Consider the following 72,089-nt stretch of genomic DNA (forward strand, 5'->3'; position numbering starts at 1 on the left):
ACAAGTGAGGCAAAAGGGATGAGTAAAGTCAAGGAAGCAAGTTAGTAGCAAGAAAATGAAAGTCTCTGAAGTTGGTGCAAGTGAACAAAAATATTTTAATTACACATATACTGTCAGAACCAAGGAAAATCTAAACATCTAGGACACAAAAGATGTAGCAACTAGAGAACTTAAGGATCTCTGTTATGTATATCTTAACTATTTTCCCATATATTTCTTATTTTCTAATTTATTGACAACACAGGCCCTCATCACCCCAATTCCAAATTCCCACTTGAATAATCTAATTAACTCAGTTGAGAGAAGTGACCCTCTCTTTAATTCCTTCAGCTATTGGAGGTCCTCACAATGATGCCATACTATCTTCTTTAAAGAGGGCTTGGGTAGAAGCATCTTCATAGGCTTGGGGACAGACTAGACTGATACACTCCTTAGAAGGAGACCAGTGGCTGATGAGACTGGAAATTTACATTTGGGTGAAAACATGAAAGACTGTTATTCCAGTCACCTGATATATAAATAATTTGGATAGAGCACTTTAAGAACATCTTGGTTTTTTCACATGGTATTTGGGGTCTCAGCTGAGAAAACTCAGTGTCTGAAGATTACTTGGTGGCTGATGGCTGTAATCATCTAAAGTCACATGACTGGTGGTTGGTGCTAGCTGTGGCCTGGGACCTCAGCTTGAACTGCAAGTCACAACACTACATATAGCCTCTCCATGTGGCTGTCTGAACTTCCTTAATTGCTATTTTGATGGAAAAAAAGGTTTAAAGAAAAGTGAAAACTTGAGAAAATGTTTACAACATTCAACATATAGGAAAGGAAAAGAGTTATGCATAATTTTTAAAGTTTGTAAACTTTAAATTAAAAATAGTAAGAAAGTGAAAAACACCAGATAGAAATTAAAGTGCATTAAGAAAAGAAACTACAAAAACCTATGAAGTGCATGAAAAAGTACACAACTTGCATGCCATGTAAAGAAATGCAAGTGACATTAAAAAATAAGATAGTTTTATCTTTACCTATCAGACTGGCAAAGATGAAAATTTGGAAGATACCTCTAATCAAGAGTGTGTGGGAAAGGAAATTCAGATTACTTTTAGTGAGAGGACAAACTTACATAAATTTTCTGTAAATTGCATTACAATTTTAACTGTGCATAATCTTTAGCACAGCATTTTAAATCTAGAAACGTATCCTCAGGAAATTCTCAAGCAAGTACAAACATGCATATAAAAGGTCATTCAAAATAGTATGGTTTATAATACTGAAAAATTACAAATAGCCTACCCTTCTAAAAGTTTAAGAAATTGTTTACGTGGAGTAGAAAATTATACATGCAGCTTTTAAGATAATTGTGTAGATTTATATTAATTGACATAATAGTATGTTCAAAATATGACAATGATCAAGATGGAAAACCAGTTTACAAAACATCATGAGCTAATGTTTGTTAACTTGTTTACTAAAAAATGTGCATGTATGTTTAAATGAATAAAAAATCAAAAGGCAGGAGAAAGAAGACTTAACTAAGAAATGCATATTTGAGAAAATGACTTTAGTAATTTATTGAACAAATATTGAGTGCATGTTTTGCTACAGGTATTTTTCTGAATACCTGAAATAACGGCAAAGAAGAAAGCAGACAGAACCACAACTTGAAAGCAGAGTGTGGCTGTATCCAGGCAGCTTTGTGCCCTCTCCAACCCCTTAGGAATGCTGAGAATTACTAGACATCTTTTTTAGTTCTTTTCCTAAACTACTTAATTAATTTGTTTTTATTTTAATTGAAATATAATTAACATACACTGGTTTATTAGTTTCAGATGTACAATATAGGAATCAACAATTCCAATTCCATACATTACCCAGAGTTTTATCACAGCAAGTGCACTCCTTAAACCCTTTCATCTATTTCACGCATCCCCCCACCAACCTCCAACCAATAATTCTCTATACTTGAGTCTTTTCGGTTTCTCTCTCTTTTTCTTTGTTTTGTATCTTAAATTCCATGTATGAGCAAGATCATATGGTATATGTCTTACTCTGACTGACTTATATCACTTACATAATACCCTTTAGATCCATCCATGTTGTTGCAAATGGCAAGATTTCATTCCTTTTTATGGCTGAGTAATTTCAATGCATATATATACAAGACCTTCTTTATCCATTCATTCATCCATCCATGACCACTTGGGTTGCTCCCATAATTTGACTATTGTAAATAATGCTGCAATAAACATAAGGGTGCATGTATCTTTTCAAATTAGTATTTTTGTATTCTTTGAGTCAATACCCAATAGTGAAAATATTGGATCATACAATAATTTAATTTTTAATTTTTTGAAAACCTCCCTACTGTTTTACACAGTGGCTATCCCAGTTTGCATTCCCACCAACAGTGCACAAGGATTCCTTTCTCTCCACATCCCTGCCAAAACTTGTTGATTTTTGTGTTTTTGATTTTAGTCATTCTGTCAGATGTGAGGTAACATCTTCATTGTGGTTTTGATTTTCATTCCTCTGATAATAAGTGATGCTGAGCATCTTTTTGTTTGCCTATTGGCCTCTGAAATGTCTGTTCATATCTTCTGCCCACTTTTAAATTGGGTTATTTTGGTTATGGTGCTGAGTTGTATAAATTCTTTATATATTTTTGATAAAACCTTTTATCAGATATGTCATTTGCAAATATCATCTCCCATTCAGTAGGGGTTTTTTTTTGTTGTTGTTCTGTTGATTGTTTCCTTTGTTGTGCAGAAGGTTTTAACTTGGATACAGTCCCAATAGTTTATTTTTGCTTTTGTTTCCTTTGCCTCAGGAGATATATCCAAAAAAATGTTGCAATGACTGATGTCGGAGACATCACTGCCTCTGTGCTCCTCTATGATGGTTATGGTTTCAGGTCTCACACTTTGGTTTCTAATGCATTTCAGTTAACCTTTGTGTCCAGTGTAAGAAAGTGGTTCAGTTTCATTCCTTTGCATGTAGCTCCACAGTTTTCCCAGCACCATTTGTTGAAGAAACTTCTTTCCCCATCGCATATTCTTGCTTCCTTTGTCAAAGATTGATTGGCCATATAATTGTGGACTTATTTCTGTGCTAGTACCATACTGTTTTGATTATTACAACTTTGTAGTAAATCTTGAAATCCAGGATTGTAATATCTCCAGCTTTGTTCTTTCTCATGATTTCTCTGGTTATTCAGGGTCATTTGTGTTTCCATACAAATTCTAGGATTATTTGTTCTAATTCTATGAAAAACACTGTTGGTATTATTTTTATTTTATTTTATTTTATTTTACTTGACTTTATTTTATTTTATTTTATTTTAGACAGAGAGAGAGACAGAGCATGAGCAGGGGAAGGGCAGAGAGAGATAGAAACACAGAATCTGAAGAAAGCTCCAGGTTCTGAGTTGTCAGCAGAGCCTGAAGTGGGGCTCAAACTCATGAACTGTGGTATCATGACCTGAGCCAAAGTTGGCAGTGTAACCGACTGAGCCACCCAGGCATCTCTGTTGGTATTTTGATATGGATTACATTGAATCTGTAGATTGCTTTGGGTAATATCGGACATTTTTTTAAAATTTTGTTTTATTTATTTTGAGACAGAGAGAGACAGAGCATGAATGGGGGAGGGTCAGAGAGAGGGAGACACAGAATCTGAAATAGGCTCCGGGCTCTGAGCGGTTAGCACAGAGCCTGACTCAGGCTCGAAATCACAGACTGCGAGATCATGACCTGAGCCGAAGTCGGCCGCTTAACCGACTGAGCCACCCAGGCGCCCCGTAATATCTGACATTTTAACAATATTTGTTCTCCCAACCCATGAGCAAGGAATGTCTTTCCATTCGTTTATGCCATCTTCAATTTCTTTCATCAGTGTTTTATACTTTTTGGAGCATGGGTCTTCAACTCTTTGGTTAAGTTTATTTGTAGGTATTTTATTATTTTTGCTGTAATTGGAAACAGGACTGTTTTCTTAATTTCTCTTTCTGCTACTTCATTGTTACTGTATAGAAGTGCGATGGAGGGGCACCTGGGTGGCTCAGTCTGTCAAGTGGCCAACTTCGGCTCAGGTCATGATCTCACAGCTCCTGAGATGGAGCCCCTAGTCCGGCTCTGTGCTGACAGCTCAGAGCCTGAAGTTTGCTTCGGATTCTGTGTCTCCTTTGCTCTCTGTTCTTCTCCTGCTTGTGCAATTTCTCACAAAAATAAATAAAGACTAAAAAAAAAAAAAATTAATAAAAAAAAAAGAAGTGCAATGGATTTCTGTATATTGATTTTGTGACCGGCATCCTTACTCAATTTAATTCATTCATTAATTCTAGTAGTTTTTCAGTGGAGTCTTTAGGGTTTTCAATATATAGTATTATGTCATCTGCAAATAGTGAAAGCTTTACTTCTTCTTTACCAATTTGGATACGTTTTATTGCCTTTTTAATTTTGTTTAATGTTTACTTATTTCTGAAAGAGAGACAGAGCACATATAGGAGAGGGGCAGAGAGAGAGGGCGAGAGAGACACAGAATCAGAAGCAGGCCCCAGGCTCCAAGCTGTCAGCACAGAAGCCTACGCGGGGCTTGAACTCCTGAACCACAAGATCATGACCTGAGCTGTAGCTGGATGCTTAACTGACTGAGCCAGATACCCCTGGATGCCTTTTATTTCTTTTGTTGTCTGAGAGCTGTGGCTAGGACTTCTAGTACTATGTTGAATGAAAGTTGTAAGAGCAGACATCCTTGTCTTGTTCCTGATCTTAGGGTAAAAGTTCTGTTTTTCACCATTGAATATGATGTTAGATGTGGGTTTTTATTATTTAACCTTTATTATGTTAACGTAAGTTCCCCCTGAACCTCCTTAGTTGAGGGTTTTTATCATGAATGGATGTTGTACTTTGTCAAATGCTTTTTTGTGCATCTATTGAAATGATTATATGGTTTTTATCCTTTCTTCTGTTGATGTGATGTATCATGCTGATTGATTTGTGACCAAATCCCAGGAATAAATCTTATTTGATTGTGGTGAATTATTTTTTAAATGTAATGTTGGATTCATTTTGCCCAATATTTTGTTGAGGATTTTTGCATCTATGTTCATCAGAGACAGTGGCCTGTAGTTCTCTTTTTTGTCATGTCTTTATCTGGTTTGGGTATCATGCTGGCCTCATAGAATGAATTTGGAAGCTTTCCTCCCTCTTCTACTTTTTGGAATAGTTGGAGGAGGATAGGTACTTTTTTAAGTTTATTTATTTACTTTTAGAGAGAGAGAGAGAGAGAGAAAGAGAGAGAGGGCATGAGCAGAGTAGGGGCAAAGAGAGAGGGAGACATACAATCCCAACAGACTCCACACTCAGCGTGAAGTACAATGCAGGGCTCAATCTCACAACCATGAGATCATGACCTGAGCTGAAATCAAGAGTCTGACCTTTAACTGACTGAGCCACCCAAGTGCCTCTGAAGAGAATAGGTATTAAGTCTTAAATGTTTGGTAGAATTCACCTGTGAGGCCGTCCTGGACTTTTGTTTGTTGAGAGTTTTTTAATGATTCAATTTCATTGCAGGATATCAGTCTGTTCAAATCTTCTATTTCTTCTTGATTCAGTTTTGGGAGGTTATATGTTTCTAGGAATTTATCAATTTCTTTTTGGTTGTCCAATTTGTTGGCATAGAGTTTTTCATAATATTCTCTCATAATCCTTTGTATTTCTGTGGTGTCAGCTGTTATTTCTCCTGTTTCATTTGTCATTTTGTTTCTTTGAGCCCTTTCTCTTTTTTTCTTTGATGACCTTGATAATGTTTTATCAATTTTGTAGAACTTTTCAAGGAACCAGCTCCTGGTTCTTGATCTGTTCAATTAGATTTTTGTTTGTTTGTTTGATTGATTTTAGTTTCTATCTCATTTCTTTCTGCTCTAATCTTTATTATTTCTTTCCTACTGTTGGTTTGGGGTTTAGTTTGTTCTTCTGTTTCTAGCTCCTAAAGGAGGATTGGGATTAGGATTAGGATTAGGATTAGGTGGTTTATTTTAGATTTTCTCGCTTCTTGAGGTAGACCTGTATTGCCATAAACTTCCCTCTTAGAACAGCTTTTGCTGCATCCCAAAGATTTGGGACTACTGTGTTTTCATTTTAATTTGTATTTTTTGGTTTGTATGGAAGGTAAAAATTATATTCCATGTATTTTTTTAATTTCCTCTCTGATTTCTTGGTTATCTCTTTCACTGTTTAGTAATATGTTCTTTAACTTCCATGTATTTGTGTCCCTCCACATTTTTTTTCTTATGGTTGACTTCTAGTTTTATAGCATTCTGGTCAGAAGAGGTGCATGGTATGACTTCAATCTATTTGAATTTGTTGAGATTTGTTTTGTGACCTAATATGTGATCTATTCTGGAGAATGTTCCATGTGCACCCAAAAAGAATGTGCATTCTGCTGTTTTAGGACAGAATGTTCTGAATATATCTGTTATATCCATGTGGTCCAATATGTTATTCAAAACTACTGTTTCCTTGTTGATTTTCTGTTTGTATGACCTGCCATTGATATCAGTGGGGTGTTAACATCCCCCACTATTTTATAGTTACTATACATTACTTCCTTAATGTTTGTTATTAGCCGCTTTATGTATTTAGGTGCTTCATGTTGTAGGCATAAATATTTAAAATTATTATATTTTCTTGTTAGATTCATCCCTTTATGATTATTTAGTGTTATTCTTTGTCTCTTCTTACAGTCTTTGTTTTAATCCATTTTGTCCAATACAAGTATTACTACACCGGCTTACTGCACATGTCTTTAGATCTTCAATGAGTCTTTTAGAGGCAGCATATAGATGGGTCTTGTTTTTTTATCCATTCTGTCACTCTATGTCTTTTGGTTGGAGCATTTAATCCCCTGACATTCAAAGTAATTACTCATAAGTGTGTACTTATTGCCATTTTGTTACATGGTTTATGATTATTTTTGTAGTTCTTCTCTGTTCCTTTATTCTCTTGTTCTCTACTCCCATGGCTTGCTGGTTTTCTTTAGTGATATACTTGGATTCCTTTCTTTGTATTTTTTGTATTTCTATTACCAGATTTTGATTTGTGGTTACCATTAGGTTGATGTAACATCTTATGCATATAGCACTCTAAATTTCTTAATAATTTTTTAAGTTTATTTATTTATTTTGAGAGAGAGAGAGAGAGAGAGAGAGAGAGAGAGCATGCACAAACAAGGGAAGAGCAGAAAGAGAGAGAGAGGGAGAGATAATCCCAAAAACAAAAAAAAAAGTAGTGGCCTTATGAAAAAGAGGTCCTGCAGTGCCCTGCAATGTAATACCCGTTGGCCAGAACCACTTCTGATGTCTCCTATGTGTGTTGCATGCTTTCTGTTGTGCTGGTTGTGCTGCATTTGCTTGCAGTCTAGTTATGTAATGACTTTTTTTGTCTGTTGTGGGCAGGGTTTGGTCCCTGTATTATTAGTGGGCCAGTCTGGGGCTGCCTTGGACTTGAGTTTAGTCAGATCAGGTGTTTGCCAGAGCTGCAGTCGTACCAAATTCCAGGGCATTCTCCTGAGTTGTCCCTTGAGAATCTTTCCTTGCTGGGAGGGGCCTACAGTCACACCAGATGTCTGCCACCACCACTGCTGGGGCCACAGTCATACTGGTGTATGTGGTTATCTTCCTCTCTCCCTGAGGCAGAAGTCACTTTGGAGTGGTACTAGCCTTTCTCAGGGCTGCTTGCACAATGCCAGGCTTGTGGTGCTGCTTTGATGGACTCTTGCCAAGAGTATGTTGGAGGGAGCTCGTCCACAGGAGAACATGGTGGCAGGGTATTCTGCAGGAAGCTGGGGAGAGAGTGCTTGTGCTGAGCTGGTTCTGGCAGATGTCCGCGTATCCAGGCTGGGGGGAAGGAGAAGGAAATGTTGCCCACCAGCTGTTTTGTTCTTGGTGACATCTCCCAAAGATCCCTGCCCTTCTAACACATGCTCTGATATTAGTAAATATATCTTCCTGTATACCCCAAGTGTTTTTCAAACTTCCTCTTCTATGCTATATCTCAGCAGGACTGTTCATTGTACTGTCCCTTTAAGGGAAGAAACTCAATTTTTATCACTTCTGGCTCTCTCAGAGCCAGGCTCACTGATTTTTAAGGTTCTAAGTGTTAAGCCTCACTGATTGTAAGAACTTGTGACATTAGGCCACTCTGGTTTTCAAAGCCAAATATTATAGGGATTTGTCTTCCCCAGTGTGGGTACCTGCTGCGTGTAGAGTCTGCTCCCCTCTCCTCTCTGTACCCACAGCATCCCTCCTTCCTGGAGATAGTCTAGCATGTCAGTTTGCCTTCTGATTGCATCTTTACCCTTCCTACCCATTTCAATGTGGCCTCTTCTTGACATTTTGCTGTGAAGAATCTGTCCTGTCAGTCTTCAGGTTGTTTCCTGGGTATTTACACCAAAGTGGGTGTTATCTAGTAGTATCCATGGGACAAGGTGATCTTAGGATCCTCCTACTCTGCCATCTTCCCTGGAAGTCTGAGGTCATGATTTTTAGCTCTTTGATGGGAATTCAGAGAATGGGCAGAGGAGGAAGTGAGGAGTGCTTTAGGAATGGCAGGTAAGTCAATTTACACACTGAACTACAGACAATGTGTTGACTACAAAACTAACAGTTCCTTGGATTCAAAGGAGTTTTTCTTATGGTTTTAAGAAGAGAGGCATATTAAAAAAGCTGGGGTTTGTGTTGGCAGAGGATGGAAAAAGGATTTTGTGAAGGAATGTTGGTGACTGTGTGTGCTCTGTAAAATAAATTTTAATAAATGCAAGTAAATAAAGATTTGTACTCTTTCCAAATTATGTCAGGTTCTCATGCCTGGTTTATGAGAAATAGAATATACCAGTACCAGGGAGTAAACTGAGGAACTTCAACCTAAGTGAAGAGTCAGAAGACTTCTTACTGAGATTATGACATCTAAACTCAAATTTAAAGTTGAGTATCCAGAAGAAGGCAGAAATCTCAGGGGAAAGGATCAATTTAAGAGGCCCAAGAAAAAGTCTGCAAAGTACCTTAAATCAAGAAAAATAAATGTAGTCTTCTGAGGAATTCAGATATGTATCAATGAGTTTATTAGAAGGAAACTATGGTTTAGGAAGTGGTCAGGACATGATATACACATTAAGACATGCATTTTAACATAGCGTATGGATTAGATTTGAGGCTGTCCTGAGAAAAGGACCTAGTACTTGGCTTTCTTAAAAAAAAAAAAAAAAAAAAGCTTAGAACTACATGGAATTTTTCTACCTTGCATACTGTATAAGGACTAGATAAAAAGATATTGTTTATGGATAGTAAGACTCAATATTGTTCAAATATCAATTCTTCTCAACTTAATCTATAGATTAAATGCAATCTCAATCAAGATCCCAGAAAGATATTTTGTAGATATAGACAAACTGATTCCAAAGTTCATATAGAAAGGCAAAGACGTGGAGTAGCTAACACAATAATAAAGAAGCAGAAAAAAATCATAGAACTCACACTTCTCTATTTCAAGATTACCATATACTACCACAATCAAGACATTATCGTATTAGCTAAAGAATAGACACATAAATCAATAGAATAGAATAGAGAGACAAAAAATAGACTTACAAACACAGTAAACTGATTTTCAACAAAGGTGCAAGGGCAATTCAATGGAGAAAGCACAGCCTTTTCAACAAATAGTGTTGGAACATTTAGACATCCATATGCAAAATGGTGAACACAGACACAGGCCTTTCACCTTTCACAAAGTTAACTCAAAATAGATCATAGATCTAAATGTAAATGCAAAATTATAACTTCATGAAGAAAATGAGAGGAAATCTATGTGACCTTGTGTTTGGTGATGAGTTTTGAGACACAACATTAAGTGCATGATCCATGAAAAAAAATTGATAAATTAGACTTTAATAAAATAAAAAAATTCTGGGCATCAAAGCATATAAACAACAAAGTGAAATGGCAACCCATGGTTAAAATGGTAAGTTTTATGTTATGTGTATTCTACCACAATTAAAGATAATTTTAAATTTAAAAACTTCTATGAAAGACATTGCTATAAGAATAAAAAGACAAGCCATAGACTCAGAGAAAATATTTGCAAAACATATATCTGATAAAGGACTTGCATCCAAAATCTACAGAGGATTCTTAAAACTCAACAATAAGAAAATCAACAACCTAATTTTTAAAAGAGCAAAAGAAAAAAAAAAAGAGCAAAAGAAATGGATAGGCACCTCACCAAAGAATATATACAGATGGCAAATAAGCATATGAATAGATTCTCAATGGCATGTCACTAAGATGATGCAAATCAAAACAATGAGATGGCATTACATATTTTATAAAGGCTAAAATTCAAAATACTTGAAATACCAATGACTGGCAAAGATGTGGAGCAACAGGAATTCTTATTCATTGCTTGTGGGAACACAAAACCCAATAGCCACTTTGGAAGACAGTTTGGAGGGTTCTTACAAAACTTACCAGAATCTTATCACATCGTCCTGCAATCCCTATCCTAGGATATTAACCCAACTGACTTGGAAACTAAGTCTTCACGGAAACTACAAAAACTCCAAACTAATTTGCAGACAGAAACCCTGCCTGGGCCATTAGTAGAAGGAATTATCCTCCACAATACAGAACCAAAGCCTTTATCTTGCACACAGATAAGACCCAAATTCACAGTATCCATAAGGCACAGAGACTTTGAATAAGAAACTAGCATATAGGTCCCAAACTAGTTGACCCAACCGAGTCCTGCTAACAATGAAACGGCAACATGTAAGATCCAAGAAATGTCCAGGCCTTTTAGAGATGAAACTCCCAATGGAGACAAGCTTAGGAAAAGCCATAAATGGAGAACTCAAACTTTATACTAAGGAAATAAAGATCAAACAGACCAGAAAGAGATTTTTAAAATATGTTTAAAATATTCATAGAGATCAAGGAAGCAAGAGAATCCATGAAGAACAAAGATCATTTTATGAGGAAAAAAAAACCCACAGATGTATTTGAAAAGGAACCAAATGGAGATTCTGGAAATAAAAATGGTCAATGAAATTTTAAAAACTTTAATAGATAAGTTAAAGAGCAGGCCTACTAAGAGACCAAACCAAATCAGTTGAGAACTGAAAATGTCTGCTCTATTACTCCAGCAAAAAAAGATGACTGCTTGAATAGGACAGTGGCAGTGAGAGTAGAAATAAGTGGAGAAATTTAAGAAGAACTTTGAAAGTAGAATCAACAAGATTTGGTAATGAAGACTCCAGCCTCCCAATATATTCCTTCCTGACTTAGAAGAGAAGCATCGTGGCTGTGGTTTGAGCTGATGTGGTAGCTTCTTCTTAATGCCTGGCCTGTGGTAAGCACTCACTGGTGCTGTTGTTCATTGTGTTGTTGTTTTCATTTTATGATTATCACCATTAAAGTTGATAGGAACAGCTGAAAGGTAAAGAAGGAGGTGTTGAACCTCCTACTAAGGAACATGTTATTGCTTTCCCAACTGTCCAAATATTTTATAGGAAAGCTTGGTGTTAGAGCTGCTCTGCTTCAATCACATTGCAAAAAAAAAAAAAAAAATGAGTGGAATATGAAATAAACCAGACAGCTCAAAAACATATATCATTGTATGTAACCATGCACAACATGATTAAGAAAGCAACCAAATCAGCACTGGAAAGACGGAATTATTAAGTCAGTGACACTGGCACAGCAGTGACAAAGAGCAATGACACACTATTATCACTTCACCATGCTGACACAATTTTAAATTTTAAAAAGCACATGGGAAAAATTGTAACAAAATTAAAAAGATGAAGTTTCAAAGATTTCTTTTAAAAATATGCAGAGAGGCACCCGGGTGGCTCAGTCAGTTAGGTGTTTGACTCTTGATTTTGGCTCATGTCAAGACCCTACGGTGTTGGGATCAAGCCCCAAGAGGGGCTTCACACTGAGTATGGAGTCTGCTTGGGATTCTCTCTCTTTCCCTCTGCCCCTCTTGTCTGGCGCTTACTCTTTCTCTCTCTTGGTCTCTAAAATACATTTTTTTAATTAAAAAATTTTAAATATGCAGATGTGGGTTTTCTGGAAAAATTTCTCATCAAAGTAAGAAATAACTTTTATGGGAATATGCAATCCTCAACAATGTGCAGTAAAAATAAGCACACTCTTACACTGCTGGAGGAATAATAATACATATAGCTTTAAAACCCTGTCAGCATGTTTTAAGAGGCCTAAGAACATTTATGCTTTTTAGTGTAATAATTAAAATCCCAAGAATTTACTCTAAGAAAACTGGAGAAATAGAGAAATCTATGCATTGCAATGTTGTTTATAATAGCAAAAACACTGGACACAATCTAAGTGTCAATCAAAAAGGAGGGGTTGTAATACATGGCATGGTTATTTTAGATTATTACATGGCCATAAAAATCTATTAATAAGCAATTTTTAATAACTAATGTGCTGATTATTCTCCATTTGCTCCCCATTCTGCCAGATCCATTCTCTCCCATTCTCTTCCTTAATCTGTCCTCTGAGAAAATGACTAGTACAAACTGCATCATATAGATTCTTTGTCACTTCCGTTTCCACGGAGCTCCAGAAAAACACAATGTCTTTCCTTCACCCTTGGAACCCAATAGCATACTGTTGCTGCTAGCCTCTGATGCCCACCATCCCTTGCCCTTAATCCTAACCACACTTCTCTATAGAGCCCCTTCATGAAAGTCCCTTCGTTAAAACCTGAGTAAGTTTCCTATCCAGAGATGAGATATATGTGAACTCTTACATCATAAAACTGCATAGTCTGTATGATCTAATGTGAAAATACATAGAAACACTTGTAAAGAAACACACAAATGTGGAGACAAGCTTCTTCTGAGAAGTATAAGACACATTTCTTTCATTTGTTTTCTACTCCCCAAATTTTTTACAATAAATAATGTATAATTTATTAAATGCAATTATTATTAAATTACATATAATTCTTTTATGATAGAGTAACAACTCTAAAAATTAGATGAACATATTTTAAATATACCTCTTCTTTTTAAAAGTGAATGAAGTTGGCTTTTTTTGACCTTCAATAGATTTTCAAGAGGTCACTGTTCTTTTATAGAAGGATTCCAAGTCCTGTTGTCCATATCAAAATAAATATTTTTGCCAGAAATCGTTCTTACTTTTCACTTTTGACTGAGGCCTTTTTATTCTTAAAAGGGTAAGATGTGGCATCTAATTTTGTCTCTGCTTCTTTGGGGAGAGGAACTTTAGTATATTGCTACTAAAGACATTTCCATCACATCTAACCCGGCAAGCTTCCCTGTATTCTTCACCTTCTTGGTGTTTAGAGAGCTCAATTAATGTAATTCTGCTAACTTTGTTGTTGCTGTTGCTGTTGTTACTCACTTCCTTGCTAGGAAGATGGGGTGAAGTTTCTGACTGGAAGCGTAAGAAGAATAACTAGATATCCTCTATCCTCCTGTGTCTCTCAAAGCCAGTCCCCTGCAGAGACCATGCATCTTCCTTCACTCTTTCATGCTGGAAGTGGTACAGCAGTCAGCTCCGGTGAGTGTGGTGAAATGAGATCTACCCCAAGTCCAGTGCTTTCTGTAAATGGATGAGGTTGCCCAAATCCTTGGATCCTGGTGGCAGGCCCATTTGGCTAATGGACCTAGAGCCACAATCTGCACCCTGACCTCTAGCAGTGACAAAGGCGATATCTTGCCTGACATATTTACTCATTTGTTTCATTCCTCCAATCATTTAGTAATTACGTGGAAAAGAGAGACGTTATTTGTTGGTGGCCTCCTCAGAAACTGCAAGACATACTTTTGTTTTACAATTATAAGTATATACATACCACTTTGACTTGACAATAAAACCTTCTGGTTGGTTTGAGTTTTGCTATATGTTGTTGTAACTTGGATGCCAAAGGGCTTCACACCATTCTTAATTTTTTTTTAATGTTTATTTCTGAGGGAGAGAGAGAGAGAGAGCAAGTAGGGGAGGGGCAGCGAGAGAGGGAGACACAGAATCCAAAGCAGGCCCCAGGCTCTGAGCTGTCAGCACAGAGCCCAACTCAGGCTCGAACCCACAAACCATAAGAATATGACCTGAGCTAAAGTCCGACGCTTAACTGACTGCGCCACACAGGGGACCCGGGCCTCACACCATTCTTAAACAGTCCATTCTTAAACAGTCCATTCTTAGAGTAAACAGTAATTTCTTAGAGAATCCAGAAGGTCAAACAGCAGAAACTAAAAATAAAAATAAAAAATAGAGTTTAGATCCTTTGGGGAGCTGGTAACTCCCATACATCAAGAGTAGGAATGCAGGGGCACCTGGGTGGCTCAGTCGGTGAAGCGTCTGACTTCTGCTCAGGTCACTATCTCACGGTTCGTGGGTTTAAGCCCTGCATCTAGCTCTGTGCTGACAGCTCAGAGCCTGGAGCCTGTTTCGGATTCTGTGTCTCCGTCTCGCTCTGCCCCTCCCCTGTTCACGCTCTGTCGCTGTCTCAAGAATAAATAAACATTAAAAAAAATTTTTTTTTCTTAAAAAAATTTTTTTAACGTTTATTTATTTTTGGGACAGAGAGAGACAGAGCATGAATGGGGGAGGGGCAGAGCGAGAGGGAGACACAGAATCGGAAGCAGGCTCCAAGCTCCAAGCCATCAGCCCAGGGCCCGATGCGGGGCTCGAACTCACAAACCACGAGATCGTGACCTGAGCTGAAGTCGGACGCTTAACCGACTGAGCCACCCAGGAGCCCCCAAAAAATAAAAAAAAATTAAAAAAAATAGTAGGAATGCAGTTACTCAGCTGTATGCAGATGTTCCCTTTCCTCTTATCCTTTTAGCCCTGGAATCCCAAAAATGTTGGCAAAATAAGTATTCTATATTATTCTTTTTAAAACTTTATTTTCTGACACAACTCAATAATACAACACATAGGAGTTAGGCAATCAGGCCACCCTAAAAAAACAACAGATATTTCTTCTAAATATCAAGATAGCAAATCAGAGGCATTATTGCCTTTTTAGTTCCCCATATCTTAAGCATTAGTCATTCAAATGTCAAAATCTTTTATAAAGTAATTCTATTAATTCCACTTGAATAGATCTTCATTTAATGAGCCACTGTGCACCCTTATTTTCGTCTTAAATAAAATAATTTTAATGAAATAATTTTGTGTCAATTTAGATTTTATTGTTGCTATTATTAATACTATGTTTTAATGTTAATATTCATTATGTGATCTGCTAACAAAAATCTGCTAAAGGCAATCCATTTGTTTCAGAGTTCATGAAAAACTGGTATATTCTGGTGACAATTTGGCAGCAAGAGATCATTTAGCAAGGACATACTTTACACCATATGATGAAGCATGATCATTCTGCTTGAGTGGAATGGATGATAGATTGTTCATTAATCCTACAAAAATGTATTAAGTACTTACCATGTGTCAAGTACTGTGCTCCTTACCGGGGACACATTGTCTCTGCTTTAATGGACCCTAAAAGAAAAATTATACAAATGATATACATTAATAGATGGTCACACAAATAATTATATAATGATAGATTATGAAGCATACAATAAATAAAAATTTATATTGTGACCAGGATTGTCAGGAAAATGTCAGGAAATTTGATAGATAGGTTAAATAAACTCTTTGCCCTACAGTTAATAAAAGTTTTTAGCCTCTAAAATGTACTTCTTGCCTCTAAATTGAATCAATATAGGAACTTGGAATTTTTATAATCAACTCTTTAAAATTCTTTAAAATTCATCCAAAAACAATTATATGAGAAAAACAGTTTTGTCAATGTTATAGACATTATGATCCAGATATCAGCATACCAGACCTGCATACATGACCCTTCCTAAACTCCAATGGGAGACTTAGGAAAGTAACTTTGCCTCTGTGGACCCCAGTTGCTTGTCTTGCAAAATGAAGTATTGGCCAGGTCATCCTGAGAACGAAACCAATCTAAATTCTCTGATCTATAATTTAAGAGAAATATTCTCTATGACTACAGAATAAGTTTGTGCCTGTCATATAGAAATTACCTGTCATAAACAAGCTATAAGAATTTGATGTTAAGTGAAAATACAGAATTGGATCCCTTTAGTACTTTATTAATATATTACTGTGTAGACATACTACATAAGGTAAAAATAACAATTGCTTCCTGTTGTGAATATAGCATCTGATTTTACCAGTATATAGTTTCCCACAGGTGCATCTGTTCTCTAATGGAAGTTGGGGTGACACATACTAAATAATGACCAGTCAATTATATTGATTTATATATAAATAGTAGCCACCCCAGATTTTTCTCTTCCCCCAGAATAATGTAATAACCTGCTATACATACTTGTGGAAACACTCCATTTCCTCAAAATACAAAGAAGATTTGTAACTACCTATTTAATGTCTTTCTTCTCCACTAGACACGGTATCTTAATCACTGCTGCATTAACTTTTGACGCATTAACAACCAACCAAACCTAGAGTCTTAAAACAACAAATCTATTTCTTCTTCACCATTTTGTGATGACTACAGCTTGACCCAACTGGACCCAGCTGGGCTTGGCTAAGCATAACTCTAGGCTGCGTAAGTTTGTATCTGCTCCACATATTGCTCATTCTGGAACCAAGGCTGAAGAAACACTGACATCATGCAGTATAGTTTAATGGAAAATGACAATAATGCAAGAAGAGAGGTGCCTGGGTGGCTCAGTTGGTTAAGCGTCTGACTGAAGCTCAGGTCATGATCTGTCCTGTGAGTTCAAGCCCCCTGTCAGGCTGTGTGCTAACGGTTCAGAGCCTGGAGCCTGCTTGGGACTCCATGTCTCCCTCTCTCTCTCTCTGACCCTCCCCTGCTCGTGCTCTGTCTCTCTCAAAATAAATAAATTAATTAATTAATTAAACATTAAAAATGTTTTAAAAAGCAATAAAGCAAGAGGAAATAAATGGATGGTGGATTCCTAAGCCTTATTTAAGAATGGTCACACAGTTGCTCCCGCCCTCATTTCATTGGTCAAAGCAATCACAGGGGCAAGTGCAAAATCAATAGAATGGTGAAGTATACTCTCCTCCATGACAGGGAAAGGAAGATGAATTAGTGAACAGTAATGAAGTCTGTAACAGCTGCCCTACACTTACCACTTAACATAGTCCATGGCACATAGTGGATGTTTAACCTGTTTGAGGAATTTATAAAATTGTATAATATGTCATCCATCTCCCCAAATAAGTCCATATTCTCTTGTCTTTCTCTGTAATACAAATGTATTTTCCCTCCATGTGAGAAACTTTAATACTTTAATTTTTCCCAGATTCAGTATGGCCCAGGAAACAGTTTGTCATCATATCCCTAGTTCCAAGTTCACTGGCTTTCATATGGTCAATGCTCAACAAGTATTTTTTTTAGATGAACAAAAAAAATAATAATAATAAAGGAATGAATGAGTCCGTAAGCCAAATGCTAGATGTGGGGGGTTTTTTGTTGTTGTTTTTAAGGAGATTTTTTTGTTGTTCATTTACACATAATAAAGCTAAATCTGACTTCTAGTTAGTGTTAAGTCCTAAGGTGTTCTAGCATTACTTTCCATATAAATTAAGAGAGTACTCCTTTTTGTGAACTCTATTTAAGTGTTATGGTATGCTTAGAATTAGTTTTGAAAGTTAAATACACTCCTACTGAGATTATATGGGCACATGGAAATGGTCTTAAAGACCAATGAATTTCAACCCTCATACTTTAAGGATGATTATCGTTATCTTTAATTTATTATTCACTATCTCATGAAGGTATTTTGTTTGGATGTATTTGTCATTACTTTTCATTAAAAAATACTTTTCATGTATCTATTATACCCAAACCTCTGATATACATGATATATAAGAAACAGTTTCTATTGTTCAGGTTTTTCTATCTGCTTGAGTAGATATGCTATGTTTCAAGACAGCTACAGTAATATTTGTGAGTACCAAATAAGTAAAACATACCCACAGGAATTTAGATAAAAGAGATAAGGTCCTACAAGAATGATTAAGAAAATCTCATGGAAGAAATACAATTTAATTGAACCTAAGAAAATGAGTAGGATCTCCATAAGTGAATTAGAGAGGGAGGATATTTTTAGGAGAAAGAATATAATAAATAAAAAAGCAAAAGGTATAATTCAGCAACGTCAAGAAAGTCAGAGTTAAAGCTGTGTAGGGAGATAACTAAAGATAAGGCTGGAAAAATAAGTAGAGCACAGATTGTGAATGAAGACATAAAATGGTGAACTAAGGATTATCAATTTCATTTTGTAAGCATTGTAGAGCCAATGAAGTTTTTTCACGAGGGAATGTACCACAATGAGTGTATTTTTAGGATTATTAATTTGGCAATAATATAGACAATGGATTCAGTGAAGAGTATCACAGAGGCAATTTAGGAGAATGTTTCCATCACTGAGGTATGAAGTAATCACACATAAATGAAGGTGGATGGCTGTAATGTAAGAAAGGACTACAGAGTGAGTACAAAGTCAGATGTACTGGGACTGAAACAAAGAGCTGTATGGCATAGTTTCATTGATGGCCTTGGAATTCAGATCAGAGAACACTGGGGCCAAAGTACTGAAAGAACATCAAGTTGGGCTTAGATCTAGAATCTGAAAATGGAAACAAGGTCAAGGGCAAGGGTTAGTTACTTCTGAGATAAACATAATTCCTAAAATATGAACAAATCCAAGAGACATACCTTAGGGGCAGACTATGAGTATTATTAGCCAAAGTCCAAACTGAATAGGGTAACTGGATTGTGGATTTCAGACAAGAAAAGCTATACATTCATTTAAAAAAAAACAGTTAATATTGGACAGAATTTATTAAGTGAATAAACTAATATTGACTCTTCTAGCCCAAACCTAAATTTCCCCCCCACTGGAGAGTATGAAAAATTCAAAATAGTGTTTGTAGAAGTAATGGAATGGTAACATTTGATGTTGCCATGCAGCACAGCCTGAATATAGACAGTCCATGCACCTGAGCGCTAGGATTCGAAGCAGAAGGGACAAGATGATGGTAATTCATTTCAGGGAGATGAAATGTACATGGTTCATGTTGAAACTTAACTTATGGATTCTTACCAAGTAAAGAATAATTTATATGGTCTTTGACAGCCAGCCATTTATTCTTAATCAAAGAAAGGCGTGTTCCATATTGTTAATGTTATTCAGATTATGCAATCTTGAGTTTTCCCATTATCACACTAGCAATTTTTTCTGTAGTAAGATTTCTAACATGAAGTAACAAACATGCCAATAAGCCTATATACACAGAGAAACAGAGGGAAGAGCGCTGGAGTGGTATAGCAGAAAGGGGGGGGGGGGGGAGAGAAAAAGAAAAAAAAAGAAGAGGAGGGGCTGGGGGAGGAAGAAGAGGGAGAAGGAGAGGAGGAGAAGATGAAGAAGAAGAGGAAGATGAAGGAGAAAAAGAGAGATGGGGAGAAAGAACTTTTGTATTAGGTTAAGCTGAAATCATTAATCAAGATATAATAAAACACAATTTACAAATATAAAGACAATATATCTAAGATATAGTTCCTTCCCAAAATATTTTTAAAAATATTTTCATTGCTTATGGCTTATGATTTCACCACGTAATATTATCAAGTGATGACCTTTTTCATCTACAAGTTTGTTCATTTGTTGTATGATTCATAGCCCCAATACACAGAAGCCTGACTGCTATGTCACTGACGGGAGACTTGAGATGCAGCCCTATGCCTTTGTTCCTTGAAAACTTGTCAGCAGATACCGGAAAAAATCATATATGTTCTACTTGCCTCTAGGTACCAGGATACCAAAAATAAGATTTCTTCTTGTTTGTAAACTAAAAGTTTTTCAGTGTAGAATATCTAATGACACAAGAGTTCAGTGGCAAGAGAAACCATTTATTATTAATGATCACAGAACTACCAAAACAATAAAATATAACAAGGGCAGTAGGTTTCAAATATGTGGCCATCTACCAGATGTTTAATGCAGATGAAAGCAACATAGTATATCTGTGGTCACCGTCAATAACACATTTCTCTGAAATAAAACTTTCATTCGCCTCTCATTCTCTACACATACCCAACCTCCAAAACACTTTTTACTTGTAATCATTTCTACTATTTGGAGTCCTTCTGTCAAGTTTCTAATTCTATAAATCTCTTCCACCTTGATCTCTCTTTTGGTTTTGCTTTTTCCAAATGTGGGTAAGAGAGGTTGTGTGTAAGAAAGAAAATTACAAAATGCACCAATTTCAAGATTGAATTGTTGCTTTCTTGCCTCTCCACCCCAACCTTAAAGCTCACCAGCAGCATTAATGCTCCACAAATAGGAGACAACAGCAAAAACGTAGCGAATATGAATTGTAAGTCAAGAGAGAAAAATCTAATGAACTCTGCCCAACTGAAACTGTCATCTCCTAAAACAGTCATGAGAGTCGTAATCTCTTATGGAATTTCATAAAAATAAATATTCTTTGGGAACTACTCCCACAGAGATTCTGATTCAGTACGTCTGGTGAAAGGCCAGAAATGTACATTTTTAACATGCTCTCCAGGTGAAACAGATGGATGGCCCTACACATCACAATAATTATTCTAGAAATTGCAGGAATAAATACTTCTCATTCCTCATTTGACTAACAAAGAATAATTGATAGTGGAATTGATAGTGATGGAGACATAGGGAACAAAGGTCCAGGTAATTATAAAATTTACAGTACCTGAAAGGACAACACAAAGCCAAAATTAGACCTTGTCCTTTGACTTTAGGATTTCAGATTTCCTGAAAAGTAAGAGAAAGATAGATTGGATCGTGGGAGCTAAAAAAACACACTCCTGTCAGGTTGCTGCCATATATACTAAAATACGATTGATCCCATTCATTCCCATTTTGAGCCCACAACTGCATACTTTTCCAGTTCTTTCACTATTTTTACCATGTACTAATTTACCATCTCTTTCAAACCCAATTCCTTGGTCACCCTTACCTCTAGGTCCATAAGTTTCACTGTCTTCCTTAAATTCCAGCCTCAAAGTCCTTCATTTCACCACGCCTATTGTCAACACCTTCAGATACGTGACATTGTTGCCCACATTATGTGCTTTTACTAAATCCCTAAGCTAAGATGAGCCCAGTCCTGGCGTCTAGTTCTCTCCCTCCACTGATCACCACTGAAGAAAAACTACACAGTCATGCATATTGATACTATTACAATATATTATTTTTCCCCTCAACTGGGCTTTTAACCCCACAGCAATCCTTTTATATATTTCTAATCAGTGCTGACTCTATTTCCCCACAATAGCTATACTAAATCTTCATCAGTTTGTTTGAAGGCACTATTAATTTTCCCAATGCAAAAAATAAAATCCATCACACATAAGCTACTTTAACGTTCCATTGCACTATCTGTAAATGCCCATGTCTGCCTCTCTACCAAATACTTACACCTGTATCCATAGCTGTGCTCCTCTTTACCCTATTCCCTCCTATCCCAGAAAAATAAGTGCTTCTAAACAAAGCTAACAAATCTATCCTATCTTCTCCAAAGAGCTGTCATTAATTTTACCTTTTTGATCCTTATCCACTTTCTTCATTGCTCCTTTTTTCTTAATATTTTCATGACTATCCCATATTTTTTAAAATGCTCACCTAATTTGCATTTCTCCCTAAAACAATCCCTCCTCATTCCCTTACCTTTTATTGGAACTCATAAAATGAGGATTTAAGCTATTTTTTTACATCTTCCATTCATTCTTTAACTCTGTACATTCTGCCTTACTACTCCCATTACTGCTCAATCTTTTTACTCAAGCTGACATTGCTAGTATCAGCAATGACCTCCTCATTTACAAATCCAGGGAATGCTTCTCATTACCTATCCCATTTAACTCTGGCACTGACATCTTCTGCTTTTGTGCACTCTTCCTTTGGGCTCTGTCATAGCATTCTCCCTGGTTTTCCTTTCATTTGGCTGCCCCTTTCCTAGAGTTGTGGACATGAGCTTTGTAGCCAGACTATTTCCACCATTTACTAACTATGTGACCTCTCTGACCATAGCTCCCTCCCCACATAAAAGGGAGATGATAATAATATATACTTCTTAAGGTGGCCATGAGAATTAAATGACAAATGTGTTATAAATACTTAACGCAATGTCTGAGGAATAGTAATGTGGTACAGTGATTGGTAGACAATGTGGTGTTGATCCACATGTTGTATAGTTGTTATTGATATTAATACTATTGTTATTGTAACTACTCCTTATGTCAAAATTTTTCCAAATGAACCCTTTTTTATGTTTGTTAAAATAAACATTTCTGGGCTTTACCCGAAACCTAACAAATTGGACTCTTTGGAATAGATCCCAGTAATATGTATTTTAAGAAGGTCCTTGGGTGGCTTTTCTGCTTATTAAAGTTGGAGATCCACTGTCTTATTTCCTTCTGTTAGTGGGGACCTTAGTATCAGACAGACCGGAGATCAAGTTCAAGGATAAAAACTTGAGTAAATTACTTCTTTCTTAACTTTAGTTTTCATGACTATAAATGTAGCTTAGTACCACCAACTCCATAGATTTGTTGAGAAGAGAAAACTTGATAGTGTGTATAAATGGTCTAGCACACTACTCTTTATATGACCACTCAACAAATATTTATACTATACCCCATTTTCATCTTCCGTCAAAAGGCGAAAATAGCATGAATGTGATATAAAGAATAAATCCTCTCCCACCCTGTGTACCTACCCCCCAGAATGTATCTGTGTAAGTCTCTAATGATAGAGTTTTAGTTGCCTTATTTACTGGGAAGTCCAGTAAGTGTGACAGTAAATTAGAAGGCAATAGAGCAGAGAAAAAGTGTAAGTATGGCAGTAACTTAGAGCCAATAGACCAGGAAAAATGGAATGAAGTTAGAGTGCCAGGTGTTATGAAATAAATTTAAAGTAAACCAGGCATTTTGGCAGGTAGGTCCCATCCAACAATGAATATTGTTCATGTGTCAAAATCTCCAGCACAATCAGCATTATGTTTGCTAACATAGGAAATCCAAAGAGTTCTAGATTTGACCTCTCCCACAAGGACCTAATTAATATCTAATTGGCTTAGAAGACTAAAACACATGAAAAATAAGATGCAAATGTAAGCCATATTTTTCTATTGAATTAACATATGATCAGCACTTATATATAAAAAGTCATACTATTTGCTAGAGGTGATTCAGTTGCTTAACCATCTTACAAACAAGTAGTCAAGAATGATAATCTGTATAGATAATATAATATTGATAACATAGATAATATAAGTGGGTTAATATGGAAACAGCCCCTCTCAAGTTTCCATATTAGAATTTCTGTAGTATGACCCTTTTTTAAGTTTATTTATTTATTTTTGAGAGAGAGAGAGTGCAAGTGGAGGAGGGGAAGAGGGAGAGAGGGAGAGAGAGAATCCCAAGCAGGTCCCACACTGCCAGTGCAGAGCCTGACACAGGGCTCAATCCCACAAACCATGAGATCATGACCTGAGCAAAATCAAGAGTTGGATGCTTAACCAGCTGAGCCACCTAGGCACACCTGTAGTACCGCACTTTTAAATTCTCTTCCAGTTTAATTGTTCTGGGTTTGGGGGGGGAAGTCTTTGTATGACTAAGTATGAAATTAAGTGTATTAATTTCTCCTTTCAGTTGTGAAAGAGAAGAAACATTGCTGAAATAATCATGAACTGCTCCATGGAAAAATCAGGAACTGAGCTGGGACCTGAAATAAGGCTTGGAAAGCTGAAAAAGAAGACAGGACTGCACTCAGGCCAAGGAAACATTAGCAAAGGGAGGGGGTTAAGAATGAATATGGTATGTCCATGGAATAATAAGAAGGCCAGTAGGACTTCAACAGTTCCCTAAAGTCATGTTACATGGAGAGGATGTGAGTGGATATGGAGAGACAAGGAATGTAGATTTGCTTCTATGGAAATAGGGTCACTTTTTAAAAAATGAAGACGAAACAATGAATAATATTATTCTGTTAGTCATGTCCATTGACTCCACAACTGGCCACTGGCAGTTAACACAGTCAAAGCCAAATGGTAAGCATTGCAGGAAATAAAATTGAATAAGACATAGTACACTGCTCTCAATGCCACTGAAAAATTAGGACATAAGATAATGACAAAAACAATTATAATCACAGCAGAATATAAATGCTACCAGAGAGACACATGATATTACTATGAGAGGAAGTAGGCGGCTTATGAATAGCAGTAACTCATGATATTTGAATGGGACCTTGAAGGATAGGTGTTATGTAGGTAAAGATAAGAATAGAGAATTTCTGGGAGGAAAATAGTATTAGAAGAAGCTGCTCATTTCAACAAGCATCGCCTGCCCACTGTGTTCCAGGTCCTGGATTGATACTGGGGTATAAAGTAGCATCATAACCTCTGCTCCTAATTGCATAACACAGATGAGCAGAGCACTTGTTCTCAGGGACATTTGGGGAGTTCCATTCATGCAAAGCCTTTATATATGAGGAAGTAATGGAATGAAACTGGGAAGACAAATTGAACCAATATATTAATGAAAGTCTTAAATGCCAGGTTATGGTTGCATTGGAAATCTGTTGCTATAGTTTTTACCAGGGGAGGGAAATTATGAGAATTATATTTTGGGCAGTGTAAGCTGGGAGGAATGCATAAAATAGATTTTAAAGGAAGAGATTTTAAAACCAGGAGGCTATTATTACACTAATAAAGTATGGAGTGATAATAGCCTGGGATAGCTGGTGACAGCAGAGCATACCAAGAATATGTTAATGTTCTAGTCATTTGCTAAGAGTTTACCTGAATAATCTCACAAAATCCCTGTTACAGGTGCTGTTATTACTTCCTATTGACAGATGAGTAAACTGAGCACAAAGACATTGCAGAACATGCCCATGTTCCACAAATTCAAAATGATGAAGCATAGGCCATCTCCAGAAATTGCACTTTTTAACCACTGGCTATGGAGTCAAAAACACATCTAAATTTTGAACTTGCACATCTAAGTAAAAAATAGCTCAATTAACAAATACAAGGAGGTTTTAAATACTTTTTTCACTGAAAAACTTTACCAGCTTAAAAAAAAGTTGTATCATTCCTCTCCTAAATCAGACTCACTGAAAGCTTTAGTGGTTTTCAAATTCAATAATAGAATTTTAATAGCAGAATATATCTCAGAGAGTATTTACTCCAACCTCACAACTTTACAGAAAAGGGAACTGAGACCAAGATTAAGGAAATTGCCCAAAGTCAAAAAGCTAGCTAGAGATCAAACACACATTAAACCCCATACCATCTATTTCTGGCCTACTATAATACAGTACTCTGATGTTATCATATAGAAAAGAATACACTTCTGTTATGTTTTTCATAGCAAATATATGGATGACCCCAACACCGAGCATAAAGGGAGAGTAGTTTTTAGTATAAATTCCAGAAATATATATATATATATATTATTGATTGCATAACTACTCACTCAAAATCACAACAATAAATTGTATTAACAATTAAGCCCATTTTTCATTTTAACAGTTTTAACAGATAAATTTATCTACAACAGTGGATTTTCAGGCAATGATGTCAAGTAGGTCTACTTTCATATCATAATAAATATTTAGTGAGCAAATAAATGAAAATCCATATGCTAATTGTTAACTCTCACAGTGATAAAGAAACACCAGGATTTGTTGATGTTTTTGGTGTTGTTTTGGGTGGTTTTGGGGGGTGGGGTAGAGAGAAGGTAGAGGGAACCAGAAGGTGTCCAAGTTTGAAATGCATTGCTGTCTTGAGTGTACATCTTTCCAGAAGAACTCTGACTTCCTTTTTTTTTTCTTTTTTTGGCTCATTACCAGGTGTTTCCCTTTGCAGCACAGCACCAGAGTCGAGCATGGATAGTAAAAGCATGGCCAGACCAATTTGCTCTCATTTATTTTGAGCCATTGCCAGACTCAGAGAAAAAGAACAAAAGGAAGCATATCCTTTTCATGTCTTTTTAAATTGAATGATCTTCTATGAAATATCTTCATACTATCAAATATGTTAGAGAATGTCCTACATTGATGTAAGCCCAAAATACCTCAGAGAACTCTGTGAGTTCAAGGTTAATGGAATGTGCCAAGAGGGCTACCATACAAGCAGAGAGACCACACTGGGAGGCTCACAGAGTAATGGTGCAGGTTTCTCTGTCAGGAACAAGACAAGCCTAAATAACAACTGGAAATATTCTGTCAGTTATCTCCCTATGGTCCTCCCTAGCCACAGGTTAGAAAAAGAAAAAGAAAAGGAGTTCGAAGTAAGAAGAAAGTATAAACTAGGAAGGTTGTAAAGAAAAGCTTGATTCACTTCACATTCATTGGATGAGCAATTGATTAAAGACGAATGCATAAATAACGCAGCGTTCATGTCACCGGATAGAATAAGGAAGAAAGAGATAAAAGAAGCATATGTCTAAGTGGGGTGGAATGAAGGGGGGGAAAAGAAGAGAGGAAAGCAAATAAAAATTTAAAAAGCAAAGAAGGAGAAAAGAAAATGAAAGAAATTAAGCTGACAGGAAGGAACATATGAAATGCAGCTGTGATGCTCATTTGCTCCTCTTTTAAAATGTAAATTACTTCTGATTTTGAAGTCAAGGTCTTGATATTTTCCTGTGGAAATATAGCCATGTACACTTTAAACAGTCTCTTCTACAAAAGAGAGAAAATTAGGAGACAGAATGTAGTTTTACTATAAGGAATTAAGAAACAGTCCAAAAAACCTAAAGGCATTTCGGTACAAGTTGTCTGCAATAGACAACAGCTTTAAAAACCTCCAAATTTCCTAGCCTGATGCGGGCACAAAGAGAGCCTGGGACTTGGTTGCCTGGCAACCGCGCTCTTCACAGGCAGCTGGAGTAAAAGAAACCGCCTGGTGCCAAATGGCCTTTCACCTGCTTCGTTAAAGGGAAATCAAAGTGAAAGCCTCACTTCGCGAGGGCCCAAGCGCCCCTTGGGAAACAGAGGCCAGCGTAACCCTCTTCTAGCTTCACTTTGTTTGGGGAGTCATTTGATGAGGGTTTTCTAATGCCTCAGTAATCAGGGGCGCTTAGTCTCTCCTTGCCCCCTCCTCTGGGTACCACCCTGCATATAACAGGCGGTAAGCTTGGAGCTCTGATGGTGTATACAAGGCAAAGCAATCGTTTTAAACGTTTTGCTCTAAACTGGTAAACTCCGAAAATTAGGAAAAAGGCTTGTAACTCCTTTAGTGATGACCTTTCAAGAACATCTCCCCAGTTCTTCATTAGATTTGCTTCCTGATAATACTAAGACTAACAAAGTTTATTCGTGATGAAAAGAGACTAGAAATAGCTACACAAATATTCTGGTTTTACTTACACACCTGGTGACTGAATTTATTCTAGGAACTTACTTGGCTGGCTATTTTCGTGGAAATGTGAAAAGTGCCTGGAGGTGATTTCGTATAAAGAGTACAGTGTTCTTTCCAAGAGAATCATACAGCCCATTCCTAAAATGTACTCTACTATACACCGTTGTCTGTGGAAATTTTAGAATTTGGTAGAAAATACAGTTTTGTAATGGAATCTTAATGAGTAACTCCCATTGAGTCCCGCTGTCTTACAATCAAACAGGAAAATGTGAGTGGAAACTGGGCAACTCGCTGTGTAGCAGTCAGAAACAAATTGCTGAAAGACGCAGTGGATTCTGCACCCGCTCCTGTCACTCAGCACCACACTGGCTTCCTAATTTGAGTAGCATAGACATAACTAATGTACGTAGTTTGCGTTTGGATTTTTTCTTGAGGTAACTTTGTTTTTGAAGTGGGGGAAGAGAACAAGAAGGAGGGAGGGAGAGAATCTTCAGCAGGCTCCCCGCCTAGCATGGACACCCCACGCAGGACTCTAGCTCACAAACCATGATATCATAACCTGAGCCCAAAACCAGTAGTCCAACGCTCAACCAATTGAGCCATCCAGGCACCCCCAGGTAACTTCTGAATATAAAACATAAAAGTATAATGTTAACCTTTTCAGGCTATTCAAATTACGTGTATTTATTTCAGTTTTATTCACTACCAGTATAAAGTATAATTGCTTTTTATACCTTTTATAGCACTTATTCACTCTTATTCCTTTTTTATTATACTTTACTAAAATATGCTTTTTTATATTCAAAACTGTGTGTGTGTCTGTGTGTATGTATATATATATATATATATATATTCCATAATCCACCACCCTACTCTACCCCCAAAGTTGAGGAGGAAATGGATTTTTATTCTCCACATGACTTCTCAAGGCAGTCTTCTGTGATTGTCAGTAGCTATAGAATCACCCAGAAGACTTTGGTCAGTGAAGGTGAAGAGGTGTCAAGCAGCTAAAAAGAAAAAGAGAACAGCTTATAAGCACTGCTAATACCTCTCCCAGAGGTCAAATCAATTACTAAAGACTGGGGTGAAAGTAGAAAGGAGTATAATTTTGCTCCAAGTTGAAGATACATCTGACCCGAAGTTTATGGCTTTCACCCTTTCAAGAGTGGCTATAAGAATATTAGCTGACGTTATTACTCACCTTAAAAGTAAAAATTCCCAGAGCCTTTATTATGTAATAAAATATGAAATATTTGGTCAACCAGGGATTATTAAGGAATTATATGTTTAAGTAGAAGATTATTTTCTCTTCCAGGATGGCTATAAAATGTTTTTGTAATAATCAATTGTAGCTTTTTAAGAAGTCATAATTTACACTGTTATAATAGAGACAACCTTGTTTTCTCTTATTTTAAAAAACCTGGCACCACAATTCCTTTGCAGAAAATTTGGGGTAGAAGGTTAAGACCCTGAGGCCATAAGTTAGTACATAGCTATATGTCAGGATCACCTAGGGAACTTTTTAAAAATGTTGATTCCCTACTTATACCTTCCTCCTCATCAAGGCTGTAATCTTGATTCCACATCTGAGTCAATTCTGTATGCAACAGCATTAATATGTGTCCATGAACTTCTAAGTTAATTTAGATTTAAAGTTTAAAAGGTGTCATTTTCTGAGAGATGGACTTTAGGAGACTAGTTACACTATTGTGGGAAAAAAAGGAGCAGAGTGTTTAATGTTATTTATGCCTAATTGCTTGCCCAACATCTGTGTCTCTCTAGTCATGTGCTCATGTAACCTTCCATTCTAATGCTGTATCTTAATATTAATGTCCTAAAAATGTTAAAGAGGAAATTAATGCTAAAAAATATTCTAAATTATGTACAAGTGTAAGTAGTAAAGTAAATGTTAACTCTTACTGATAGCATCCATCCAGGTTACACTTTGGGAGTGGGGAGCCATATCATCTATACTGTAACTGTACAACTCCAAGTACACACACAGTTTGCTTTCTAGAAAAAAACTAAGCTGAGCTATTTTTGCCATAAAATCATATAACTATTTCCTTAATGTGCAGTATTCTTTTCTAATGGAATTTTTAGGGTGAGTGTAATATTATACCATCCCATGAAAGAATTAGAATGATCTGTTTTTTAATAATTCCCTACCTCTAACATTACTGATGAAAACCTGATTTGTATACAAGAATTAGGATATACCCTTTGTCATTTGCTAGCACACACCATTTACAATAATCTATAAATTTCCTCATTCTATACTTAAGAATACAATAAATTCTGTTACACGTACTCCCCTAACTTACAGCTTCAAGCTGAAAAGTTGGTGCTATTGCTACCTAGTAACGAGAATTACATACATTGGATTTTCATTTATTGAAGTTCTATTTATTGGCAACAAACTGTCCTTCTGACCTTTGTCCTTGAGTCCTATAACTGTTAGGTTTCCTAGTTTCAAGAAAGAAAAATCAGTTCTACTTTAAGCAGAAGTGGGTCTTACTGGAAAGATGTAGGATATTAAGAATTGTTAGGAAAACTGGATATCAGGCTCCCTAAACAGGCAGGAACCAAACAGACAGGCAGAAGAGCATCAGGTGAGGTCACCCTGTAAAACCAGTCTGGTCAGAAAGCAGCCATTAGCTCCACTGCCCTTAGAATCATCAGAGCCCGTCACTGGGAATTACGGGAGAAACCACTGGATGCCATTGCAGTCATTGTTGTACAATGCAACTGGTACTATATTCTCAACTGTCCCTCCATCTTTGTATTTACTACTTTGGAGTCAGTATAACAGGCAGAAGCATTCTATCTGTTGAGCTAATATCACCTACAGCTATCACTAACATAAATGCCAGGGGTAGAGGAAAGCAAAGTTTGTCAACCTTTGGCTTCTGTACTGGGAACTGGGGCTCTGGATCCAACCAAGATTCTAGGAATGAGATATTTCTTAAAATACAAAAGGAGTTTGGAAAATGGACAGGCAAAAAGGGGGGAAGCATGGTTTTAACACATTTTCCAAGGACTACACATGTGAACAGAATCATATCTCTATGATAATGGAGGTTGAGATAGGTTCCATGATGATGAATTTGTAGAATCAACTTCAAATATAAAACACAGACAAAATTACCATTAGTTAATTTTGGATGACTGATTCTGGGATTAGGCACAAGGTTTTTGTTTTTGTTTTTGTTTTTACTATTTTGATAACTGTGGCCAACACAGGTCATGAAAGCAGATACCTGGAGCCTTACGCACAAACAATAAATACAGTTACCAACATGGTACGATTTAATGGGTAAAAGATGTGAAAATTGGCTGAAAATTGGACATTCTTTCTGATGAATAATGATAAATACACAACATATCAATATTTGTGTGATGTGAGTAAAGCAGTCGTTGGATGAAATTTTGTAGTTTTAAGTGATTATGTTAGAAAATAAGACTTGAAATCAGATACTTAAGAGTCCATGTTAGGAATCCAGTAAAATGTGAGCAAACTAAAACAAAAGCAAGTAGGACAAAGAAAATAAAGAAGACTATAAAATACAAAACAAATTATTAACAAAACTGTAAGTTAGTTCCTTGAAAATATCCATCCATCTAATTCATCTTTTTAACAGAACATAAAATGAGACAAAACCATCTCAATAGATGCAGAAAATATTTTACAAAAGTCAACACTCACGATTTTTTCAAAATCATTCATAATATTAGTGATATTAATAAATGAAACTAACAAATAACAAAGGAAACACATAAGCACATAAAAAAAGTGCTTAACATCATAAGTTACCAAAAAAATTCAATTTAAAATCACAATGATTTAACACTACACATTCACTGGAATAACCAAAATTTTAAAGACTGAACATACTAAATGTTGACAAGGACACGGGAAGACTGGAACTCTCATATATCATGGTGAGAATACAAAAAGATAAAGCCACTGAGGAAAGAGTTTTGCAGTTTCATGTAAAGTGAAACACATTCTTACCACATGATCCAGCAGTTCTACTCCTATGTATTTAACTGTGAGAAATGAAAACACATGTCCACATAAAGACTTGTACACAATGTTCATAGCAGACTTATTCACAATAGCATAACACTGGAAACAGCTCAATTGTCCATCAATAAAAGAAGGGATAAACTGACATTTTATACAATGATATACTACTGAGCAATAAAAAGGTAGGGTACTGATATATGCAACAACATGTAAATCTCAAAAACATTTTACTTCCGGCGCCTGGGTGGCTCAGTCCGTCAAGCATCTGACTCTGGATTTCAGTTCAGGTCATATATAGCATTTTGTGGGTTTGAGCCCTGCATCGAGCTCCACACTGGCAGTGCAGAGCCTGCTTGGGACTCTCTCTCCCTCTCTTTCTGCCCTGCCCCCCGTTCTCTCCCCCTCCCTCTCTCTCTCTTTCTATACACACAGACAACACACACACACACACACACACACACACACACACACACATTATTACATTTATGTGAAGTTTTTCAAAAGGCAAAAAGCAATCTAAGGTGAAGAAAATTAGAAGAGTGGTTTTCTAGGGGTTTGAGAGAGTTCATTAGCCAGGAAGAGGAATTAGAGAATTTTTGGTAAGGAATATGTTTTATATCTTGTTATGGATAGGGCTACATGAGTATATTATTTTTTCAGACCTCATTGAACTGTATCTTTATGATTTATATATTTCAATTTATTCAATTTACCTCAAACAGAAAACTTAGTAAATATTAAACTCTAGTAGGTTTGCTATGGTTTATCAATTCTGAAATTCTCTTTTGTATACTCTAGGCTTGAGCAAACGAATAAATATGTTGAAGATAATTGGAGGAAGTTTTCACACACGCGCACACACACACACACACACACACACACACACATACATGTATATTTTCTATTCACTGAGAAGGCAGAGGAGCAAAGACAAACCAGTAGCAATGACATGCCTACTTTCCAGGTCTTGGCTTCTAAATTTATTCTCCACTAAATGGAATCAGAATTCCTAGGAGAATTAGACGATACCAGCACTAAGACATGAAAAGTACAAGATAAGCCTGGAACCTCTTGTTGTGACAGAAAGTAAGGAAGTAAAGAATAAAGGAATGTGTCAAATGAATATAAAAGTCAACTCAAAAAGGCTCCCACTGGCTGAACCTGGGGCTATTTGACCACTAAAATAAATACTGATAGTAATGGATTATAACCTGGTGAGTAAAATAAGAATCCATGACTCCATACTGACATAAAGACACGGATGAGTAAAAAAAATAAATGCAGGAAAAAGGAAATGCACTTTTTATGGTAGAATGAAGACCAATAAATGAAGAAAGAATGGAGTTAGAAAGCCATGAGAAGACATCAAATCTAGTAGATAAAAGTTTGATGAACAGGATATTTATGTAGTCTCAAAGTATCTCTTCACAAATTACCTGTTAATTAGGAAGGAAAAATAGTGATGAAAAGATACCAAAGAGACACAAAAATTGCATAAATGTAAATCTTGCTCCTGGTTTGGATCTTGAATAGGGAAAAAGTAAGGAAATGTCATTTTGATAACTATGTTATCGATAGGTAAGAGAAAGAACATGCTCTTAGGAAACACACAGTAAATTATTTAAGGGTAAAATTTGTGATCTCTTTGATTTACTTTCAAATGACTCAGAAAAAAGAACAATATGCAAGTATATAAGAGGGGAAGCAAACGGGACAAAATGTAAATAATTGAATCTGGGTATAGGTTATGTGGGTATTTCTAGTTCTTTGTACTATTCCTGAAACATTTCTGTAAGTTTGAAAGTATATCAAAATAGAAAATTATTGGGGCGCCTGGGTGGCTCAGTTGGTTGAACGTCCGACTTCGACTCAGGTCATGGTCTTGCAGTCTGTGAGTTCAAGCCCTGCGTTGGGTTCTTTGCTGACAGCTCAGAGCCTGGAGCCTGCTTCAGATTTTGTGTCTCCCTCTCTCTCTGCCCGTCCCCCGCTCATGCTCTGTCTATCTCTCTCTCTCTGTCAAAAATAAATATTTTTAAAAAATAGAAAGTTACTAAATAAATAAATAAAGTCAGGAACTCCCTCCTCCACCACCAACTCCTTTCTCCCAAAAAAGCGGTTACATGGGAGATTGGTGAGTCAAAAAAGAACAGTACAAAATACTAGTGTTTCTAGCTCCAGGGTCTTTGGAGGGTAGTTCCTAAACATAAGATGGAAGAAAGCTCCTCTTTTGCCCTACTAGTAAAAGTCCCTGAAGGTAATTCTTGCCTGCATCTCAAGTCTGGTTCTATTTTGTTTGATTGCAAGAATAGGACTAAGGAAGCAAGAATCAGGCTAATTATTCTTTTGCCTTGGGGAAAAAATCTTTTATTGTCGGTGAAAGATTTTTGATGCATTTTTTATGAATGATAAAGAAAACTTTTTCTAAAGTAGCTGGATATTTGTAAGCCCAGGGCTATGCTGAAAACTCAAATGTACACAGCAGTTTGAGCACCGTCTGTCATTAACTGTGAGGTTTAAGCATTCTGTTTCGTGAGATCAAGATTCTTTTTGTTTGAGGAAAGAAAGGACTGAGTTTGCTGAGAGTGAGATCCCAGGACATTTGCATCCTTTTCCTTGCCAGACCATTTCTTTTATTCATTTGTATCTTGCAGTCCAAAGTCTTTATGTCATAAGGTACAGCAGTATATTTTTCACTCACTAATGAACCCTGATTAGAATTCAACCCTTGTAGGTGATATTTATGACAAAGTCACGTTGGAAGGGATATGTATCTTTCAGATATGCCCTCAGGAACTCTGAAAAAATCCATAGTAAAAAATTATCCATTCTTTTCCAAAGTTGCAATAGTTATTGGAAGTGACATTTCCTGTCATTCAACTAGATATAAAATGCTTAACATATAAACATCATCAGAACACATACACATAGCTTTGCCATTAGCTCAGACTAATGCACAGTGGGATAAAAGACATTCCACTCATATAGGTCTATTTTCTTATTTTTGACCTTGAAGGCCTTGTTGTTAAGGAGGAATGATCACCAAGGATCAGGAAATATGTGTGAAAAATCTCCAAAATATAAGAGAGAGAGAGAGAGACCAAGTAAGAAAACCATGAAAAGCAATCCAGAGGAGAGATAATGCATGAGATGCAAGAATATCTCAAAACTAAAACCAAAACTTCAAATTAATGCATCAGGGAGATAGACATTTTTGCATCAATACAAATGGATGACCCTTAGAAGGAAGAACTAAAATAACATAGTTGAAACAAAAGTTTCTACAGAAGACTGGAAATAAATTAAATGTCAAGAAGGAAAATATGAGAGACAAGTTAAGAATTAAGAACATCAAACCAGGAGCTCAAACAACTAATTATTATGAGTTTCCTAAAGAGAATAGAAGGGAGTCATGGGGATAAAAATATCTTCAAAAGCAGACTTTTCCAAAACTAAAAAATGTACATTTCTAGATTAAAAGAACCCGAAAATGTACCAGCACAGTTAATTTTTTAAATATCCCAAACAAGGCACATTCATGACATTTTAGAATACTATGTTAAAGACAAAACCCTAAACAATTAATAATAATATTAACAATTTTAAAAAGAAGTCCATCCAAAGAATGAGAATCAGAATTAAATCAAGCTTTTCAACAACAGCACCTGATGATTCAGAAAGAAAGAAATTTTCAAACTAGAATTTTTTCATTCAAGAGTAAGGGTAGAATATGGGGCGCCTGGGTGGCTTAATCGGTTGAGCGTCCAACTTCAGTTCAGGTCATGACCTCAGGGTTTGTGGGTTTGAGCCCCACATCGGGCTCTGTGCTGACAGCTCAGAGCCTGGAGCCCACTTCAGATTCTGTGTCTCCCTCTCTCTCTGCCCCTCCCCTGCTCATGCTCTGTCTCTCTCTGTCTCAAATATAAATAGAAACATTAAAAAAAAAAAAGAGTAAGAGTAGAATAAAGATATTTTCATATACGCAAAGATTCACAAAATTATCCTTCCTTTCTTAGGTAGCTGTTGGAAAGGAGTGCAGAACGGAAAAATTATTTCTATACAGGCATTAGTGACAGAGTTTGTTTGACAAATAAACTGTTTTCTTATAAATACTAACTCATCTTTGATCATAAGGGAGAAAGAGGGACTATCTGTAAATGATGAATCAAGACAAAATTTAAACATATTATTTAAAATTACATGGTAATCAGTATAGACAATTATAATAAACCTATTATAAAGTAATACACTTATATTGAAAGGAAAAGGAGGGTAGTGTATGTGAGATAAATTTATCAGAGAAAGTTAATATAATGTTTGATATTGATACTCAAAAGTTGTTTCATAAACGTATCTTCATATGCCTATAATTGGAGTTTGGATCTGTAATGACATATCTGGAAAAAACTGCCCATTCCTCATCTTCCCGTGGAAGCCAAGTCCTAAGAGAAGATGAGCAGATCAAGAGAGATTTTTTTAATTACAGTAAGTTCTCATAAAATAGCCATTAGGCACCATGACTTAAGCACTGGAAAACTAGTTGTGGTTCCGAGAGCAGCAGAAACCTGAACTTGAAGTGGGTCACAAGGATTCCTGACTACCAAAACTGGTGAATTCATCTCAAGTGGGATATGGAAGAGAATACAGTCTGCCTAATGGCTGCACATATTTGTAAACAAAGCAGAACAATTAGAATATTGAGAAAATGCTAACACTTAAAGCCTATAACAGTACAGTTCAGCTCTAAGCCTTGGGTAGGCCCAGTGGAGCATTAGCAGGAAAATCCCAGCCACCCCTTTCTCTACAGGAGGCACAGATCAGTAGCTAGAGCAAAAGACAGCAGAGATTCTGATCCTGATTATAGGCGCCATTTCCACCTACACTGGAGCCCAATCTCTTTGGGAAAATCTGAGAGATATAAGAAGTAGAGTGTGCTGAGAGCCAGCAGTCATTTTGATGAAGCTATTCATTCACTGGAAGTAGATACAAACTGCTAAAGCAAGTCTTCCTGGAAAAACTTCTAATTCAAAAGACCTAATGGGAATTTTTATATCTGAGATCTAAGATGATCACTCACCATATTCCTGAAACAGTTCTCTCAACAGTCCCTGATGGAATTGTGAGAATTCTCCGGACCCCAAGTTGGATGACAACTGTAGAAAGCTCTTTGTGATTATCAGCTAAGCCACAGATGTCTGCAGAAACATGTTTGTTTTTTTGTGTGTTTTTTTTTTTCTGGGTGGCATACACTGCAAACTCTGCACTTTGTGAGTTAGAGGCATCTCAGTGGGACAGCTGCGGTAAGTGGCTTCAGAGAGCACATCACAGTGTAGTTTCTTCAGATTATGTTACACACACACTCCATTCACATCACCCTGTAATATCTGCATGAATCAGAGGAAAAAGACAACTCTACAATTGAATATAAAATATAAAACATGATAACGCATGAAATATGAGGTATATAATGTATGATTCATAAGTCTGAGTTCTGTTTCCTGCGACAGTATAAATATTTGCAAGTTCTTAAACCAGGTATCCTATGGAGAGATCTATTATGAATATAATGGATTATTCTTCTCTAATGGAGTAACTCACTGGAGTAACCTGTGAGGAGTAGGAGATCTTACAATATACTCCACTCTAAGAGCCAGGTTTTTCTCTGGTTGTACTATGGTACCACCCTCCCACCCTGTTTTTAGAGCATGTTCATGTTGTCCTTGTCCTGTTTCTACTTTAACATTGATCTTTGAGGGAAAGTATGCTTTATGCTTCTTTCTCTTTTTTTTTTTTTTTTTTTTCTCTTCCTCACCCTCCTTCCCTCCCACTCTTCCTGATCTGCATCTCTGGATGTTGATCCCTGTCTATATGCTGAGAGGACTCTTTCCTTCCATTTTCCAGCTCTTTCCCCCTTGCCTTCTATGTGGCTGGATTGTACAGCTGTTTCAGAATCTGGCGGTAGTACTATGGTGGTGTAACAAATTATTCCAAATGGCTTAAAATAACAGTAGCAACGATCCCACAGTTTCTGTAGGTCAGGAGTCTAGGCATGACTTAACTCAAGTGGAAAGGATTTTTTTTTTTTAAGCTCAGTCGTGTAATTATTGGTAAGACTCAATTCTTCCTAGCTCCTGTACTGAGGCCTTGGTTCTTCACGAGCTGTTGGCCAGAAGGCCTCCCTTGGTTCTTGTTATGTGTATCTCTCCAGAAAGTATCTCAAAACCTTGTAGCTTGCTCCATGAGAGTGAAACAAGCTATAAAGCAGGAGAGCGTGCCAGTAAGATAGAAGTCATTATCTTTTGTAATCAAATCACAGAAGTAATATCCAATTAATTTTTCTATAGTTGTCTCTTCAGATGCAAGTTACTAGACCCATTCAAGGAGAAGGGATTATCCAAGGGTATATATAAGTACCCAGAGGTGAGGATCACTGGAGGCCATTTCAGAGACTGCCTACCAAGCATGGTTAGAGTGTAGGGGAGGGCAAGTATTTGCAGACGCTGGAGGAGAGAGAAGGTTGGGAGCTATGTCAGAGATGCTACCACTCTGGCTGTATGGTTTGCCCATTCATATCCACATCTATCCTTCTCTCTCCCCTCTAATTCACCCTAGACTCTCACTTTGTCTTCACCATAAGGTTCTATACTCATTGAACCCTTGGTTTTAAGCATTTTCCCTGATTGTCTACCTTTCTGACCTGCCCAATAGCAATAACTAACATTTATATGTTGGTGTATGTATAGATTATAAAGTATTTTACCTGAAAGGAACTGAATTTCAGAAAGAGATATAACCAAATGACAGAAAAGCAGTGGTCAGAGAAGTGGAAATGTCCAGATAGTGCAGGATCATAACAATGAATTGCTTCAAGCATTCGGTGGTCAGCCTTGTGCTTTCTACTCAAAACTGGGTTCACCAAATCAGCACTGTAGATCCAGAGTATTATTTGCAAACTGCAGAGTTTTATCATTTCGTTCTTTTGTAAGTTTAATAAATTTGATGTAGTTGATGTTTGATTACTATAATAATCACAGAGAGTTGTAAATTTTAAATAGAAAAATATCACATTTACTTTGACTATAACCATAGAAACTGAATTAATATCAGTCCTCTTTGCTTATTAAGGTCAGGTTCTGACAGTGGTTGCCATGGTTGTGTTTGATGGTTTTCATTGACTGCATAACAATTAGAAACATTTTTCTGAAAATTAATTTTTCTGGTAACCAGGAACTGAAGTGAATTCAGGTCTAGCTACCTTTTGTACTTTGAACTGGCATTTCTTCCACGGTCACGGTCAGAGCAACATACAAAGTCAATCCACAGAAAATACTTATTTATGTCATCTATGGATTTTCCAACAAATAGCTTATGAAAACACCTTTCATGTGGATAATGACTAGAAGTGAAAAGTGGACTGATTCCCAGTAATTACAGTCTGGTGTTGCTTTAATCACCAGTAAGTAGTCTATCGTTAAGAAACCTAACATGCCTGAAGCAGATCAGGATACAAATTGTGACTCAAATGAGTAGATAAATGGGAAAAAGATAAATTCTATCTTGTGTATTTTCTCCTCCATCACACCACACTGTATTGCATTTGGATGTCTTTTCATTTAAATAAAGGTATTTAAGTGACAGCTGATGAACAGTGCGTTTGTATTCCAGGAACGCTCTCTCATAGATTTGGATTATATACAGATGAAAAATAGCCCATATGGCTTTTGAACAAAATGAATGGCTGAAAGCCCTGAAAAATGCTAGTGGAAAGGTTGGCATACTAAAAGGTTAATTAAAATTTGACTCTGCAGGATGGATACTTTTATTTATAGAACCTTCAGCTGATTTTCAGCAGCCATGTTTTCTTCTAATTAAAATAATATGAACAGCTAATAGCAATCAGCTTAAAGAACTGAATATTTTAGAGAAGGGATGATTCATAGGCTTTTCAATAACCATTTTACAGTAGGTGTCTCCACTAAAGAGCACATAAAACATTTGTATTCAGCCATTGTCTGGTTCAAATGTCAGGAAGTATTAAGTTGGAAAAAATGAGGAGTGAATTATTTAAAGTGGCCTAAAATAAGTCATTGATATTATCATGTAAATTTGATATTTCCCTAAAGGTTCTGGAATCATTCTCTGACATGGCATAACTTATAAATTCTGAGAAAGTGGGCCATTAGAAGCATTATTTTAAAAAACAGAAAGTTCCTTATACATTCACATATATAACAAATTGGTAAATAATAGTATTTAAGAGAAGTAAAAGTTTGTCGTGGACACATTATGTACGCATTCAGACAGATACAAAGATAGATAGATAGATAGATAGAGATTAGATACAATAAAGATCATTTCATCATAATAACATCCATAGGATTAAGCATCCTTTCCCCCAAATCATTGAGAATGACTAAAGAAACAGATTAAAACCTGAAGTGGAAAGATAGAATGCATGAATAAGTAACTACACATAAGTAAAAAGTTTAAAAAAAATAGAAGTAGAAAAGGAACACATCACAAATGTACACTTCCTGGGTGACAGAAACAACAAATCCATCCCCCTATTCTTCACCCCATTTCTCTTTTTCCTCATCTTCCTCAGCAATAAAACTCTTGAATTTCAGTGGGGCATGTCACCTTTTAGAATCAACACTCCACATCCCCACCTTCTATGAAGCTAAAGAGGACCAATTGTGCAGCCCCGGCCAGCGGAATGTAAGTGGCAGTAGTGTCTGAATCTCCTGTGAAGTGTCCATCCTCTCCTTTCCCCTTGCTGCTGACTGGAACGTAGATGTACGTGCTCTGGACAGAGCAGCCTTGTAACATAATGGTTGTACTTGGGAATGCAATGCTTGCAAGACTGAGAAATAAAATAAAAGGAGACTGGGAATCCAATATTGTGGAGTATCTAACCAGTCCTGGATCCTTCTTCCTAACTTGTACTTTGAGAGAAAGCAATTTCTACCTTTTAAATCCACTATTGTTTTGTTTTGCTCACTTAAGGGTGGACCAAATCCTAACTAAATACACTCTAAGATGTGGATTTATTCTAGAGAAACAAATCAGGCAATATCTCTACCATTTAAGATACACTGCTAAACTTTAAAAACCCAAACATACAGTCTCCATGGAGAGACAGAAGTGCACTAGACCAGTTATTCTTAACTTGCATGTATTTCAGAATCACCTGGAGAGCTTGTTAAAACAAGAAACCCTAAAACCCCAGAAGATCTGATTCAGTAGGTCAGGGTGGGTCTGAGAATTTACATTTCTAACAGCCTCCCAAGTGATGCCAGTGTTGCCTGACTGTGGAACACACACCCCAGGTGTCACTGTCCCAGAATACACCTCCACCTCCAACATATGCATATTCTGTATGTCCCACAGCATGACACAGCTGCTCCTTGCCCTGGCATCAGGATATTCTAATTTCTAAATGTCAGGCAAAGCCACTTTTAACATCCTGGAATACCTTGCCATTCACCTAATAAGCTCCATACCTTCATTATTTTAAACTGACTATAGCCCACAAAATAAATAGTGAAATGAACATAATACAAAAATCATGGTCTTTATTCATTATTTATTGTAATGTATTTATTTCAAGTTCCACTTCAAAAATAAGATAAAATATAAACAATTAAATCATAGGGATTTGGGGGGTGAAGAGTGGGTAGTATAATTACCTGATCATTTGTTTCTGAATCACCTAGGGCACTTATTAAAAATGGAGATTCTGGCCCCCATTCCACACATCCTGAATTGGAGTACCTGAAGGCAGGGCCCAGGAATCTTTTATTTAACAAGCTCCCCAGGGGATTCTGATGAACCCAAATGTTTGCTAATCATTGATCTTGTTGTCAAAGTGTCATCAGAGACACTAGCTCAGTCTCCTGAAGAAAGATTTTTCAGCATGATTGAGTATGAAACAAACAGAATGACCGCCTTAATGCTACAGGCAAAAAGCTTGAAACCCACGTAGTAACAGGAGGGTGAGACAGCAAATACCACCAAACAAAATCATCTGAAGAATGGAATCCTTCTATTGAACACTGTGTTTGAAAAATATTTTTCTGGGGTGCCTGGTAGTTCAGTTGGCTAAGTGTCCGAATCTTGATTTCGGCTCAGGTCACGATCTCATGACCTGAGATCCAGCCCCAAGTCAGGCTCCACACTAACAGTAATGGGGCCTGCTTGGAATTTTCTCTTTCCCTCTCTACCCCTCCCTGACTCATGAGCTTTCACACACTTTCTCCTTCTCTCTCTCCAAATAAATAAACATTAAAAAAAGAAAGCTATTTTTCGCACCCAAATTCAGGCAAGTGTATGAAATCTACCCCCCGTAGTCACAAAAGGCATTGTTCTATAGGAGGCCTTCAAGAGAAGGCACCAGCAGAGATGTTTATATTGAGAAGAAAACAAAGAAAGTCAGATCCCTATTTTTTTCAGCATTACACAGACCTAGGCAGTAGCAAATAGGTAAGAAATAAGACATACAAATGGCCAACAGGTACATGAAAAGGTGCTTAACATTACTAATCATCAGAGAAATACAAATCAAAACCACAATGATATATCACATCTCACGTGTTAGAATGGCTATTACCAAACAGACAGGACATAGCAAGGTGAAGTTGTGGGAAAAGGGAACCACTGTATACTGTTGGTGGAAATGTAAATTGGTACAGTCACTGTGGAAAACAGTATGGATGGTTCTCAAAAACTTAAATATAGAAATACCATATGATCCAGCAATCCCACGTCCGGGTATATATGCAAAGGAAATGAATCCATTATCTTGAAGACATACCAGTACTCTCCTGTTCATTGCAACATTATTCACAATAGCCAAGATATAGAAACAACCTAAGTGTCCATCAATGGATAAATGGATGAAGATATTGTGATATAAATATAATGGAATATAATTTGGCCTTAAGAAATAAGGAAATCCTACCACTGGCAACAGCATGGATGAATCTAGAGATCATTATACTAAGTGAAATAAGCCAGGCGGAGATAGGCAAACACTACACGGTATCCCTGATACCTGGAATCTTTTTAAAATAAGTAAACAGAAAGTCAAACTCATAGAAACAGAGAGCAGCAAAATGCTTGTCAGGGGCTTGGGAGGTGGAAGAAGAATAAGGAGAAGTTGGTAAAAGTGTATAAATCTCAATTATAAAATGAAAAATTTCTCAGGATCTAATCTACAACACAATGATAACACTATATTATATAACTGAAATTTGCTGACAGAATAGAACCTAAATGTTTTCACCAAAAACAAAACTAAATATGTAAGGCGATGCATGTGTTAATTAATTCATTAACTTCATAGCAGGGATCTTTTCACGATGTATATGTGTATCAAGTCATAAAGTTATACACTTTACATAGCTTACGATTTTGTCAATTACACATCCATAAAGCTGAAAAAAAGTTTAAAAATTAAAACATTTTTAAAAAAGAAATAATAAGCAGAGCAGTCAAAAAGCTGACTCTACGTCCTTAACCTCTCCAATCTAGCCACTTATATTGAGCTCCACCCTCACTACCATAGTCTTGGTAACCATCAAGTCTCCCCTAGACTCCTGCAACTACCTTCTACCTGGCCTTCTTCTCTCAGCCTTACCCACCTCTGACCACCGCTTCACACCGCCATTGGAATGACTCTCTAGACACACATCTGATCATGACAACGTACCAATTAAAATCTTTTTGGACTCCCCATAGTCATAAGTATAAAGTCCAAATCCCCTAGCACAGCAAAAGCCCCTTGTGCTCTCCCCTTTTCCTATGCCTCCACCTTCATCCCTCATCATCACCCTCCTCTCACTTGGCACCACATCTAACTACTTGTCATTCCTGTCATGTGCCCCAACCTCTCATCTCCAGCTTTTCCCTCTGCTTGGAAATTGCTCTCCAGAAATCTCAACCCACCCCCACTTCTCCCTGGATAACTCCCACTCAGTTGTTCAGGACTCTGCTCAGGCCACTCCTTGTTGGAAGTCTCATCTGACTTGGCTGGGTTCTTCTGTCATTGTTCTCTCTCTCTGAAGTCTTCCTTCCTTCCTTCCTTCCTTCCTTCCTTCCTTCCTTCTTTCCTTCCTTCCTCCCTCCCTCCTTTCCTTCCTTCCTTTCCTTCTTTCTTCTCTCTCTCTGTCCTCCCCTCCTTCCCTCTCTCCTTCTCTTGATCTTAATATACATACTAAGTGAATAAAATTGCTATTTCTTAGCCCAAAACTATAAACTTGTAACTCCCAGTAATGGGAAACATTTCTAGATTATAATTCATCTTTGGTATACTTTTTGCACTCTGTCATATGATAAAAAGGACTATTGAACAGTGGTGTGCTGAGGAAAACTAAGGAACAGAGAATGCTATTGTTCCCATAAGACACTAACAAGACTATATATATACACACACAAACACACACACACACGTGTATATATATACATATATGTGTCTGTACCAGTTTGTGCAGACATCAGGAAGCAACCAGATGAGCATGGCACATGGACCTTCAAAGAAGAGGCACCGGCAGAGAACAAGGTAAACCAGAAGATAAATGCAGAAAGAATTGCCTCAGAGGCACTGCTGGATTCAATCCTACTTATGGTCTCAGCAGTATTCTATTATTCAGGTACTAGTCAGCACTTCCCTGTGCCACACATCCAGCAGCCTATTATAAACAGCCCCAGGCCAGGAAGAGATGCAGTTTACTTAATTAACTTAGATGACCCAGTGTCCTCACCTCCTGCCATCTCACCTGCTTTCCACATTTGTGTTTTGGCAAAATCTTCAGTACTGCTCTGGCTCAGCTCTCTGCTAAACATTCACTGCTGGCATCCAGCCTTGGCTCCTTCCCACACATACCTACCTTAGGTCTCAAATACTGTATCTGATTTGCTACCTGGCTTCTCTGTCTTCCCTACATTTCCATGATTTCAGATTTTTATGCCTTATGCCACTATGGGCACCTCAATAAGAGAAAGGTTTTCTAGCTAAGCCTTGGCAACACTGGTGTTTTAAGTTTCATTTAACTTTTGGTGAACTCTATGTTTCATGCCATATTGTAGCACAGTGGCTCTCTAAAAGTTCCAAGTTAAAAGATCTCTTCAGGTAATGCCAAATGTAACCATCAGATTGAGGAACCTCATAAAAAGGGGTCCTTTGGCATGGTTGCTATTGGGGTGTAATCTCTTACAAGAACCTCATGGATTTCCTGCTCTGTTACCTAGTCTACCAGACCTCATATAATTATGGCAATATCCATGATGGTACTGACATTATTCATGGTTTTAAAATACTTTAAATGTTTGATCAATATTGATTTTGAGCTACTTTTTATTATCAATATTAATTTTGAATTATAAAATTCAACTTTGCATTTGTTACTGAGATTTATTTCACCGATCCTTGTATAAAAAGAGTAACTTTCCTAATCTTGTACGGTAAAATATAAACCTACATAATGAATGGAAATATTTCTCTCATCATACTGGTCACTCTTTTAGAAACTATCATCTCTTTATAGTCTATACTTTGAAAAAGCTCTTTGTTTTACAGTTCAAAGCGAATTCATCATAGAATATGTCAGCTTAGAGCAGAGGGCAATAAACGCCTCCTTATCCAAAGACCAGGAAAAGCATTAATTATAACAGAATGTTACAAACCTCCCTACTCTGCTTCAGAAACTCTCTTAGTTCTTTTCCACTGGGATATAATCTAATGTTACGCATTCATATTTTCACCCCTACTGTTGAAAAAATGATAATAGCAGTGATGTTACTCAGACTAAACCTATCAAAAGTTTTTCTAGCAAAAGTGACATATGATAGATTTAATCAGCAACACACCCACCTACACACACACACACACACACACACACACACACACGAAATATTAAAATACATATTTAAATGATCTATTCTCAGGTATAAAATCAGAGGACTGAATGTCAATGAAACTAAAGTTTCTTTTTTTCTTCCTAGAAACTAAAATTTCTAAATTTAGGAATTCTAAATTTCTAAAACAATCTAAGTTTCCTGGTGATATTTTTTCCCTTTTTATCTCATTTTTGACAGTCAAAATTCTCAGGTAAAAGAAATACGGTAAAATTTCTCCTTGCCTCTTTGCTGGTATTTGAGGAAGTTTTAAATGCCAGTTGTCATAGCACCAGAGCAGTGTTCCAAGGCCGTCTGTCTGTCTGTCTGTCTGTCACACTGGCCTAACTGTAACTAGTAAAAGCTGTTCTCATTGTGTTAGCCATTCTTACACTGACAATTATATTGAGAATATTATTGTTGATTGATAAAGTAAATTTTAGGCTACATTTTTATTAGGGAAAATAGGGGTTTATGTTGAATTATGGAATGAAAACATGAATTAGATTGGTAATTTTGCTTAATTCTTTTTTACGCTTGTGACAGGGACCATTACCTCTTATTTTCTTTGATCCCATAAATATGCATTTGTTAATTTTTTTGTTCTTTTTCTGCACTTTTGTTACATCTGTACAAGTTATTTTCACATTTCAAAACAAAATATGCCTGTGAATTCCGTGAAAAGGAAAAATGTTTTCACTAATGCCTTCTGGGAACTAAATGCTAATTCCCACATTAAATAAGAAATCTCAAAAGATATAGGATCTATGGAAAACAAGTACAAGCATGGAAGATCTTTTCTCTGAATATGTTAGTTTAGAAATGTATGATCACTTAAGTTCAAGGAGCACTTTTCTGTTCCCATTTCTAAGTTCTAAGTGAATCCAATTCCATGTGAGTTAATTTTTATGGGGAAAAACTCCATAGTCATTGGGGACCATTTGAGTACCGTTAAAACAAATCAATCCAAAATAATAACTGAGTCAGTGATAAGAATCATAATCATAAATAATAGTAATAATGTCAGAGATAATTCTCTAACCAAGGATTATAGGTTGTGTTTCTGTTAAAGTGGCTTTCAAGTACTGGCAGAATGTGAACCTATCTTTTGCTCTCCCCCATACCTTCTTATTTCCAAGGTTAGTAGCTAAACCTAGCAGTAGCCTCCCATTTTTTGTGTCTGAGGCTATATAACTAAGTCCTGTGTAACTGAACCTGAAAAGTCTGGCAGAATGATGATACTCATGATCAATAAATAGACACAGCAGGTTTAAAGTCAGACTCCCTATGGCCATAAACTCACCTGAGCTATTTGAGTAAATCAGAGCCATTTATTTAACAAATATTTATGGAAGGCCTATTTTGTGTCAAGCTACTTGTTAATTCCTATGGCTACAAAATCTGATAAAGTTTCCTGCCCCCACTGAGTTTTCCAAATACTGGGAAACACAAATCAATTGTGTGACAATGAGTTGTCTGACAATCAGGGTCACCCTGTAATCTCTATTGAGTTGTGGGAAAGTGACACCTGTGAAGTCAGATTGAATTAAGTCCAAATTTTCCCTCTGCCATTCACTGTGCTACTTTTAGAAAGTCATTTAACCACTTTGAGCCTTAACTTTTGCATCAGTAAGATAAGGATAACAATACCCTGCAAGAGTATTATGGAAAATCTATTTGATCAATAATTTTTTTGACATGTGCTATGTGCTAGGCACTTTTATAGGTTTCTGGAATATATTATGAACATAGCAAAGATCTCTGCCCTTGTGATGCTTATAATTCAAGAATATTGCCTGCTACTGTTCAATAATAACTATTTTCATCATTATAATAATATAAGGTATTTAGTAGGTTTAATTCAAAAAGAATGAGAAAAATGTGCTCTCAGATGTTATAATCAACACTAAGTAAGGCAAAATGCCTGAAAATAAGGCACCTAAAAATAAAAAATTTAGAAGGAGCAATATATTCAAGGTTAAAATGTATCTGTTTCAAATAAATACCAGGAATACGAATTCGACTGGAGTACTAGGATTAATATTCAGTTATGAGGGAATGGTCAGAGGAATTCAGTTTGAGCTGGTATGTGAGAAGTTTACTGTCTCACATCTAATCAACCCAGGAAGGCCAACCCAACCATGATACCATCTGTTCCAGAGGCTGCACGTGGTCAGAAGCACAGGCTTCCTCTCACCTCTACTGAGCTTGCTGTGGGTCTAGCTGATAGGCTGTGGAGACTGACACTATGTACTCAGTATAATACCACCCCTCTAGGAGACCGAACAGCCACTTGGATAGCAAATTGGTTACTTCACATATTTTCTACTCCAGAAGTGCAGAAATTTACCCTTTCACAAAATCAGCACATATTCTGGGCATAGGTTTGCTCTCCTTTTGTGAAGTCCCGTTACCAGCATCACTCTGTAAGGACTAACAGTGTTTATTATCATGGGATTCGTACGTAACATCACTACAGGCCAAGGCACCCACTTCACAGGAAAGACGGCGTGATGGTGAACATACACGCACTCTCCTGGTGCCTATCACAAAGTTCATCACTCAGAAGTTGCCCTCCTAATTTAACACTACAGTGGCCCCTTCATAGTGCACCTGAGATTCCAGCTTGTGGGTGCAGTGCTGTCCTTCAAAGTGAAGTATAGACACTGAACCAATGTCTATTTTACAGTGTTATGTCCCTGGTCTGGGAACCAAAATGTGGATATAGGGAAAGTTTTTCTAAATGTCACTCCCAGTAATCCACTTGAAGAATTTATGCTTTCCGTTCCCACAACTTTTGGCTCTGCTGATTTAGTTTCTGGTTCCTGGGAGTGGATGAGGAGGTACTTCTATCAGGGGCACAGCAAAGATTCCACTAATTCTAAATTTATATCTTATGCCTGGCAATTTTAAGCTCCTCATGCCTAAAGACCACAAGGCAAAAACAAAGAGTTGCTATGCTATATTAACACGAGTCATTGATAATCAGTTAATCCCTGATTATCATGAGAAGATAGAATTGCTCTTTGATCATGAGCAGAAAGTCTGGGACTTGACAAAGTCACTGACTTACCTCTGATTACTTCCACATGCATGACAGCTCTTGGTGGACAGTTGTAGCAACCACTGCCTTACAGGAGTACAAGAACCATGGTCTCAGATCCCTCAGGCATAAAATTCTGGGTTACCCCACTCATTAAGCATCCTAGATCAATAGAAATGCTGGCTGAGGGTAAAGAAAATCTCAAACAGGTGGTAAATAAAGTATGTGATGAGTATGAATTGTGGCCTTAGCATCAGAGAGTATAGTTTGTCCTACAAACCTTTCCATGTAAAGCATGTTTGATAGAAATTTTGAGTGTTTACCAGCCTGAAGAAGCTATCACAGGATGGAGTGAAACTTAATAGAAGGAAGAGTGGCTCTAAATGATGAAGGGATGCAATGTAGCCAAAGCTGTTGATACATCGTGTTCCTGACTTCCAAACACCAGTATCTGTATCTGTCTAATGGCTTTCTCCAAAGCCTTGAGAGGCTGCTCTGCTGTTACACAGCAGCTGGCTGGAAGCACCAAGGAATCCATACTCTGGGAACAGCTGTCCAACAATGATTGACTTCTAGCTAGACTCTTTGTGCCTTGTGGGATATATTTTGAAGTGCTTCTTCTACACCATATCACAGAGTTTTCCCTTGAAATAAAGCTCAGTTGTAGAGGCTAAAGTTTGGGATTGTGATGCCTCCCGCTTTGGTCTTCTTCTTCAATATTACTTTGGCTATTCAGGGTCTTTTGTGGTTCCATGCAAATTTTAGGATTGCTTGTTCTAGCTTCAAGAAGAATGCTGGTGCAATTTTGATTTGGATTGCATTGAATGTGCAGGTAGCTTTGGGTAGTATTGACATTTTAACAATATTTATTCTTCTAACCCATGAGCGTGGAATGTTTTTCCATTTCTTTATATCTTCTTCAATTTCCTTCATAAGCTTTCTATAGTTTTCAGCATACAGATCTTTTACATCTTTGGTTACATTTATTCCTAAGTATTTAATGATTCTTGGTGCAATTGTGAATGGGATCAGTTTTTTTATTTCTCTTTCTGTTGCTTCATTATTGGTGTATAAAAATGCAAATGATTTCTGTACATTAATTTTGTGTCCTGAGACTTTGCTGAATTCATGTATCAGCTCTAGCAGACTTTTCGTGGAGTCTATCAGGTTTTCCATGTGTAGTATCATGTCATCTGCAAAAAGTGAAACTTTGACTTCATCTTTGTCAATTTTGATTTCCTTTTGTTGTCTGATTGCTGATGCTAGAACTTCCAACACTATGTTAAACAATAGCAGTGAGAGTGGAAATCCCTGTCGTGTTCCTGATCTCACGGGAAAAGCTCTCAGCTTTTCCCCATTGAGGATGATATTGGCTGTGGGGTTTTCATAAGTGGCTTTTATGATGTTGAAGTATGTTCCTTCTATCCTGACTTTCTCAAGGGCTTTTATTAAGAAAGTATGTTGTATTTTGTCAAATGGTTTTTCTGCATCAATTGACAGGATCATATTGTTCTTATCTTTTCTTTTATTAATGTGATATATCACATTGATTGATTTGTGAATATTGAACCAGCCCTGCAGCCCACGAGTGAATCCCACTTGATCATGGTGAATAATTATTTTTATATGCTGTTGAATTTGATTTGCTAGTATCTTGTTGAGAATATTTGCATGCATATTCATCAGGGATATTGGCCTGTAGTTCTCTTTTTGCTGGGTCTCTGTCTGGTTTGGGAATAAAAGTAATGCTGGCTTCATAGAATAAATCTGGAAGTTTTCCTTCCCTTTCTAGTTTTTGGAACAGCTTGAGAAGGATAGGTATTATCTCTGCTTTAAATGTCTGGTAGGATTCCCCAGGGAAGCCATCTGGTCCTGGACTCTTATTTGTTGGGAGATTTTTGGTAACTGATTCAATTTCTTCTCTAGTTATGGGTCTGTTCAAGTTTTCTATTTCTTTCTGTTTGAGTTTCGGAAGTGTGTGGGTGTTTAGGAATTTGTCCATTTTTTCTACAAAGCTGTAATCATCAAGACAGTATGGTATTGGCACAAAAACAGACAACTAGACCAATGGAATATAATAGAGACTCCAGAATTGGACCCACAAAAATATGGCCAACTAATCTTTGACAAATCAGGAAAGAATATCCAATGGAAAAAAGATAGTCTCTTTAACAAATGGTTCTGGGAGAACTGGACAGCAACATGCAGAAAAATGAAACTAGACCACTTTCTTACACCATTCACAAAAATAAACTCAAAATGGATGAAGGACCTGAATGTGAGACAGGTATCTATCAAAACCCTAGAGAAGAAACCAAGAAAAAACCTCTCTGACCTCAGCTGCAATTTCTTACTCGACACATCTCCAAAGGCAAGGGAATTAAAAGCAAAAATGAACTATTGGGCCCTCATGAAGATAAAAAGCTTCTGCACTGAAAAGGAAACAATCAACAAAACTAAAAGGCAACCAACGGAATGGGAAAAGATATTTGCAAATGACATATCGGAAAAATGGCTAGTATCCAAAATCTATAAAGAGCTCACCAAACTCCACATCCAAAAAACCAATAATCCAGTGAAGAAATGGATAGAAGACATGAATAGACACTTTTCTAAAGAAGACATCCAGATGGCCAACAGACACATGAAAAGACGCTCAATGTCACTGCTCATCAGGGAAATACAAATCAAAACCACACTGAGAATACCACCTCATGCCAGTCAGAGTGGCTAAAATGAACAAATCAGGAGACTATAGATCCTGGAGAGGATGTGGAGAAATGGGAACGCTCTTGCACTGCTGCTGGGAATGCAAGCTGGTGCAGCCGCTCCAGAAGACAGTGTGGAGGTTTCTCAAAAAATTAAAACTAGATCTACCCTATGACCCAGCAATAGCACTGCTAGGAATTTACCCCAGGGATATAGGAGTGCTGGTGCATAGGGGCACTTGTACCCCAATGTTTATAGCAGCACTTTCAACAATAGCCAAATTATGGAAAGAGCCTAAATGTGCATCAACTGACGAATGGCTAAAGAAGATGTGGTTTATATATACAATGGAATACTACAATGCAATGAGAAAGAATGAAATCTGGCCATTTGTAGCAACGTGGATGGAACTGGAGACTATTATGCTAAGTGAAATAAGTCAGGCAGAGAAAGACAGATATCATGTTTTCACTCTTATGTGGATCCTGAGAAACTTAACAGAAGTCCATGGCGGAGGGGAAGGAGGAAAACAAAAGTTACAGAGAGGGAAGGAGGCAAACCATAAGAGACTTTTGAATACTGAGAACAAACTGAGGGTTGATGGGGGGGTGGGGGAGAGGGGAAAGAGGGTGATGGGCATTGAGGAGGGCACCTATTGGGATGAGCACTGGGTGTTGTATGTAAACCAATTGGACAATAAATTACATTTAATATAAAAAAGAGAAAAATAATAAAATAAAGCTCAGTTAGGAGAGCCGGGGTGGCTCAGTTGGTTGGGCGTCCGACTTCAGCTCAGGTCATGATCTCACAGTTCGTGAGTTCAAGCCCTGCGTCAGGCTCTGTGCTGACAGCTCAGAGCCTGGAGCCTGCTTCAGATTTTGTCTCTCCCTCTCTCTCTGCCCCTCCCCCATTCACGCTCTGTCTCTGTCTCTCAAAAATAAATAAACATTGGCAGAAAACATGAATAGGCACTTCTCTAAAGAAGACATCCGGATGGCCAACAGGCACATGAAAAGATGCTCAACATCGCTCCTTATCAGGGAAATACAAATCAAAACCACACTCAGATATCACCTCATGCCAGTCAGAATGGCCAAAATGAACAAATCAGGAGACTATAGATGCTGGAGAGGATGTGGAGAAACAGGAACACTCTTGCACTGTTGGTGGGAATGCAAACTGGTGCAGCCGCTCTGGAAAACAGTGTGGAGGTTCCTCAAAAAATTAAAAATAGATCTACCCTATGACCCAGCAGTAGCACTGCTAGGAATTTACCCAAGGGATACAGGAGTACTGATGCATAGGGGCACTTGTACCCCAATGTTTATAGCAGCACTCTCAACAATAGCCAAATTGTGGAAAGAGCCTAAATGTCCATCAACTGATGAATGGATAAAGAAATTGTGGTTTATGTACACAATGGAGTACTACGTGGCAATGAGAAAGAATGAAATATGGCCTTTTGTAGTAATGTGGATGGAACTTGAGAGTGTGATGCTAAATGAAATAAGCCATACAGAGAAAGACAGATACCATGTGTTTTCACTCTTATGTGGATCCTGAGAAACTTAACAGAAACCCATGGGGGAGGGGAAGGAAAAAAAAAAGAGAGAGGTTAGAGTGGGAGAGAGCCAAAGCATAAGAGACTCTTAAAAACTGAGAACAAACTGAAGGTTGATGGGGGAGGGGAGGGAGGGGAGGGTGGGTGACGGGTATTGAAGAGGGCATCTTTTGGGATGAGCACTGGGTGTTGTATGGAAACCAATTTGACAATAAATTTCATATATTTTAAAAAATAATAAAAAAATAAACATTAAAAAAAGTTTTGAAATAAAGCTCAGTGAGCTCATAGTAATACCTGGTTGATAGCACACTTATTATTGCTGTATTTCCTACTGTCTCGTTTCCTCATTCTCTTACCAGTGTGTTCTGCAAGTTGCAAACAAACTGCACTCACTCAAATCCTTTTCAGGTCTGCTTCTGGGGAATCCAAACATTCCTACTAGCTCTATTACATTCCCTAATACCTAGACTCTAAGATCCTTAAAGGCAAAGAATATTTGTTAAATACATTTCATACCCCTAGTCCAGTGCCTCATGTATAATTGCTAGTCAATTAATGTTTATTCTACTTGTTCTGTATTTGTTTTTCTCTTTTATCTTCTTTTGGATTAACTAAATGTGCCTAATTCATTTTCCCCCATAACTGTTTGTGGTTTGTGTATTCTTTTTTTTTTTTTTTTACATTTTTTATTTTTTTTTTTTTATTTTTGGGACAGAGAGAGACAGAGCATGAACGGGGGAGGGGCAGAGAGAGAGGGAGACACAGAATCGGAAACAGGCTCCAGGCTCCGAGCCATCAGCCCAGAGCCTGACGCGGGGCTCGAACTCACGGACCGCGAGATCGTGACCTGGCTGAAGTCGGACGCTTAACCGACTGCGCCACCCAGGCGCCCCTATGTATTCTTTTACTATTGTGCTAGTGAACTGTTATCTGTCATCACAGTCTTACTACTTGATTTACTAAATACTTATTATGTATATTACCTTTCTTTAACATTTCCCAGACAATGAATTTTTTATGTCATCATTTTTGTGTATTTTAATTCTACATATATTTATGACCTCATAAAACGTTATTATTGTTTCAAATACAATATTCATTAATATTTACCTAACATTTATTCCTTCTGATACATTTCATTTCTTCTTCACCTCCAACATTCCATCTGTAGTCATGTACCTTTTGCCTTATAATCTCCCTCTGGAATTTCCTTCATGTAGGTTTATTGCTGATGAATTTTCAGTTTCTGTTTCTATGATAAAGTCTTTTTTTGTCCTCCCTTCTGAATAATATTTCCTTTGGGTACAGAATCTGTGTTGGTAATTATTTTTTTGCAATACTGTAAAGATATTATTATTCCCTTGTCTTCTGATAAGCCAACTGTCAGTTCAGTGTTGTTCCTTTGATAGAATATCTTTTTCTCTGGTTTCTCCTCTGGTTTCCCTAAGATTTTACCTTTGTCTTTGACTGTGTGGGATTTTCTTTGTACTCATATGTTTGAAAATCTATACTTTTGCATATATGGTTTGATATCTTTCATAAATTTTAGAAAATATTCACTCGTATGTCTTCCCAGATTGTTTCTGCCCCATTCTCTCTGTCCTCTCTGCCAAAAACTTCAATTGCATACATCTTAACTGCATGCCACATGCATAGTATTCTCTTTTCCATTGTTGCATCTTTTCCATCTTGTTTCTCTTTGTTTCACTCTAGATATTTCTTCTAACCTATCTTCCAGTTCAATTTTGTAAACGCATCCAATTTGCTGTTAAAGCCAAGCCCCTCATAATTAATTTTATTTATTTTGGTTTTCAATTTTAAATTTCCATTCAGGTCTTTCATAATTTCTAGTCCTCTAGTTAAATATGTCAACTTGTCATTGAATATCTTAAAATATTATCACAGTGATTTTAAAATCTGTGTCTGCCAACTATAATATCGGCATTTCTTTTGGACATGTTTAGGTTTTTGTTGGTTTTTAATTAGTTACTTTTATTTTCATGTTTTGTTATTTTTTACTGAGTGTTGAAAACTATATGTAGAAATATCTAGAGGTCATTTGAAGATAATAATAATTTTTTCTTCATCCAAAATTGATTTGCATTTTCTCAGCCAAGAATAAGTCTAGGAGGATATCCTCTTAAACCAATCACAGATGAAATCGATTTAAGGAGCATCTGCGTGGTTTAGTCAGTTAAACTTCCGACTCTTGGTTTTGGCTCAGGTCATGACCTCATGATGGTTCGTGGGTTCGAGCCTCACATGGGCATCCACACTGACAGTGTGGACATTGCAGAGCCTGCTTGGGGTTCTCTCTCTCTCCCTCTCTGCCCCTCCCCAGCGTGGTCTTTCTCTCTCTCTCTCTCAAAATAAATAAATAAAGTTAAAAAAAATGATTTTGAAGTTGAGGTCAGGCCTTCCAAGAGCTATTCTATGCTATTTTTACCCTTACTCCTAAGGTATAGTCCTTCAGGGCTTCAACTGAAAGCCTAGTTTGTTTGTGGGTACACTTCCTTGTTGCCCCAATTCCAATATTTGTTCTGCTAATACTGTGAGGTTGACAGAAGTTCTGCTGAGTTTCCTAGACTTTCAGTCACTGCTTTCAAGTTGGCAAGTGCATTGAGGGAAAAAAGCAAGGCCAAATTGTCTGACACACACCTCCCTGTTCTTTCCTTTTCTACGTGTCTTAAACTGTCAAGTCCTCTCTACCAAGGTAGCTGTGCAGTGCCTGCAATCAGGTTTTTGGTTCTTATTTTTATAACTCTTGTATATGTTTTACAAATCTGTTTAGTTGTTCTTCATTTGTCCGAATAAGCTAGCTCACCATTTCTGGAAGCAAAACTCTTTCAAATAGCATATTATTAAAAGCTAATAAGGCAAAAAATGTTCTGGAACCTGAAAGAGTATCAGAAAGTATTGTCTAAGGAAACTTAGATATGTTAAGTAGGAGACAAAAAGTTAGAGAAATCTTATAGAAGAAGAATAGAAGTTTAAGAGATGCAAATGATGATCCCTAAAAAACAAATATGAAATACTGAACTTATAAAAACAAGAATTCCAAGATAAGATCAATAGAGGAGAAGGAACTGTTAAAAAGCATGAAGTTAATCAAGGAACAGTCTTCTTCACCAAAGAAAAACCTGAGTCTACAAATCAAAATATTAAAAAGCTCAGTTCTAGCAAAATCAATGAGAAAAATGTATATTTAGATGTATTCTGATAAAATGTCTGAACTTGGAGACTGGGAAAAAAGAAAAAAGAAAAACCTTATATGCACAAAGAGAGTGAATCTTTGTTAATGGCATGGGAAGAATGATTATATTTCATGAAGTTATCACTCATTGTTTCCTTACATAAAAGACACCAAAATTTAGGTTCATTTGCATCTCTACAATAATAAAAGCCTATACTTTTAAATTGGCATCTAAGTACATTCAAAATTTCTTATGATTGATTACTGCTTGGTATCAACTTAGTGGTTGTGTTTGGAAAGAGCTATCAACTTCTTTGTTAAGTTCATTGTGGGAAGTTTAGGGATAATGGCTTAATCCACCACAATATATGATGATTTCATATTGTTCTCAATTTCCTTACAATGTCATGTACTTACATTCTGTTATGATTGTGCTTCACACATCCAGGTTGCAAAGAGAAATATACTTTAAAAAAAATTTTAAAGATAAATGAGGACACTTCAGTAAGATAAAGAAGAACACGTAAAATAATAAAAGGTAACAACTGAGGACACTTTTTTGAAAAGAGAACTCATTTTGATTGGTAATTAAAAAAGCAAAGTCCTATGTTTATAAATTAACATGCATTAAAGCCCAATTTCAGCAAAAATTTTAATTGATGGAGCTGAGTTTGGTTGGTTGGCAATTAATTAAAGTGGAGGAATGAAGAAATGGTTTATGAGGTGGTAAATGTTATTTTTTAGAAAACAGCTATATGGACCCCCATAAAAATAGTAAACTATCACACAGCCCTACTCCTGTCTGACAGACTTGCAAAAGCTATGGGAGTAGATGGCGTGAGCATATGTTTTTAACACCATGGCATACTCCACTTTGCTTCATCCACCATACCAATCTAATAACAGTTATTTCCTAGAATACATAAAACACCAAATTTTCCATATACTCTTTGCATATTTTCTTTTTTCTAGGTAATATCTCTCCTTCTCCCCACCCCCCCCCCACACACATACACACAATGTACAAAGATATATACAGAATGGGGATTCTGCTGATTCCTTTGTAAATATATATGACAACAAATATTCAGCAATATTTTCCCAAGTCTTCAGAGAAATGGCATTCCAGTAAAACAAACCATCATTTACTGACTAAGATAAACTTAGGCAAGGAATACTCTAGGAGAATGTAACCCTAATTCAAGAAATCTCACTGTAAATAATGTGTATTAAAAAGGCTAGGAAATAATACTAAAAATAACGCTTAAATGAGGGGAAGGTTGAAACATCATTGTGTAGGTTTAAGAGCATAATAACTAAGCACAAGTCTGGAATGAAAACTGCTTAGGTTTGAATTTCAGTTCTGCAGTAAACTTTGTCTCATTTTGACATTGTTCATTAGAGAAAAGGAGCTTCAAATATGGTATAAAAGTCAAAAATAACCATTAGCATAATAAAAATAGAAAGTAGACTTCCCAATTCACCAGAAGAGAAAAACAAGCCAACACACTGAGTCCAAATTGGAATACAGGAAAGAAAAAAAGAGAGACTAGCAAGTCTGAAGAACGTAAAAGCATAAAACAAGTAAGTCACTACAAGGTATTTTCCTCATCTCCGTTTCACTCCCCCCACCCTATGTTCCATTCTTGACTTCTAGAAAATGCCAAGTCCCTTCTGGCTTCCTGTTACATATGTAAGCAAGGAGAAGAAACGCAGACATTTGGTGTTGCAACTAAAACTAGAGAAAGAAACCAGGGTGTTCCTAGCATAATAGTGTATGGGACATATGTACTATAATATGTCTGAGTAATGTTCGATTGCGTTGTAGCTTCCTCTCCCGCACAATCCAAAGTGCAGTTGCCCCCACCCACAGAATCCCAACCCTAACTAAAATAGAAACAGACAGAACTGAATAATAATTCCTCTGAAACTGGGTGGAAGACCGGGGCTAGTGGTATCTGGGAAGTATGAAGAGAAAGCAGAGGTCAAAAGAAGCAAAGGTTTTGAATTTCCCTGTAACTATGAGACAGGAGCTTCATAAGGCAGCTCCATAGCTGAACCTGAAGAGCTGGAGGCATGAGATGAATAGGGTAGGGGATCCATCCCTAGATTCCCATGGACTCTGTAGGTTGGAGTGTATGACTCAAGACAGAAGTGCTACTCCATGCATTACTCTGAATCCTATGAGCATTTGGTCAGCTAAGAGTAAAAGCATTTAATATTTAAAAGTTACACCCCTTCTAGCTACTAGAAAGGGCACAAGAGTCTCAAACATACACAAATGTAACATTTTTCTGATAAATTAGGATGTACCTTTGTGGAGAATATCTTCTTTCAGTTACCTATAGTGCTCTGGAGACAGTTTGCCTTCTTAGTAACTATGTACCCCCAATACTAACACATAGTCCCCTGACCTCTTTTTCAAATGTTCAACAATTGGTCATTCAACTCCAGTGAGTAGAGAGTCTTCCAGTAGCCAGGGAAACCAGCTTAGAGAGTCCAGCTCTTTGGGATGTTAAATGGTCTGCCATCCATCTTAAAAGGCTCTTTTGGGTCAGCTTGACCTGTCCTGAATTCCAGATACTTCTTTTCTGTATTAGCAACAAATCTCTATCCATAAGAAGACACAACTAAACATGATGCTAAGGCCTTGATGTTTTAATTTTTCTTCACTTTTATTGGCCTCCACAATGTCAAGGAAACCAATAGAGAATGCATACTTATGTGATCTTGTCTCTATATAAGGCTCTCCACAACAGGCAACATCATTGGTCCCTACAAATCACAGTTTCAAATCATATATCCTAGACACAGCTACAGTTTGCTCTGGAGTTGTCAAAAATCAAATGTTTTTGAATCTATGTTATTTAAGTTTTAAGATCTATTCATCATAACTAAATGCAATTTGGCATTCTGGACTGGATCCTGAAGCAGAAAAAGAACATTAGGGAAAAAGCTGGTGAAATCTGAATGAAGTCTAGGATGCAGTTAAAGTGAAGTATCATTAGTTTTTTGATAAATGTACCATGAATTATCAGCAGTTAACTTTAGAGGAAATTGGGTAAGGGATATATAAGAGCTCTCTGTATTATCTTTGTCTTTCACTTTTCAGTAAATCTAAGATTATTCCAAATTAAAAGCTTATTTTTAAAAAAATTCTTTACTCACCAGGTCCAAGGAGTAGGGATTTGGAGCCCTGGAGGGCAACTGTAGAAAACAGCTAAAATAAGCCACTGCCTTATGTATAATAACCAAAGTCTTTGGAGGAAAGATGGCAGCCAGCAGTAGTGGCACCTCTTCAGTCAGGTTCTTCTGAGGAAGACCCAGACTTAGTCTACACTTAAATTTCATGTAGACATTTTATGGTATTTTGTTTTATTAAATTAATCAACCTTCTTCTAGTAATGGAGACTGTGACTTTTTTTAACATACAAATATCCTTAAGGGGCAAAATCAACACAATAATCCAGAAGGATAAGCCCTATTCACCAGGTTTCAGTCATGAATGAGATCTCTCACAATCATCTTACGCCCACTAACAGGACTACCAGGCACGGCCAATATAACAGAAAGATCAAATCTGTCTGTAAAGAAATAAGTGTAAATGGGTTAAATTCCCTCATTCAATCACAAAAATGCTTGATTTGGGAGAAGAAACAATAACAAACTAAATACATCTTATAAGGAATATAACCATATGGAGGGACTTCTGGATGAAAATGACATAATGATTTCATACTTTGAAAACTGTCTCAGGGTGCCTGGGTGGCGCAGTCGGTTGAGCGTCCAACTTCGGCTCAGGTCATGATCTCACAGTTCATGAGTTCGAGCCCCACATCACACTCTGTGCTGACAGCTCCAAGCCTGGAGCCTGCTTTGGATTCTGTGTCTCCCTCTCTCCCTCTCCTGCTTGCACTCTCTCTCTCTCTCAAAATAGATAAACATTAAAAAGATTTTTTTAATGTCTCTGTTTCAGAGATAAATGAAAGAAAAGTAATATAAAAAGAGAAAATCAAACAACCTAACAGTTAAACTGACAGACTAGAAATGGGTAGAAAAGCAAATCGTGTGTGGGGACTGAATCCACACAATGGCTGGCCTTTGGGCCAGAAGCTGACAGTGGGGACAAAGGAAGCTCAAAAATTCCACATAAAACTAATGACAGTCTCACTTTTTGAAGCCAGGGTCTATGTTTTGGCTATACCAAGTCCTGAAAGAAAGCTTAAAAATAATAAATATATATCTTATTGTAGAATGCTGTCTGGCATTATAGTCCAAATTAGAGAGGCAGAGGATTTTGAACAGCTTCTAAACCAGGACCTAAAACCAGGAAACTTCCTCTCCCCCCACCACCCCAACTCTGCATTCACCATCCCCACCATCATCATTAAAAAAATTATATGACCTGGTTCTATATTGGGACAAATGGGTTGACTGAAGGCAAAACCAAAACCACTCCTCAGAGATGAATAACAAGTAAGAGAAAAAAAACCTTCCTACATTCAAGGGGAGAGGATTATACAGGGCATATGCACCAAGGGATGAAAATCTTGAGGGTTGTCTTAGAATTCTGCTCATTACATATGTATTATAGAATATTTTGGGATGGAGGTACATGTAACCGTTTAAATTAAGATGTTGGAAATAGAAAATATAGCAACTGGAATGAGAAGAGATAAACTTCACTGTGTACACAAATTGAGAAACTCACTAGAATGCAGAGCATAATCACAGATACTTATAAAAACACAAAAGATTAAGATTAAAACTTACTTATGAGTTGATAATAGAGGGTTTACTTAAAAACTTTAAACAATATTAATCATATGGTAAGGAATTTTAAACAGAAAATTAAACCATAACAAGGTCCTTGTAGTAAAGAGAAATATGAAATAATGAATAAATGTAGATGGCATTCTAACTAATATGAACATTAATTTTAAACCATAGAATAACACAGTCCTTGCAATCTGACAGACTATATAAGCAGAAAAAAATTCTAAGTACAAAACACCTAGAAATGATGGATAAAATTTAAAGTAGAAACTCATTAGTGGCCTATAGACAGTGAGGATAAGATGACAGACCCTGTATAGAATTTTAAAAGAAGTATGATGACTTAAGGAGATAATATTCAAATAAAACTACTATGTGCAAATTGTGTAGCCATCTCTAGCCATTCCTCTTGGTAGAGCCCAGAGAGCATTGCCTTCACCAAGGTATTAACAAATGCATTGCTGTGGAGAAGACCAACATCCTCAAAAAGCTTTATGGTAGCTGTTCTCTATAAGCGAGAGATGATGGTTGCAGATGCCATCATAAAACTGGGCTCCCTAGTTTCATTTCCAGATGGATAGAGACCAGGTGGCACTGTTTAATCACTGGAGACTTGCTGTGTGCAATTACTATAATAAGCCAATGGGGTGGAGCAGTAATCAAAGTCTTTTAACCTAAAATGATCTCTGATGGTGGGTAATTGAGTATGAAAATCCTGAGGAATAAAAAAATGGGTGTCCATTAAAATACTGTTTGACACATAAAAGTGAAAAAAATTCCAGATCTAGTGGCAGAAACTTGATGTGAGTCACTATAGTAGGGATAAAAGACCACTTAAGTTCTCAGACCCAGAGTCCCTTGATTAGGGTCTTGAGTTAGACCCTGCACATGGCCACACATATTTACTAAAACTTTTCCTCCAAGCCTTCCTCAGAGGGACATGTGGCCATTCACCAGGGTGACTGTGCACTGGAGAAAGGGAAATACTCATTCAGGAATTAACAGATACAACTCTGAACTCATTGTTTACCCCTAAAGCCTAGAATTCCACTATGGTCAGACCGGCAGAAGGGCTTCTGGAGGTAAGATAATAGATGGAGGTTTGGGCTGAGTCCATCTCACGATTGATCCCACTGGGACTGAAGACCCATTTTGTGGTTATTTTCCTCCAATATGGAGTGTCTAAACATTGGTTCTGTAACCCCTGTTGTAAGGGTCATTATGGTAAAAGCCCCTTTACATTCCCCCCATTATTGAAAACAATAACTATATCTCTGAATGGTGCAGAGATTAGTGCGGCCATCAGACACATGAAAAATGCAGAAGTGCCGATTCTATCTTATTCTCTTTGTATGCACCTATTTAGCTAGTGCAAAAGCCAGATGTATGCTCAGGGATACCAATGCATTATCATAAAATTAATTAGGTTGTGACACCAATTGCAGCTGCTGTTCCCAATGTGGCACATCACTGGAGCAAATCATCACGGCCCTTGGCACCTTTTATGCAGTCACTGACCCAGCAAACATTTTCTTTCTTACACCAGGTAATAGAGAAAATTAGAAGTGATTCACCTTCACTCTTTTACCTCAAGGCTATATGAGCTCTTGGCTGTCAGTTTTATGTCCTAGAGGAAACTTGATTGCTTTGATATTCCACAGAACACCATCCTGGTTCATTACATTGATGGCAATATGGTAATCAGACCTGGTAATCAGGAAGTAGTAAAAGATACTTTTGAAATGCACATGCGTGCCCAAAGAGAGGTGAGCCAAACCCCCTGAAAGTTCAGAGATCTAACCACATAGATGACGTTTCTGGATGAGCAGTGGTCTGTGACAGATCTCCACTTGGCACTCACACCATGAAGAAAGAGACACAGTGCTTGGTAGATTTTTTTTCAGATTTTTGAGAGAATGTATACCATATTTGGATGTGCTGCCCCAACCCATTTCAAGCTAATATATAAAGCTGCCAGTTCCAAGTAGGTTCCAGAGTAAGACAGGCCTCAACATTGGGTACAAGCTGTGGTATAAGTGGCACAGCCGTTTAGGCTTTATGACCAGATAGATTCAATGGTATTTGAAGTGACTTTGGCAGACAGAATACCGAATAGGAGAATCACAACACAGATTTTAGAATTTGGGTGTATGGCTATGCTCTTTCCAACACCAGCCCTCATTTGAAAAGCAGGTCTTGGCTTGGAACCGAGTCTGGCAGAGATACAAGATACCATGTGATTCTGTGACCAGGGCTGCCCATCATGAATTAGGCCTTATTTGTTGTGCTAAATTATGAAGTTGGACATGTACAGCAGCATTCTACTCTTTAAATGGAACACTCAAGATTAGGTTCAAGATGGTCTACATAGCAAAGTAAATTGCACGAATCAGTGAATCACTAACAGCTACGGGGTAATGGCTATAGGTTGCCTAGCTAGTCAGGGACCTTTAGAAAGGTGAAGATTGATGACAAGATCTGAGAAAAAGGTACATCAATGGATGCGGTGGCCATGAAAATACATGCTCAGCTCTCCTCTTTAGGAAGCATAATTGATTGATGGCTCAAGCTATTACTTTTCTGGATCTACCACCACATTCCTGCCCAGGCCACAGTTCCCATGAGCAGCACTGAACCAATGACTTTTCAGATGGGCTTATGGATACAGACCTGTTCCTGGAGACAGAACCTTTTCAGTGGAATACTTTGGCTCAAGGACTCTCCATCAGTCTGCCCAAATTTTCTGCAATTACATTTCAGTCTGAAGCACTTTATACACATTGCCTCTTCCTTGTCACTCTCTTTCAGAGACATCAGGCCTTAACTGTCTCTAGCCCCCTCCTCTTTTTCCTTCATGGATATATTTCCCCAATAAATCTCTTGCATATTGTAGGAGGCTTTAATTTTGATATTCAAGATATCAGTTCGTAATCCCTGAAATCTGTAAATGTACCTTATTTGGAAAAAGGGTCTTTGCAACTATGATTAGTTAAGGATTTGGAGATTATTGATTGATTACCTTGGTGAGCCCAAATGCTATTACACATGCCCTTATAAGAGAAAGGATGAGCAAGATTTGACATAAACACAAGCAGAGGAGAACGCAATGTGAAGATTAGCAGTGAGAGAGATCTGAAGATGTTGGTGATGCAAAGGTATGGCAGAACCCAGAAGCTGGAAGAGGCAAAGAACAGATGCTCCCCCAGAGCCTCTGGAGGGATTGTGGTTCTGCTGACAGCTTGATTTCAGCCCAACAAAACTGGATCTCAGAACTTCTGGCTTCCAGAACTGTGAAAGAATAAATGTGCACTTTTAAAACTACTAAATTTATGGTAATTTGTTAGAACAGCCAGAGGGAATTAATACACGTCTCTAATTCTGTCCTGGAACCTGCTTCTTGAGGACCTGAACAAACATGGTTGGTGCCACTTGTGATCCAAGAAAAGAGGCAATACGGTGGGTTTGGGGGAAGGGGTCTCTCACTGCTCAGCAACTCAAAGATGATGCCATCCTGCATAATATATGGGACATGGATAGTCCCTGGCACAAGCCATCCCAACTGCTAACAGTCATCAATAGTGACCTGAAAAGCATTTGGAAGATAAAGAGGAAAAATACTTACAAACACAGCAGAGTTGGTTGATTACAGGTAAATTGTATTGCTAACTACAAAGGAATAACAAGAAACTAAGTGCTGTGAGAAAGCAGTTAAAGGCTAAGTGTTAAGTGTGAGAATCACTGGCCTGTTTAATAGCTTACAAAGTGCAAGAAAAGACACATCTGAACAGCAAATCAAAGCTCTGAAAGTTAAAGTCTCAGAGCTCCACAGATGATTAAATACTCAGTCAAGGAAGGTCTGTTGTCCTAAGGTCAGGGCCCGGGGTAGAACAACATGGGACTTTGACCTGCAGGTCCCTGTGCCAGAAAATGCTGCAGAGGTTTCTCCATAGCAAAGCAGCAGGTACCCCTCTCAGAAACTGCCTGCACTTCCTCTCCTGGTTGCCAGACTGAGGGCTAGGATTACATCCTGGCATAACCTGTGTGGGTCCACTCTGGGCATGACAAAGGAAACAGACTATACACCCAAGGAGCTGCAAGAATTATCTGCCTTACACCAGCAGGAGCCAGGAAAGTGAATCTGGTATCAAATCCAGAGGGAGCTTAATAGGTGGGGCTGGAATATAAGACTGGATAAAAAAAGGATTTATTTACTTGGGGCACTTTTTCAGAGCATGAGAGCTAACAAGCTGGCAGGAACTTCAGGGAGTATACTCCATTTGTTGCCAGAGTGGCTCCTGGAAGTCTAAGGAAAATGATGGGCCCTGCTGAATGAGGTGGTAATGTCTGACTTGCCTGACAGGTAGTAAAGATTAAAGAGGCTGAGGGGTGGGTGAGCTGGAATGAAATTCTTAGGTAAGGCTGGAATACTCATCAGAGGATTACGTTCCACTGGAAGGACAGAACACCAAATAACAAGCATTCAGCAAGGCCATAAGGAACGCACTGGTGAGAAGAATGCCAGAATGACTGAGAAGCTGTATGGGTACAGAGAGGGTAGGTGGCCCTCTCTGCAGGCCAGGGCTGACTAAAGGAGAGGCAGACCCAGAGCTAGGTTTGTTAATATCTGTGGAGATGAGAGTCCACAGGGTGGTGCTTGGTACTAGAAGCCAGGAAGCCACCATCAGCTGAACAACTAGCAAGGCCAGAGAGACAACCTAGGGGCTTTGACCTGCAGGGAATTGTTAAAAGAGCTTCTCACCTCTAGGGACAAAACAGACTTGCAGCCAACAGTGGTGCTACTTAACTTCTATAACCAGGTACAAAGGTGAGAATGGAAGACCAGGAAGGTGAGGGTGCTCAGTCCAATAAAAAGTCACAATCCCACTCAGACCCCAAACCTGAGCCAGTTTTCAGACCCAGAACACATTAACTAAAGAGATGGACTTCATCACTCCAGCTTTAAAGAAACCGAAGCACAGACAAGATAAACGGCATTCCAAAAATCATACAGCTAGTGCGTCATGGACTAAACCAGGGAACTACATTTGGCAACACTTCTGACAAGGTGTTAATATGTGAAGGAATAAAGTAGGTAAGTACAAAAAATGTGCAAAGCGGGCACCTAGGTGGCTCAGTCGGTTGAGCGTCTGCCTTCAGCTCCGGTAATGATCTCATGGTTCGTGAGGTCGAGCCCCACATCGGGCTCTGTGCTGACACCTCAGAGCCTGGAGCCTGCTTTGGATTCTGTGTCTCCCTCTCTGTCTCCACCCCTCCCCCACTCATGCTCTGCCTCTCAAAAAGAAAGAAATGTAATAAAAAAATTTTTTTTAATGTGCAAAGGAATACAAGTTATTAATAAATATATTAAAAATTTGTCAAAGGAACGAACATAAAACAATTTGTCATCATATTAAACTTCATCAATTAATAGTTTTGAATAATAATATGCTGAACTAAAATTCGGGAGTATATAAACTGGCACATCATTTCTGGAGGTAATTTTCACCACATTTATAAAACACTTAAACTTTGGGAATCTTGATTTCTACAAATTACACACTTAGGAATTTATTATACACAAATCATCTGACACAAGTATAAGAGTTTATTTATAAGGATGATGATTGAGCATAAAATGTAACTGGAAAATTAGAAAAAAATCCTTAATGTTTAAAAAAAGGTTAGTAATAATACTATACTATAATCATAATAGAATAATATAAAGTCATTAAAATTATATTATTAAATAATATTCAATGACATTGAAATGTTCACAAAACATTACTAGGTATGAAATTTAAAAGAATTTTCATATTGTTGTGCAAGTGATTTTACCCAATGAATATGTGAAAATTTTAAAAGTCCATAGAATTGGTGGGACTAGACCTCAGAGATCAATTACAGCAACACCCTCATTTTTTGATAAATCTAGTGAAACCCAGAAAAGTTAATATTTTAAAGTAGAAACAAAAGAAATAGATTGGGAGCAATTTGGTATCCAAAACAAAAAATGTGTGTGTGTGTGTGTGTGTGTGTGTGTACAAAAGAATTATAAAAGTTTATGCCAAAGTGTTACTGGTGTTCATTTATCTGTGGGGTACGTGGGTAAATAATCACTTCACATATTGTTTGTCTCTATTTTTATTATTTTTCCAATGAACATGTAGAAACAAACAAGAGATGTTGCTTTAAAAAATTTGTTCAAAGAACTGATGTGTGATAAAAAGCTCGCTGTATCAAAATGCTTCTCAAGATCTGCCTGTATGTACCTGAGAGTTCTCGAGTGGGCATTCATTAGCATTCACACAAATCCTTTAAGCTCAAAATTACCTTGGTCAGGATGCAATCTAATTTTCCTGTAAGATCTAAAACAATAATCCCATTGCATGAGTACAGGACTAGATTATATGAACACCGAAAGTACATGAATAAAATTGAACAGTGAAGCAATAAGACCCATGTGATATATTTAGGTGTATATATAGCTGTTGTTTTGTTGTTGCTCAAAAAGTAAACCTAAGTTAAGATCAAGTCACCAGAGTACTATAACTTTTTTTTTTCATAACCAAACTAAATTTTGAATTTTCCCTCCTTATGTTGGATCTATTACGAGCACAGATTTCCAGTTTTCCCCCATGGCACTTACTAGTTACTTCTTCCCCATCATCATCAGTATAATTTCACACTGACACTGCACTGACACATTAGAAAAACCAGGACCTGGAGTTCCAGCACCACTGACTCCCACCTCACACCCTGGTATTGACATTATATGGGTTTATACCCCCTCAGTGTTCTCCCAGACCCATCACTACAATCAGAAATCTTCAAGGAGTTAGTAACCAGACCACCCCCTGACATGCCCAGGAGTTTCGGGTAATAGAGGGCTTGAAGGCCCTAGGAATAGTAGAGAATGAGGCCATAGCTTACCCAGAGTGTCTGTTCAGTAAGTGTGGGCACTTGCAGGTGGCAAGAGAAAAAAGAATAAGTAATGATTCTGCATTTCTGGCACTTGAGAATTTAAAGACTGAGAGATCAGAAAAGAGACTTGAGTTAATGAATACAGAAGACAGGAGCTAGCCAGGGACTTTACTTCTTTTTTCTAGTTAGTTAACATACAGTGTAATATTGGCTTCAAGAGTAGAATTTAGTGATTCATCACCTACCCATAATACCCAGTGCTCATCTCAAGTGCCTTCCTTACCCACCAGGGACTTTCCTTCTAATCCAGACTCCAGGGCATTTAAAGGCCAACAGTGGTTTTACTTTCAGAGTTAGCCTTAAACCCAATTTAATCCAAGAAGACAGAGGCTACTTTGCCAAAAAAAAAATGTTTCTAACCATTCATGCCTAAGATTATTTTACGTACTCAAAGAAAATCTTCATTGCCCAATGAAAGAAACACAATAAAATACTAATACCAGGAAGACTTCATCCAAAGAGTAAGTGGAAATTGTATATAGATTAATAGAATTGTAGGGCTGGACTTCCAAGATCAATTATAGCAACATCCTTACTTTGTGATGAGTCCATTGGAACCCAGAGAAGGTACGTTATGAAGAGTAGAAGTAGATTGTGCAATAGTTTATTAAATCCCAAAACACTGGAGCCAGAAGTAAACTTGAAATTTTAAAGACTGCTATAAGACAAAAATAATAAATGCAATTTTTGTGTACTGACACTTTAACTTCATTGAACTTGTAACTCTGCAAACGTCATTGAAAAACAAGGGTTTAGAGAACTGTAAAATGATAGACTCAAGTAGATTATTAGAAAAATTTGAGATTGACATTATGACATAGCCTAAAGACCTTTGGACAGGGGTCAGAAGATATGGCCTCCCTTCCTAGTCCACTGACCCACTGTATGGTCCTTGAAAAGTCAAGGGACCTCTTAGGTGCTCCTCCAGTCCTTTGAATGTAAGAAAGACCTGAATACATGATCTGTAAAGCCTAAATTCCACACAATATAATGAAAATCACATTTCCTGCACATTGAAAATTTCTTGAGGACTCTGTCTAGTAATACTAGACTTTCTACACCTTTGGTCTTATCCACCAAGAAACTCTTAAGATTCTCAAATAAACAAAAAAATTAGATCATTCAATCAATATATCAATACTATTACTTCTTTATGAAAATTGCCTTAGATCTCATATAGCAGGTCCTAAAGTGATGCACAGTATAAATCTCTGTTACCAACTTAATAAATACTATAGAATGATAACATTCTAATAAAAATGATGAACTGGGTCTCACAAGAAGGAGACAGCAACAAAAATACAATAAGCACTTATCCCCATGAATGATGAACTTATAAATTACAGAACTGGCCTGGGAAAGCCTGAGAAAATTTTCATAACTGAAGATTAAAATCAATATTTTTAAAAAATTCCTTTTGTTATTATAACTGATAAGAAAAAATTCTAATCAATACTGGTATTAAGCAAAATTCTATGTACTAGCTCTTCAAATTCCTACTCAATTAAAGCATTATATATTTTAATAAATCACACCTTCTGTTTAAATTACATAACCATATATGGATGATTTTTAATCATTAGAAGATGATTTTTAATTATTCTCTTGAACCTCCATGAAAAATTATTCAAAAAGTTGGTTTTCAGAGACTTGACGTTCCCAAATGCTGCACCATCCCTTCCTCACCCCCTTTCTAACACTTTAGGAGACTCATAATAGAGTGGTTGGTGCATTGCATGTTAAACTAATACCTTCTACTCCAGAAACAAGAGTGCACAGAAGTTAACCTCTGACCCACAGATCAAGTACAGGTCTAAACGTAAAGGATTTTTTTCCTAAGATTATTGGAAAGAAAAAGTCTATTCATATCGTTTCTTTAAAGAGTGAATATTATTCATTAAAATTCTCAACCATCTGGAAAAAATAATTGAAGAAGTTCTGAGGGCTTTAAAAAAATCAAGTTTTGGGAAAGACAGTGATGGAATTCTCTTTCTTGCTAATTTATCCAGCAATATTAGAGTATCAAGCACATTCATTTCCATCAAACACCTGGCCTCCCTGACATTTGGCGCTCTCCCAGGCATCTATCAAGAAATAGTTCCGATTTTTCAGCTTTCAGTTTATGGTTTCAAGGAAAGATCCTGACATTGATTTTTGCATATGACTCTGATTGACTCCAGTGGGAGTCTTGCACACAATTTGGTAGTACAAAATGATCCCTAGCCTAGCAGTCTATGCCCTTTCCATAAAGATATTTTATAGTTTCCAATTCCCAACTTTTTTATTTTCTAAATAATTTTCTCAGATCTTTAGAGCTTTCTCCTTATCTCCTATAATGTCTTTAAGCATAAAGTTCAAATCTTGGGTAAACTATTTTTTGCTTTAATCTTAAATATTTCTTGAACACACAGTCACTATGGCCTCAGGCGCCTAGAAAATACAAACACCATCACTGACACTGACTTCCCAAAAGAAAAATTATAAACTGTAATAATCTTAACTCACAGTTTATAGCAGTGCTGTTAATGAGAGCAAGTAGTCATATACTTTTGTTCTGTTCCCAATAGGGATGAATATGACTTGTATTTTTCACAGGAGTTTGTCACTTAGGAGGAGTTCTGCTTCAAGTAACAAAATATGTGAATTAAAGTGGTTTGAACATTATGGACATTTTAGTAGCTCACTAATCAAGACTCTTTGAAGTAGAAGTTTCACAGTTCATTACTATAGCTGCTCAAAACTGTCAGGGCTCTGAACTGTCTTCTCTGCTACTTCATTGGCTCTCCCCTCACGGTCACAAAATGGCTGTCACACCTCCAAGTGTTTTGCGGTCACACTACATCTCCCAAGGCATAAAAGAAGAGTGTGGGCTTCCCTTCACTGTTTATTACCTAAAGCTAGGGGGCATGAGTGGAATTCCACCTTCTCTGCTCACATCTCATCATATACCTGAACAAAATCAGATATTTGTTTGCAATGGAGGAACAAATACAGGACAGCTAGACAGTAGTATCTACACCTGGAACTCTTTGCTCTACCCCAACAGAAGTCACATTTATCAGTTATCTTGTGTGACGACTCTTGGGATAGTCACATGTGTACAGAAAGTTCCTGATAAAGATACAGAGCATGTATGTATAATGCCCAGGCACTCATCATGCTTTTTCTCCAATCAAGGACCCCATTTTTTAAATAAGGCAAGCATAGTCCAAGATGTTGAGATGATTTATGGCATGCTTCAAGGATACCTAATTGTCTTCACTTTATCAATAACCCTAGCATTAGTATGTATTTAACTATGTAGCCATTTATATAAATGCCAATTGTACAGACTTTGAAAAAATATTCAATACACTTGCAATGAGTGAACTGTATAGTATGTGAATTACACCTTAAAAAGGTGCACACATACAAACATACACACACACACACACACACACACGTTCAAAAAGAAAAAACAAAGGTAATTCAGCTTTTACATTGGTGTTGTCTTGAGATCATTTCTCTTGAAGCCAGCCATCACGTGAGAAAGCCCAGGACTGATGGAAAGGCTATGTATGGATGCTCCAACAAAAGCCCCTGCTGGGCCCTTGGCTGACAGCCAGCATCAACTGTCAGACTCTAGAATGAGCAAGCCTCCAGATGATTCCAGCCCCAGCTTAGGCTTCAGACATTATGGAGCAGAAACAATTCATCCCTGTCGTACTCTATCTGAATTCCTGACCCTCAGAAGCCATGAGAAATAATAAGTGATGATTGTTGCATTGAGCCACAAAGTTTTGGAGTCATTTGTTTCATCGATAGGTAACTAATACTGGCACTGATGAAACCCACAACACCAGTGAAGGTAAAATAATGACTATGACAAGTTGTAAAATGAAGGTGTCTGAAGCAGTATGCATATATAATTAGGGGATGAATGTATTTCTCACAATAAATGTGCAAAAATTCAGGGAGTCAGGAATGGCTTTCAGCTCTGATATGCTAAGCAAGTGGGCACTCACTAAAGTCAATAACTAAAATGACTTTGTTAGAGAGTATGGAAAGGTAACTATAAGAATAGACTTAGACAAATCTCCCAGGTTGGTAGCCCCACTCTGCCACAAGTAGCTATGTGACCTTGTAAAAGTAACCTCTGTGGCCTGTTTTCTTATGTGAAAACGGACGTTTGGGAGTATTAAATGAGATGATACACTTTAAGTACTCAGCATAGGGCCTGGCTCAATAACTATGGATTATTGCTCTTATTATCATGAAATAAGTGGAGTGATACCAATAGCATGGTCCCAAGTCATCTCTACCTCTAAATTTGCTACTTACCCCATAGATACTAGAGACAAAAAGTCTTTTGATGTCCTTCTTGTAAACGTATTTGTGAAGCTCAGCATCTTCTTTTCACATTTTATA

Source organism: Panthera uncia, assembly GCF_023721935.1.
Source record: "Panthera uncia isolate 11264 chromosome B2 unlocalized genomic scaffold, Puncia_PCG_1.0 HiC_scaffold_24, whole genome shotgun sequence".
Lineage (NCBI taxonomy): Eukaryota > Metazoa > Chordata > Mammalia > Carnivora > Felidae > Panthera > Panthera uncia.